This window comes from Carcharodon carcharias, chromosome 16, assembly GCF_017639515.1.
Source record: "Carcharodon carcharias isolate sCarCar2 chromosome 16, sCarCar2.pri, whole genome shotgun sequence".
NCBI lineage: Eukaryota > Metazoa > Chordata > Chondrichthyes > Lamniformes > Lamnidae > Carcharodon > Carcharodon carcharias.
In genome coordinates this window covers 108,648,258-108,720,346 of record NC_054482.1, presented here as the reverse complement: position 1 = coordinate 108,720,346, position 72,089 = coordinate 108,648,258, and the positions used below count along the sequence as shown (strand labels likewise).

The 72,089-nt window shown below is 45.8% G+C and overlaps 1 protein-coding gene across 2 annotated transcripts; it reads right to left on the bottom strand.

The window, feature by feature from the left end:
• Positions 1–37,470: 37,470 nt before the first annotated feature.
• On the bottom strand, positions 37,471–71,220 carry LOC121288817 (prostaglandin F2-alpha receptor-like). Of its 2 annotated transcripts, none has more exons than XM_041207564.1 (3): positions 71,144–71,220; positions 68,653–69,520; positions 37,471–37,696 (listed from the first exon to the last, which is right to left on the bottom strand). In XM_041207564.1, exons 2-3 carry the CDS (start codon positions 69,445–69,447, stop codon positions 37,559–37,561), a joined length of 933 nt encoding a protein of 310 aa, XP_041063498.1. In that variant the 5' UTR covers positions 69,448–69,520; positions 71,144–71,220; the 3' UTR covers positions 37,471–37,558. The 2 variants fall into 2 exon arrangements, with proteins under 2 accessions (XP_041063498.1, XP_041063497.1); XM_041207563.1 differs by lacking the exon at positions 37,471–37,696 and adding an exon at positions 46,298–49,303.
• Positions 71,221–72,089: the final 869 nt, after the last annotated feature.

Here is a 72,089-nt window from a genome sequence, read left to right as displayed (position 1 = left end):
CATGTAAACATTAACACTCTCCACCCTGCTGCTAATATTAACACACTGCATACTCCCTGTAAATATTAGCACACCCCACCCTCCCTGTAAATATTAACACACTGCACCCTCCCTGTAAATATTAACACACTCCATCCTCCCTGTAAGTATTAACACACTCCACCCTCCCTGTAAGTATTAACACACTGCACCCTCCCTGTGAATATTAACACACTCCATAGCCCCTCTAAATATTAACACACTCCTGCCTCCCTGTAAATATTAATACTCTCCACACTCCCTGTAAATATTAACACACTCCTGCCTCCCTGTAATTACTAACACACTCCACACTCCCTGTAAATATTAACACACTGCACCCTCCCTGCAAATATTAACACACTTCCCCTTGCCTCTAAATATTAATAGACTCCACAGTCCCTTTAAATAGTAACACACTCCACCACCCCTGTAAATATTAACACACTGCACCCTCCCTAGAAATATTAACACACTCCACCCTCCCTGTAAATATTAACACACTGCACTCTCTCTGAAAATATTGACACACTGCACCCTCCCTGTAAATATGAGCACACCCCACCCTCCCTGTAAATTTTAACAAACTCCACCCTCCCTGTAAATATTAACACACTGCACCCTCCCTGTAAATATGAACACACTCCACCCTCCCTGTAAATATTAACACACTCCACCCTCCCTGTAAATATTAACACACTGCACCCTCCCTGTAAATTATCACACACTCCACTCTCCCTGTAAATATTAACACACTCGTGCCTCCCTCTAAATATTAACACACTCCACACTCCCTGTAAATATTAACAAATTCCACACTCTCTGTAAATATTAACACACTGCACCCTCCCTGTAAACATTAATTCACAGCTCCCTCCCTGTAAATATTAACGCACTGCCCCCTCCCTGTAAATATTAACACACTGCACCCTCGCTGTCAATATTAACACACCGCACCCTCCCTGCAAGTATTAACACACTCCACCATCCCTGTAAATATTAACATACTCCACACTCCCTGTAAATATTAACACACTGCACCCACCCTGTAAATTATCGCCCACTCCACCCTCCCTGTAAATAGTAATACACTCCACCCTCCCTGTAAATATTAACACACTGCTCCCTCCCTGTAAATTATCGCACACTCCAGTCTCCTTGTAAATATTAACATACTCCACACTCCCTGTAAATATTAACACACTGCACCCTCCATGTATATATTAACACACTCAATGTTACCTGTAAATATTAACACACTCCATCCTCCCTGTAAATATTAACAAACTCCACACTCTCTGTAAATATTAACACACTGCACCCTCCCTGTAAATATTAACACTCTCCACCCTCCCTGCAAGTATTAACACACTCCACCATCCCTGTAAACATTAACATACTCCACACTCCCTGTAAATATTAACACACTCCACCCTCCCTGTAAATATTAATACACTCCACCCTCCCTGTAAATATTAACACACTGCACCCTCCCTGTAAATTATCGCACACTCCAGTCTCCTTGTAAATATTAACACACTCCTGCCTCCCTGTAAATATTAACATACTCCACACTCCCTGTAAGTATTAACACACTGCACCCTCCATGTAAATATTAACACACTCCACCATCCCTGTAAATATTAACATACTCCACACTCCCTGTAAATATTAACACACTCCACCCTCCCTGTAAATATTAACACTCTGCACCCTCCCTCCAAATATTAACACACTCCACCCTCCCTGTAAATATTAACACACTGCACCCTCCCTGCAAATATTAACACACTCCACCATCCCTGTAAATATTAACACTCTGCACCCTCCATGTAAACATTAACACTCTCCACCCTGCTGTTAATATTAACACACTGCACACTCCCTGTAAATATTAGCACACCCCACCCTCCCTGTAAATATTAACACACTGCACCCTCCCTGTAAATATTAACACACTCCACCCTCCCTGTAAGTATTAACACACTCCACCCTCCCTGTAAGTATTAACACACTACACCCTCCCTGTGAATATTAACACACTCCATAGCCCCTCTAAATATTAACACACTCCTGCCTCCCTGTAAATTTTAATACTCTCCACACTCCCTGTAAATATTAACACACTCCTGCCTCCCTGTAATTACTAACACACTCCACACTCCCTGTAAATATTAACACACTGCACCCTCCCTGCAAATATTAACACACTTCCCCTTGCCTCTAAATATTAATAGACTCCACAGTCCCTTTAAATAGTAACACACTCCACCACCCCTGTAAATATTAACACACTGCACACTCCCTATAAATATTAACACACTCCACCCTCCCTGTAAATATTGACACACTGCACCCTCCCTGTAAATATGAGCACACCCCACCCTCCCTGTAAATTTTAACAAACTCCACCCTCCCTGTAAATATTAACACACTGCACCCTCCCTGTATATATAAACACACTCCACCCACCCTCTAAATATTAACACAGCCCACCTCCCTGTAAATATTAAGACTCTACACCCTCCCTGTAAATATTATCACACTTCACCCTCCCTGTAAATATTAACACACTCCACCCTCCCTGTAAATATTAACACACTGCACCCTCCCTATAAATATTAACACACTCCACCCTCCCTGTAAATATTAACACACTGCACCCTCTCTGCAAATATTGACACACTGCACCCTCCCTGTAAATATGAGCACACCCCACCCTCCCTGTAAATTTTAACGAACTCCACCCTCCCTGTAAATATTAACACACTGGACCCTCCCTGTATATATAAACACACTCCACCCACCCTCTAAATATTAACACAGCCCACCTCCCTGTAAATATTAACACTCTACACCCTCCCTGTAAATATTAACACACTCCACCCTCCCTGTAAATATTAACACACTGCACCCTCCCTTTAAATATTAACACACCCCACCCTCCCTGTAAATATTATCACACTTCACCCTCCCTGTAAATATTAACACACTCCACCCTCCCTGTAAATATTAACACACTGCACCCTCCCTTTAAATATTAACACACCCCACCCTCCCTGTAAATATTAAAACACCCCACCCTCCCTCTAAGATTAACACACCCCTCCCTCCCCGTAAATATTACACACTGCACCCTCCCTGTAAATATTAACACACTGCACCCTCGCTGTAAATATTAACACACACCACCCTCCCTGTAAATATTAACATACTCCACACTTACTGTAAATATTAACACACTACACACTCCCTGTAAATATTAACACTCCCCACCCTCCCTGTAAATATTAACACACTCCACCCTCCATGTATGTATTAACACACTGCACCCTCCCTGTAAATATTAACACACTCCACCCTCCCTGTAAATATTAAGACACCCCACCCTCCCTGTATGTATTAACACACTGCACCCTCCCAGTAAATATTAAGACACCCCACCCTCCCTGTATGTATTAACACACTGCACCCTCCCAGTAAATATTAGCACACCCCACCCTCCCTGTATTTATTAACACACTGCACCCTCCCTGTAAATATTAAAACACTCCACCTTCCCTGTAAATATTAACACTCTCCACCCTCCCTGTAAACATTAACACTCTCTACCCTGCTGTTAATATTAACACACTGCACCCTCCCTGTAAATTTTAGCACACCCCACCCTCCCTGTAAATATTAACACACTGCACCCTCCCTGTAAATATTAACACACTCCACCCTCCCTGTAAGTATTAACACACTGCATCCTCCCTCTAAATATTAACACACTCCACCCTCCCTGTAAATATTTACGCACTGCACCCTCCCTGTAAATATTAACACACTCCGCAGACCCTTTAAATATTAAAACACTGCACCCTCCCTGTAAATATTAACACATTTTACCTTCCCTGTACATATTAACACACTCCACCCTCCCTTTAAATATTATCACACTCCATAGCCCCTCTAAACATTAACACACTCCTGCCTCCCTTTAAATATTAGCACACTCCACACTCCCTGTAAATATTAAATCACTGCACCCTCCCTGTAAATATGAACACACTCCACCCTCCCTGTAAATATTAACACACTCCACCCTCCCTGTAAATATTAACACACTGCACCCTCCCTGTAAATTATCACACACTCCACTCTCCCTGTAAATATTAACACACTCGTGCCTCCCTCTAAATATTAACACACTCCACCCTCCCTGTAAATATTAACACTCTGCACCCTCCCTGTAAATATTAACACACTCCACCCTCCCTGTAAATATTAACACTCTGCACCCTCCCTCCAAATATTAACACACTCCACCCTCTCTGTAAATATTAACACTCTCCACCCTCCCTCCAAATATTAACACACTCCACCCTCCCTGTAAATATTAACACACTCCACCCTCCCTGTAAATATTAACACACTGCACACTCCCTGTAAATATTAACACTCTCCACCCTCCCTGTAAATATTAACACTCTCCACCCTCCCTGTAAGTATTAACACACTGCACCCTCCCTGTAAATATTAACACACTCCTCCCTCCCTGCAAATATTAACACACTCCACCCTGTGTTAATATTAACACACTGCACCCTCCCTGTAAATATTAACACACCCCACCCTCCCTGTAAATATTAACACACTGCACCCTTCCTGTAAATATTAACACACTCCACCCTCCCTGTAAACATTAACACACTCCACACCCCTTTTAAATATTAACACACTCCACGCCCCCTGTTAACATTAACACACTCCACCCTCCCTGTAAATATTAACACACTCCACACCCCCTGTAAATATTAACACACTCCACCCTCCCTGTAAATATTAACACACTCCACACCCCCTGTAAATATTAACACACTCCACCCTCCCTGTAAATATTAACACAATCCACACCCCCTGTAAATATTAACACACTCCACCCTCCCTGTAAGCATTAACACTGTCCTCAGTCCCTATAAATATTAACACGCTGCATCATCCCTGTAACTATTAACACACCCCATTGCCCCTGTAAATACTAACATACTCCACATCCCTTTAAATTTAATACACCCTACAGTCACTGTAAACATTAACATTCTCCACACCCGCTGTAAATATTAATATGAGAACATAAGAACATAAGAAATAGTAGCTGGAGTTGGCCATTCAGACCCTGAAGCCTGCCAAGCCATTCAGTAAGATCATGGCCGATCTGCCCCAGGTCTTATCTCCTCTTTCATGCCAGCTCCTCATAGCCCTCAACTCCCCAGTATTTCTACCTCCTCTTTAAATGCTTTCAGTGATCTAGCCTCCACAACTCTCTGGGGTAGAGAATTCCAGACATTCACTACCCTCTGAGGGAAGAAATTCCTTCACACCTCAGATTTAAGTGAGTGTCCCCTTATTCTGTAACTGTGGCCAGGACTTTTCCCTCGTCCGGCAGGCCCAGCGGGTGTGGTCGGGAAGCGGAGCGGTGCACGGGATTGGGGCTGAACCGGAATTTCACGCTGGCTGATGAATTAGGGCCTGCCCGGTGTGTAGCGTGTGCTTCAGCGCTCAGCGCTGCCTGTGTTTGGGAGGGGAGGGGTGTGGTGGGGGGAGACGGACGGAGGGCTAGAGCGCATGTTCACGCTGGATAAGCCTCATGGAGATGAAGTGCTTTGAAAATTAAAAGTAAAGACTTTTATAATGTTAAAAAGCCATGTCCCCTCACGTGAAACCACATCCCACCCGTGGATGAGGTTTCCCAAAAAAATGCAAAGTCCGCTTGGCCTTTTTCACCCCGCCTCCCGCCACCCGTGAGGTTGGACGGACAGCGAAATCTTTATTTCCCACGCGTTTTTAAAGGCCTTAATAATAGGCCTGTTCATTGTCGGCGGGCTTGCTGCCGACTCCCGGGCGCTCCGGCTGACAAGAAATATCTCGTGAGTGAGCGGTGAATTCGGGGATGCTCGCCCAATGTCATCGTGTGTCATTTTACGCTCGAGCAGGTCGGGCGAGCGCCCACCCCCGCCCCCTCGGCCAAAGACCCTGCCCTACGTCCCCCTAGTTCCAGATTCCCCCACTAGTGGAAACATCTTCTCTACATCTGCCCTGTCAAGCCCCCTCAGAATCTCGTACTTTTCAATATGATCGCCCCTCATTCTTCTAAACTCTAATGAATAAAGGCCTAACCTGTTTAGCTGTTCTTGATAAGTCAACCCCTTCATCCCAGGAATCAGCCTAGTGCCTCCAATGCCAGTATATCCTCTCTTAAATATGGGGACCAAAGCTGTACACAGTTCTCCAGGTGCAGCCGCACCAACACCCTGTACAGTTGTAACAAGACTTCCCTATTTTTAAACTCCAACCCCCTAGCAATACAGGCCAAAATTCCATTTGCCTTCTTAGGGCTGAATTCTCCCCCTGTTGTTGGGGGGGGAGCGGGAGAAAGTTGATGGCAAGGGCGTGTACAGGTGCGCTTCTGATTGGTTCCCCAGATCGGGGGCGCGCCACCATTTTACTTTAAGGCCCGCCCAGTGTGACGTCCGCAGGGAAGCGCCATGGCGCTCTCTGTGCGGGTGTTGGGGTGGGGTAGGTGGGGTGGGGGGGGGTGGGATTCCTAAAATCGAGAGTCCGCTCTTTCGCACGTGCGCACGAAAGAGTCCACTCATCTCCCTGAGGCTAACTGCTGCCCGAGGGAGATCGCCTCGACTTTCCAAACTTTATTTATTTTTTTTAAATTTCCCTTACATGTTCCCTCATGTGACAGAGTCACGCGAGTTGGGACATGTCCATCATTTTTTACAAAATCTTTATTAAAATTTTTTAAAGCCGGCATGAAACTTTATCCCTATGAAACGTTATTTTTGGCCGTATTTCGGCCATGGTGCCATTCCACTTGGTAACCAGTAGATGGAGGACTCTGCCCGAGTATTGGAGTTCCTCCAGTTGGTGAACTGCACCGAACCCGAGGGTGGAATTTTCCTGCCTCGTGTTCGAGTGGATTCTCAGGCCTGACCTTACGCTGGGAGCCCATTAGTTACACATCACACGGCAGGGTGGGCACTGACTCACCCACCTTGCCATGGCCTCATGGGGTCAAATGCCCTGGTGCCGTATATAAATGCCAGTGGTACACACACACATTCACGCTCTGTGGCCCAGGGGTGTTCATCACCAACCCTGAGATGGCCCCCAAGAGACATAGGTCAGCGGCAGGTCCAGACAGACCAGCACAGGAGCCATTTGAAGAAGGCCAGTCCCGGCGTTCGCCAGGCACCCTCCACCAGCTCGGAGACACACACCCCCATGGGTCATCGTTTAGGCTCAAGGTCACGTCCTGGGGAACACCTCACTGACACGTCTCCACAGCAGTCGGAGGCAGTGACAGCCCAGGCCCCTGGCACTGGGAGGACCGAGTGGAGAACAGGCACCCGCTGAGTCCAAGTCAGATGATGAGCCTCTGGAAGTGGCCGTCTCCGACATGCTGGAGCTGCAAAGACTGGTGGCAGTACATCAGGCAGAGGTGCAAGAGGCAGTCAACAGACTAGAGTGAAGGTTGGAGGAGCCTGTCCATGTTCTGCCTGATGTCATGGCTCCGACATGCGAGCGCCTCGAGATCTCCTAAAGGAAGGGACCTTGGTAGGATCCATCAGTGGCTTGGCGAGAGGAGAGGCGGGGCATCTCAACCTCACTCCAAGTGCCCCGTCTCCCCAGGGAGTCCGGCAGGGGCCCTCGGGCACCCTTGGGAGGGGGGCCACCAGCTGGACACCCCGGGGTCATCCGCTCAGGTGACTCTGAGACTGTCCAGGCGATCCCAAACCCCTTTTCCCTGTGACCCCCTCACCTCCAGCTGCAGAGGCTGAGGAGGGTGCGCCTGCCCCACAGAGGGAGACCCAAAGCAGGCCGGAGTCCTGCAAGTCTCGGCCCTCCAGAGGATGCCCGCCAGAGGTCATCAAAGGTAACATAGCGTCGCAGCCAGCAGTATGCCTCCATGTCTGCTGCAGGTGTCAGAGCAGGAGACTTGGTGGCAGGGTTGGAAAAATTAAGAAACGTTGATATCACTTTTGGGTCACGGGTGTTTACTCACTGTATATATAAGCACCTTTGCAAATACATTTGCTGTTCCTGACAATGATCCTGTCATTTGAATGCGTTGCTCATGTGCATTTTTGTGTCCTCTTACTGCGAGGGTGACCCAAGCTCCCAGTCCATGATCACATCACTTTAGTGAGCCTCACCTTCATGTGATGTCCAGCTGACTTTATGTCAGTCACTCGCCCAATGTGTAATGTCAGGGAGACAGGTCAACCTCTTTAATGAAAGTGACTGCAAATTGTGTTAGGAAGTGATATTCATTCAAAGGCACCATGGAGTTATGGATGCTCAATTGCATTGTGGGGTTACCACTCAGGTTGTCTCACCATCAAATAGCCGTCTTCATTGTTAGTGGCAAAGCACAAGAGCTGCAGCCATGAGGATATCTCCAGTCATGGGCAAATCTGTGGCCACAAGAAGTGTTTCATTCAGGAGGCCCTGACTGCTTCAACTGCGGCTGATGCAGGGTTTGCTCTAGTGAACTGCCTTTCACTTACCTGAGCGGCTAACTACAGCTTTGGCTGCTGATGCTGTCAGAGACCTGGGGAGGTGGTGGCATAGTGGTATTGTCACTGGACTGGAATCCCAGATACTCCAGGGTAAAGCTCTGGAGCCCTGCGTTCAAACCCCACCACGGGAGGTGGTGAAATTTGCATTCACTTAAAAGTCTGATAGTGACCATGAAACCATTACTGATTGGCATAAAAACCCACCCAGTTCACTAATGCCATTTAGGGAAGGAACTTAAATAAAAACAAAAAAACTGCGGATGCTGGAAATCCAAAACAAAAACAGAATTACCTGGAAAAACTCAGCAGGTCTGGCAGCATCGGCGGAGAAGAAAAGAGTTGACGTTTCGAGTCCTCATGACCCTTCGACAGAACTATCTGTCGAAGGGTCATGAGGACTCGAAACGTCAACTCTTTTCTTCTCCGCCGATGCTGCCAGACCTGCTGAGTTTTTCCAGGTAATTCTGTTTTTGTTAGGGAAGGAACTTGTCTGGCCTATATGTGACTCCAGACCTACAGCAATGTGGTTGACTCTTAAATGCCCTTTGAACAAGAAGAATTAGGGCAATAAATGCTGGCCTAGCCATGATACCCACACCCCATGAACGAAGGAAAAAATTCGGCAATGCTCAATCTGAACTTCCCCCCAATGCTAGTGGTTGGTAAAGGGCTTTCAGATCACTAGCAAGTCACTAAGGAACAGGAGCAATGCACTTGGGCCCCCTTGCCTACATCTTACTCAACCACATCCTCACCAACCTGCCTGTCACAGATGCATCTGCCCATGTCAGTATGGGCAGGAGTCATTATGGAGACCCTCCAACAATGGGCTTGATTTCAAACAGATCTAGCAACTCAAGGCTGAGGTCCCCAGTATCACAGATGCCAGTTCGATTCACTCTATGTGATATCAAGAAATTGCTGAAGGCACAGGATAGTTCAAAGGCTATGGGCCCTGACCATATAATGGCAATTGCACCCCTAGCCTAGCTGTTCCAGTACAGCTGCAACACAGGTATCCACCTGACTATGTGGAATTATTGCCCACAAAATGCAGGACAAATCCAACCTGGCCAATGACCACCCCATCAGTCTACACAGGGTCATCAACAGTGCTATTAAGCGGCACTTGCTTAGCAATGACCTGCTCACTGATAGCCAGTTTGGGTTCCTCCAGGGCCACTCAGCTCCTGGCCTCATTATAGCCTTGGTTCAGACAAGGACAAAAGAGCTGAACTCCTGAGGTGAGGTGAGAGTGACTGCATTTGACTGAGTGTGGCATCAAGGAGCCCTAGCTAAACTGGAGTCAATGGGAATCAGAGGGAAAACTCTCCACTGGTTGGAGTCATACCTAGCACAAAGGAAGATAGTTATGGTTGTTGGAAGTCAGTCACCTCAGCTCCAGGACATCACTGCAGGGGTTCCTCAGGGCAGTGTCTTCGCCCAACCATCTTCAGCTGCTTCATCAGTGACCTTCCTTCCGTCATAAGGTCAGAAGTGGGGATGTTCACTGATGATTGCACAATGTTCAGAACCATTCCCGACTCCTCAGATATTGAAGCGGTCCGTGTCCAAATGCAGCAAGAGCTGGGGCAGAATTTTGCCCCTGGCAGGCGGGCTCAGCAGGGACGGCTGGGAAGCTGCCCGCGATCAGCACCGCACTGCGATTTCATCCTGGCGAGCCAATCGAGGCCCACACAGCGTGAAAGGCGAGCGGCAGCACTGAGCACCGCTTGTGTAGGGGGTGGGGAGTGAGAGCAGGCCGAGCCCGAACTTCACACATGAGCGCGAGTGAGCGCTGCATAATCTCCTCAGGACTGCCCATCAAGTGAAAATTTCTGACCCTGGACAATATCCAGGCTTGGGCTGACAAATGGCAAATAACATTCGTGCCACACCAGTATCAGGCAATGACCATCTCCAACAAGAGAGAATCTAACCATCGCCCCTTGATGTTCAATGACATTACCATCACTGAATCCCACACTGTCAACATCCTAGGGGTTACCATTGACCAGAAACTGAACTGGACTAGCCATATAAATATGGCTGCAAGAGCAGGTCAGAGACTAGGAATCATGTGATGCGTAACTCACCTCTGACTCCCCAAAGCCTGTCCACCATCTACAAGGCACAAGTCAGGAGTATGATGGATACTCCCCACTTACCTGGATAAGTGCAGCTCCCACAACACTTAAGTAGCTTGTTACCATCCAGGACAAAGCAGCCCACCTGATTGGCACCACATCCACAAACATTCACTCCCTCACCACCAACGCACAGTAGCAGCAGTGTGTACCATCGCCAAGATGCACTTTAGGAATTCATCAAGGTTCCTTAGGCAGCACCATCCAAACCTACAACCACTACCATCTAGAAAGACAAGGGCAGCAGATAGATGGGAGCACCACCACCTGGAAGTTCCCCTCCAATCACTCACCATCCTAAATTAAAATATATCGCCGTTCCTTCACTATCGCTGGGACAAAATCCTGGAACTCCCTTCCTAACAGCGCTGTGGATGTACTTACACCACATGGACTGCAGCGGTTCAAGAAGGCAACTCACCACCACCTTCTCAAGGGCAATTAGGGATGGGCAATAAATGCTGGCCCAGCCAGCGAAGCCCACATCCCGTGAATGAATAAAAGAAAACTCCTCCTGGAACCTCTGTCAGTGTGTCACGGGCACATCTTCTTCATCAAGCCACTTCAAGAGCATCATCACATGGAAGCTGACCCTCATCTCCTCTTCAGCTTTTTGAACTTCCTGTTGAGGGTTCTGGAGAGGGGATAAGTAGGCTTACAAAGGAAAAGGATAAGGTGGCATTGCAGGGCAGCTACTTAGGTAATGATACCCAGAGTGTGACAGGAAGGGACAGAACGTATAAACATAAAAAACAGCAGCAAATAGGGTTAAAGGGAGGGAAAATGGTGAAAAGGCAAAATTAATGGCTCTTTACTTAAATGAACAGTGTTCAGAACAAAATAAATGAATAACAGCACAAATAGAGGTTAATGGGTATGATCTTATAGCAATTACGGAGACAGAGTTACAAGGAGATCAAAGCTGGGAACAAAATATTCAGGGGTATGTGACTTTTCGAAAGGATAGGCAAGGAGGAAAGGGTGGTAGGGTAGTTTTGTTAGTACAAGATGGAATAAATACAGTAGCAAGAAATGACCTTGGATCGGAAGATGATTCTTTAGGCCCCCGGCAGTAGCTCTGTTGTAGGATTAATGGGAAACAAAGCAATGGGTTAGCATGTTGGGAGTGGATTCAACTTCATGGAAAATTATGAAAAAACTGAAAAGAAAGGAGAGCCCAGGAGAGGCTATTAAAGTCTCCAGAACACTGAATAGGACAGAGTGTTTGGAAAGGGCTAGAAATCTAACTTCAAGCACATCAGATAAAGGGATAACAATGAGAAAGGGGATGGGAAATACAGGACTGAAGGTGTTGTATCTGAATGCACGCAGTATATGAAATAAGGTAAATGAGCTTGTGGCGCAGATTGAAATTGGCAGGTATGATGTGGTGGGCATCACGGAGACATGGCTGCAAGGGGATCAGGACTGGGAGCTAAATATCCAAGGACATACATTCTATCGAAAAGATAGGCAGGTTGGCAGAAGGGGTGGGGTTGCTTTGTTAGTAAGAAATGAAATTAAATCGATAGCAAGAAATGATGTAGGGTCAGATGATGTAGAATCTGTGTGGGTAGAGTTGAGGAACCGCAAAGGTAAAAAAACCATAATGGGAGTTATGTGCAGGCCTCCGAACAGTAGTCAGGATGTGGGGCACAAGATACACCAGGAGATAGAAAAGGCGTGTAAGAAAGGCAAGGTTACAGTGATCATGGGGGATTTCAATAAGCAGGTAGACTGGGAAAATCAGGTTGGTAGTGGATCCCAAGAAAAGGAATTTGTGGAATGTCTACGGGATGGCTTTTTGGAGCAGCTTGTGGTGGAGCCCACTAGGGAACAGGCAATTCTAGATTTAGTGATGTGTAATGAGGCAGATTTGATAAGGGAGATTAAGGTGAAGGAACCAATAGGAGGAAGTGACCATAATATGATAGAATTTACCCTGCAATTTGAGGGTAAAAAGCTGGAATCAAATGTAACGGTATTACAGTTGAATAAAGGCAACTACAGAGGCATGAAGGAGGAGCTGGCCAGAATTGACTGGGAGATGAGCCTAGCAGGAAAGACAGTGGAACAGCAATGGCAGGAGATTCTGACAGTAATTTGGGAGACACAGCAAAAATTCATCCCTAGGAAGAAGAAGCATACTAAAGGGAGGATGAGGCAACCATGGCTGACAAGGGAAGTCAGGGACAGCATAAAAGCTAAAGAGAAAGCATACAATGCAGCGAAGAGCAGTGGGAAACCAGGGGATTGGGAAGCCTACAAAGACCAACAGACGATAACTAAAAAAGAAATAAGGAGGGAGAAGATTAAATACGAGGGTAAACTAGCCAGTAATATAAAAGAAGATTGCAGGAGTTTTTTTAGATATAAAAAGGGTAAGAGAAAGGCAAAAGTGGACATTGGGCTGCTGGAAAATGACGCTGGAGAAGTATTAGTGGGGAACAAAGAAATGGCGGAGGAACTGAATAGGTACTTTGCGTCATTCTTCACAGTGGAAGACACGAGTGACATCCCCAAAGTTCAAGAGAGTCGGGGGGCAGAGGTGAGTATGGTGGCCAGTACCAAGGAGAAGGTGCCAGGAAAACTGAAAGGTCTGAAGGTGGATAAATCACCTGGACCAGACGGATTACACCTCAGAGTTCTGAAGGAGATAGCTGAAGAAATAGTGGAGGCGTTAGTGGTGATCTTTCAGGAATCACTGGAGTCAGGGAGGGTCCCAGAGGACTGGAAAATCGCTAATGTAACCCCCCTGTTTAAGAAGGGAGTGAGGCAAAAGACGGGAAATTACAGGCCAATTAGCCTGACCTCGGTTGTTGGTAAGATTTTAGAGTCTATTATTAAGGATGAAATTTCAGAATACTTGGAAGTGCATGGTAAAATTGGGCAAAGTCAGCATGGTTTCATCAAGGGGAGGTCATGCCTGACAAATCTGTTAGAATTCTTTGAGGAGGTAATAAGTATGTTAGACAAAGGAGAGCCAATGGATGCTATATACTTGGACTTCCAGAAGGCCTTTGACAAGGTGCCGCACAGGAGGCTGCTCAGTAAGATAAAAGCCCATGGTGTTAGAGGCAAGGTACTAGCATGGATAGAAGATTGGCTGTCTGGCAGGAGGCAGAGAGTGAGGATAAGGGGGTCCTTCTCAGGATGGCAGCCAGTGACTAATAGAGTTCCGCAGGGGTCAGTATTGAGACCACAACTTTTCACTTTATACATTAATGATCTAGATGAAGGAACTGAGGGCATCCTGGCTAAGTTTGCAGATGATACAAAGATAGGTAGAGGGACAGGTAGTATTGAAGAGTTGGGGAGGCTGCAGAAGGATTTGGACAGGTTAGGAGAATGGGCAAAGAAGTGGCAGATGGAATACAACGTGGGGAAGTGTGAGGTCATGTACTTTGGTAAGAAGAATAGAGGCATGGACTATTTTCTAAATGGGGAGAGAATTCAGAAATCTGGAGTGCAAAGGGACTTGGGAGTCCTAGTCCAGGATTCTCTTAAGGTTAACTTGCACGTTGAGTCGGTAGTTAGGAAAGCAAATGCAATGTTGGCATTTATTTCGAGAGGACTAGAATATAAAAGGAGGGATGTGCTACTGAGGCTTTATAAGGCTCTGGTCAGACCACATTTAGAATATTTTGACCAATTTTGGGCCCCGTATCTCAGGAAGGATGTGCTGGACCTGGAGAGGGTCCAGAGGATGATCCCAGGAATGAAGGGCTTAACATACGAGGAACATTTGAGGACTCTGGGTCTATACAGATGGAAACTTACAGAATACTGAAAGGCCCAGATAGAGTGGACGTGGGGAAGATGTTTCCATTAGTAGGAGAGACTAGGACCCAAGGGCACAGCCTCAGAATTAAGGGAAGACCTTTTAGAACAGAGATGAGGAGAAACTTCTTTAGCCAGAGAGTGGTGAATCTATGGAATTCATTGCCACAGAAGGCTGTGGAGGCCAGGTCATTGAGTGTATTTAAGACCGAGATAGCTAGGTTCTTGATTGGTAAGGGGATAAAAGGATATGGGGAGAAGGCGGGAGAATGGGGTTGAGAAACTTATCAGCCATGATTGAATAGCAGAGCAGACTTGATGGGCTGAATGGCCTAATTTCTGCTCCTATGTCTTATGGTCTTATGGTCTTAGGACAGAGAATAAATTAGGAGATAATGAGGGCCTGTAAAAAAGGCAGTATATTAATCATGGGTGTCTTTAATCTTCAAGTAGATTGGGAAAATCAAATTATCAGATGTAGCCATAGAAATCATAGATTGTATCTTGGATTAGGCTATCTTGGATCTGGTAATGTGTAATGATGCAGGTTTAATAAATGATCTCAGAGTAAAAGATCCCCTAGGAAACAGTGACCATAACATGGTGGAATTTAGCTCTCAGTTTGCGAGTGAGAAACTTCGTTCAGAAACAACTGTGCTAAACTTAAATAAGGGAAATTACAAAGGAGTGAGGGCAGAGTTAGCTGGAGTGGATTGGGAAAGGAGTTTAGCAGAAAAGACGGCAGACACCTAAGAAAATAGTTCATGACTCACAACAAAGATATATCTCAGTGAGGAAGACAGATTCTAGGAAGGAGATAAAGCAACCATGGTTAGCTAAGGAAGTTAAGGATAGTGGCAAAGTGAAAGAAAAAACATACAACGTGGCAAAGATTAGTGTTAAACCAGAGGATTGGGAAAGTTTTAAAAACTAACAGAAGACGGCCAAAAAAAAAGAGGGAGAAAATAAACTTTGAGGGTAAACTAGCAAGTAATATAAAAACAGACAGTAAGAGCATCTTTAACTATATAAAAAGGAAGAGAGAGGCCAAAGTCAATATAGGTCCCTTAGAGAATGAGGCTAGGGGAATAGTTAATGGGAACCAGGAAATGGCAGAGGAATTGCATAAATACTTTGCATCAGTCTTCACAGTAGGAGACACTAAAAGCATTCCAAAAATACTAAATAATCAAGAGGAAAAAGGTGGGGAGGAAACAAATACAATAACTATCACTAGAGAAAAAGTACTAGGGAAACTAATGGGGCTGAAGGCCGATAAGTCACCTGGACCCGATGGGTTGCACCCTAGGATATAGCTGCATAGCTATAAGGAAGTAGCTGCAGAGATAGTGGATGCACTGGTAGCAATCTTCAAAGAATCCTCATATTCTGGAAAAGTCCCAGGGGATTGGAAAACTGGCAATGTAACACCCTTATACAAAAAGAGGGGCAGAGTAAAAACAGGTAACTATAGGCCAGTTAACTTAACATAAAATGTTAGAGTCTATTATAAAGGGTATAAAAGCAGAGCATTTAGAAATGCATAATATAAGCAAGCAGAGTCAGCATGGCTTCATAAAGGGGAAATCATGCCTAACAAATTTATTAGAATTCTTTGAGGAGGTAACAAGCAGGATAGATAAACGGGAACCAGTAGATGTAATATATTTGGATTTCCAAAAGGCATTCGGTAAGATACTGCACATAAGACTACTTAATAAGAGCCCATGATGTTTGAGGTAGTATATTAGCATGGACAGAGGACTAGCTAACTAATAGAAAATAGAGTGTTGGGATACGGGGCCTATTTTCAGGATGGTAACCTGTAACTAGTGGAGTGCCACAAGGATCAGTGCTGGGGCCACGATTATTTACAATATATATTAATGACTTGAATAAGGGAAATAAATGTACTATCGCCAAGTTTGCTGATGGCACAAAAATAGATGGGAAGGCAAGTGGTGAGGATGACACAATGAGCCTACAGAGGGATATAGACAGGTTAAATGAGTGGACAAAAACTTGGCAGATGGAATATAATATGGGAAAATGTGAGGTTATGCACTTTGGCAGGAAGAATAGAGGAGGTGAATATTACTTAAATGGAGAAAGACTGCAGATGGCTGCAGCACAGAGGGGTCCTCTTGCATGAATCCCAAGAAGCTAGCATACAAGTTCAACAGGTAATAGGGAAGGCAAACGGAATGTTGGTCTTTATTTCAAAGGGAATGGAATATAAAAATAGGGAAGTCTTGCTAAAACTATACAAGGCACTAGTTAGACCACACCTAGAATACTGTGAACAGTTTTGGTCCCCTTATCTAAGGAAAGATATACTGGCATTGGAGGCAGTCCAGAGAAGGTTCACTAGGTTGATCCCGGGTATGGAGGGATTTTCTTATGAGGAGGGGTTGAGTAGGTTGGGTCTGTACTCATTGGAGTTTAGAAGAACCTTATTGAAACATATAAGATTCTTAGGGGGCTTGACAGTGTAGATGTTGAGAGGTTGGTTCTCCTTGTGGGCAAGCCTAGGGCCAGAGGGCATAATCTCAGAGTGAGCGGTCACCCATTTAAGACAGAGATGAGGAGAAATTTCTTCTCTCAGAGGGCGGTCAATCTGTGGAATTCTTTACCGCAGAGGGCTGTAGAGGCTGGGTCGTTAAGTATATTCAAGGCTGAGATAGACAGGTTTTTAATCAGTAAAGGAATCAAGGGTATGGAGGAAAGGCAGGAAAGTGGAGTTGAGGATTGGCAGATCAGCCATGGTCTCATTGAATGGTGGAGCAGACTCGATGGGACAAATGGCCTACTTCTGCTCCTACACCTTATGGTCTTATGCTCTTCATCGTCCTTGTCTCTGTCTGGCAAGAAATGCCCCTTTGAAATGCCAGATTGTGAAGGGTGCAGCAGACCACGATGATGCAATGCACCCTCTGTGCGTCCAAGCATCGGAAGCACATCTTCAGGCCTGCTCGATGATGGATCTTGCTGAACTATGCGCCACATTGCATCTCTTCTCCGAGGCACTTTGAGAACAATGCACGGGTGTCATGAGCTGTTGTTTCAGCAGGTACCCTTTATCACCCAGTATGAGTCGTGGGAACTCCCAGGATACCTGGCACAAAGGTGCATGATGTGTTTCTGATGATCGCGCACCAATTGAACGTTCAGGGAGCGGAACCCTGTCCAGTTAATGAATACCAGATGCTGCCAGCGGGGAGCTCTCACAGCCACATGTGTGCAACCGATTGCACCCTGTAGTCTAGGGAAGACTGAGATAGCCGCAAAGGCCCGGAATCGAGCAACCTGGCTGGCTTCATCCAGTGTGAACCTCGCATAATTATGAGTGTCTCTGTAAAGGGCGTCCATCACCTCCTTGGTACATTCATGCATTGAGTATTGAGAGATGCCACATGGGTCCCCTGTGGATCTATGGAACGACCGACTGGCATAAAAATTGAGTGCAGCAGTGACCTTCAGGGGCACTGGCAAGGGAGGTCCTCCCAGTCCATGTGGCATTAAATCCTCCTGCAGAATGTGGCAGATAGGAGCCACCACAACTCTGGCAAGCATAGACCAGCGCAGCACTGTCTCTCGCTCATCTTCAAATAGGAAAGGTCTCTTTGGTAGACACTTGATCAGGTGAGCCACTTCTGTGGGATGGGTCTGATGTCCTCATCCTCTGGGTGTTGCTGAGAATCCCTTGAACTGCTGAGCTTAGGCCAGGCCTCCTCTGAAAGCTGCTCGAGGTGGCACCGGACCCTCCTTCTCCTCCTCAATTGGATCACTGCCCTCATTGAGCTCAGGCTCCATTATTCACTCCTCCTTCTCCCTGTGGACCAACAGATACAACAAACTGATGAATAGTGGGCAACTATAGTCGCCCTCCCATTCACAGCCAGAAAGCCATTGTCATGCCCCGGAACTGTGTCCACACTGATCTAGCATTCCCGCTGAGGCGCTACCTCATACATCTAGGTGACCAAGACGCCATCCCACATACTTGACATCTGAACCCCTGAGAGGCTGGAAGAAGCTTGAGTGCACCCTTACCTGCTCGAAGAAGAGCCATACCAACTCGAAATGTTAACACTGTTTCTCCCTCCACAGTTGCTGCCAGACTTGCTGCACTTTTCTAGCATTTTTCTATTTTTACTGTGCTCCTACTATTTCTGTCCTGGTAAACTGATTATGCCTAACCTGCACTTCTAGAATGACTGTGTGCCCTTTGACCCATTAGCCATGCCAGTTGGAGAAAGCACCTCAGAGGCTTTCATTGATCATCTTGCAGATATCCAGCAGCTGTGCTCCCTCAGCATCTTCTATTCCCACATTCCCCTCTGTTAATATTCAAATCGATCTCCATTATCGTGAACCCAATGACTCCTGCAGTGTCATGTTGAAGCGCTCCAAATGTCAGTGGATCCAACTGCACCTTCTCAAAAAACTCTTCCTGAGTTCTATCGGCTTAAACTTCATTCCTATGTCGTTACTCTAAGCAGTTTGAGGGTGCCCTAGCTATGGGCTCCTCCCTCGCTGACTCAGATGCCTCCTGTGCAGATTCTTTTTCGGGTTTGATTTTAATCTGCCTCAGAACTTCGTGGTATCAAGGTGCTGGTGCTGCTTTTCCATTTCAAGACCAGCTTCGACCCACACCCCTCCTGTAAGTGTCTGGGTCCCCCCCCAATCTTCCTGGAACCTCACGATGTGCATGTCAGACTCCCTCTGGTCATCTGCCAGCCTCCCCCAGTAATCCTGGGTCCCATTTTCATTGTGGTGGGCTTTCCTGCCCTCCTCTTTGAACCCATCACAGTCAGCAAGTAGTTAGGAAAGTTAATGGAATCTTATCATTTATTGCGAGGGGAATTGAATACAAAAGTAGGAAGATTATGCTTCACTTATACAGAGCACTAGTATTGTGTACCATATTGGTCACCTTACTTAAGGAAGGATGTAAATGCGTTGGAAGCAGTTCAGAAAAGGTTTACCAGACTAATGCCTGGAATGGGTGGATTGTCTTATGAGGAAAGGTTGGACAGGTGAGGCTTGTATCCACTGGAGCTTAGAAGACTAAGAGGCAACTTGATTGAGACATATAAGATCCTGAAGGGTCTTGACAGGGCGGATGTGGAGGGGACATTTCCCCATGTGGGAGAATCTAGAACTAGGGGTCACTGTTTAAAAATAGGGGGTTGCCCAATTAAAACAGAGATGAGGACAATTTTTTTTCTCTTAGAGGGTTGTGAGTCTTTGGAACTCCCTTCCTCAAAAACAGAGTCTTTGAATATTTTTAAGGCAGAAATGGATAGATTCTTGGTAAGCAAGGGGGGGGTGATAGATTATCGTGGGTAGGCAGGATGCAGATTTGAGGTTACTGTCATATCAGCCATGATCTTATTAAATGGAGGAGCAGGCTCAAGGGGCCGAATGGCCTACTCCTGCTCCTTGTTAATACGTTCGCGTGTTTGATAGCCCTATGCCCCATGTGGACCACACCCTTCCCCACCTTGAGGTTGTGTGAACGGTGACATAGTCAGACAACCCACTGCCAATAGATCTTCAGGACTTCCCCATTGACAGGCTCCAGATGCCTCCCCTGACCATGACCATCCCATCTGCAGCCCAGTACCAAGCCAGACACTCCATTGCCCCTGAGTGCGAGACTATGACCACACCCTGCACACCAAGCAGTGCCTGATCCCCCACTGAGTGCCCAGGCCTTGCCCATCCCTGGCGTGGGAACATGACACGCGTGCCATGCATAGCCCAGTAGCAAGGTCCACGAAGTCCTATGACTGCCTTTCATCTCTAGCCCCGACTATAAGGTCCACAGAGCCCCTGAGTTACATGAGTTCAAATCCCATCATGCAATTGGTGGAACTTAAATTCAATTAATTAATAAAATCTGAAATTGAAAGTTACTCTTAGTCATGGTGACCACGAAACTATCGTCAATTGCCATAAAAACCCATCTGGTTCACTAATGTCCTTTAGGGAAGAAAGTCTGCCATCCTTACCTGGTCTGGCCTTACATGTGACTCCAGACCCACAGCAATGTGGTTGACTCTTAACTGCCCAATGAAATGGCCGGAGCAAGTTAATTAGGGATGGGCGACAAATGCTGGCAATGCCTCCCATGAAAGGTTTTTTTTTAAATTTGCCGTTTCTAGCTCAGTTGATGGGCTAAAGAATAAGAAATACGTATTAAGATAAAAGCAAAATACTGTGGATGCTGGAAACCTGAAATAAAAACAGAAAGTACTGGAAAAACTCAGCAGGTCTGGCAGCATCTGTGGAGATAGAAACACAGTTTCTCCAGCATTTTTAGTGAAGAATTATGTATTGCCAGTGTCGCACTTTGCTCCATAAACCAGATCACGGGTTCAAACCCGAGCCTTTGCTAAGTTAACTTGTTCCTCTGCTGAGCTGATACATGTTAGTATAAAACAGGAGCGTAGGTGCTGGATGCGTTACGATGTAAGGGCCTCAGGATAGTAAAGAGCAGTTTCTCGCTCCCGATCACCGCACAGGCACTGCCGCTGGGAGGGCCGATTGTATGGATACCAGATGAAAACAGCATCGGACTCAGTTAGCAATCCATGGTTGAAGAGCCTGTTGGCAGTCGCTGCCTGTGCTCCAACATGAAACGTGTCCACTTGAGTGAGGTATGGGCATTCTTGAAACTGTAGCCAGGCCTTTGGAAGAAGACTGAAGAGGGTTGAAACAAAAACAGGAAATGCTAGAAAACTCAGCGGGCACTGGGTCACCCTTGGGTCAGACGGACTCGGACAGTTAACTCTGTTTCTTCCTCCACAGGCACTGCCACATGCCATATCACAAATATTTATAAACACGTCTAAACAAATCCAGATAGCACAAAGATATTAGAGAAGGAAAAGAATCACACAAGTCAATATGCTTTGATATTGTGCATTCTCTTAATTCATCACTTCAATCTCCTTCTAAAATCAGTAACAGACCTATAACAGTCAGCTACATAAACACTACTCTATTCGCCTTTGATTCTTGGAGAACTCAAGCAGGAAAGGACATAAACTGTAATTATATTGACGGCATTTCTCAGTGTAAGTGGGGCTAGTGGGGAAATTTCAAAAGCTAATATACTTCAGTGAAGTTTAAGTGACATTCATTGTGACAGGATTCTCATATTAAATATTGATTATGGGATAGTATGAACCTCAAAAGGAAAAAACCCAGAAACAATTAAGAAAGGAGGTAGCTCAAAGTTATTTACACAAAAATCAGTTTCATATTTCTTCCCTGCTAGCACGTTCATTGCAAAGTAATAAGGGAAACTTTCACTTTCTGTTTTTGTTTCAGATTTCCAGCATCTGCAGCATTTTGCTTTTATGAAAAGGTTTGAAACTGTCCCATGATCTGAAGCATGTTGGAACAGATTAAAACGAAGACTCCGTGAAGATCACTCTCGAGGGTGGTTTCTAGAAATACAGGATTCCAGGAAATAAAAGCAAAGTGACCATAATGAGCAGCTCGGTGCTGAAAGCCGCACTTTTTGCAGCGTCGGCCATGGTTAAGCCAACAGCGCACTCACTGCGGACTCAGGAGCCTGTGACTCCAGGGACTTTGGTTGGCAATCTAGTGCGACACCGGGGGAGTGCTGAATTGTCAGAGGTGTCATCTTACAGATGAATCGTAAACCGAGGCCCTATTTGGTTCCTTAGGTGGAAGTAAAAGATCCAGTGGCACTACTTGATAGGAGAGCAGGGAGTTCTGCTCAGTGGCCTGGCCAATATTTATATCCTAACCAAGATCATTTGAAAAAGGTCCATTTGTGGGATCTTGCTTTGTGCATTTTGGTTGTTACATGCTTGACATTACAACAATGGCTGCCCTTCAAGGGCTGGATTTCAAGGGCACCATCTTCCAAAACCCCCCCAACCCCACACCCCTCCCCCACCACCCCTACACCTTCCATCCACCCCACATGACTAAAAGGTTGTTCAGGAGCTCACCCACGAGATGGTCGGCTGCGTCTCAGCCATTTTATGCTCAACAGGGCATTAATTGGATCATGGCAAGATGTCTACTCCCAGCTGGGGATGAAGTCCAATGTTAGAGAGCTGATAACCAATCCGATTGGCCGGCAGCTGCGTTCAGTCCCAGCACCGCCAGGTTCAAGCACTGGCCACTGCTGGGACTACAGACAGAACCCGAAGGTTATTAAGCCGGACCGAAGGTAAATCTGGCATATTAATGGGGCCCAGCTGGCAGACCGCAGGGAAGTGGGTGAAGGAGGGGGGGGGGGGGGGGGTGGCGGGTGGGGGTGCGGGTTTGAGAGGCTGGGGGATGAGAATTAAAGGGGGAGTATCCGATGGGCACATCCCCCTTCTTGCCCAACACCAGCTTGCCCAGCAAAACCTACCAGGCTACCCGCTTGGCGTGGACATCCATCTGCCTTGGTTAAACTAGAGCTGGGGGTGGGATGAAGTGCTTAAAGTGACCATTACTTAGTCACTTAGAGGCCTCAATAGGCCCAAGGGCGAGCAGCCACCTGAAGCTTCCACCCCGCACACCCCCGCCCCAGTAAAATGGTAGACGGGTGGGGGGCAGGCAGAAAGGTGGCAGGCAGGCCATGTGCTGCGTTTTAAAAGCTCCCCCACTCCCACCTTCAAATGCACCAGCGCAAGGCCATAAAATCCAGACCCGTTTGTGCTTTCTTGGCTGTCAATTGCTTTGCGGCACCCTGAGGTCATGAAAGGCACTATATAAATGCAAGTGATTTACTCTTTAAGTGAAGAAGATTTTGCAGGGTGTATTCAACATCTCAGCATCTTCGGGGCCAACCCCACATCATTAATGGAGCTCAAGCATGTTGTGCAGAAAAGCTGAGAATCTGGCAGACTTAGAGACAACAGTGCGCAGATTGTAAAGCAGCGAGTTAGAGGAGGATTCAGTACAAGCCCAAGGAAACAATGGTCTCCGTTTAATTATTAATAAAAGGGAATCGGGGGGGGAAGAAAACATGAATTAGAACACAGCTGGATTAGGAAATTCGTCCCTTCAAACCTGCTCTGTCGTTAAACAAGATCATGGCTCAACTCCATCTTCCTGCACTATCCCCATGATCCTTAGCTCCCTTAGTTTCCAAAAATGCATTGACTTCTCAATGTTTTGATATTCTCAATGAATGAGCGTCCACAACTCTCTAGAGTACAGAATTCCAAAGGTACAACCCTCTGAGGAAAGAAATTTCTTCTCATCTCAGTCGTAAAAGGCTGGCCTCTTATTCTGAGATTGTGACCACCAGACTCTCCAACTCAAAGGATAGATTTTCTCAGGATCCACTTTGTCAAGCCCTTTTAAGAATTTCACATGGTTCGATTAGCTCAACTCTCCATTTTCTAAATATCTAATCTACTCAATCTCTCCTCATAGGACAATCCCCTCCTCCCAGAATCCCAGTCCAGTGAACATTTGTTGTGCTCCCTGTAGGATAGATAAATCTTTCCTTAGGTAAGGGGGCCAAAAATGCATGCAGTACTCCAGATGTGGCCTCAGCGATGTCCTGGAGAATTGTAATAAGGCAAAGTTTCATGTGCATAGCTCTTTGAAGGTGACTGAGAGAGAGGTTAGCAAAGCATATGAGATGTTGGGCTTCATAAATAGAGGTATTGAGTACAAAAGCAGGGCAGTTATACTGAAAGTTTATAGAGCTCTGGGTAGGCCACAACTGGAGTATCGCATCCAGTCCTGGTCACTACACTTTAGGAAGGATGTGAGGACTCATGAGGGTGCGGAGAAGATTTACCAAAAGGTTTCCGGGGATGGGAGGAGTCTCTTAGCTACAAGGTTAGGTTGAAGAAGCTGGTGTGGTTCTCCTTCATGTAAAGAAGAGGGGAGATTTGATAGTGGTGTATAAGATTATGTCAGGTTTAGATAAGGTGGACAAGGGAAGGAAGGTAAAAACAAAAAAACTGCGGATGCTGGAAATCCAAAACAAAAACAGAATTACCTGGAAAAACTCAGCAGGTCTGGCAGCATCGGCGGAGAAGAAAAGAGTTGACGTTTCGAGTCCTCATGACCCTTCGACAGAACTTGCGTTCGAGTCCAAGAAAGAGTTGAAATATAAGCTGGTTTAAGGTGTGTGTGTGGGGGGCGGAGAGATAGAGAGACAAAGAGGTGGAGGGGGTGGGGGGTGTGGTTGTAGGGACAAACAAGCAGTGATAGAAGCAGATCATCAAAAGATGTCAACGACAATAGTACAATAGAACACATAGGTGTTAAAATTAAAGTTGGTGATATTATCTAAACGAATGTGTTAATTAAGAATGGATGGTAGGGCACTCAAGGTATAGCTCTAGTGGGGGTTTTTTTTTATATAATGGAAATAGGTGGGAAAAGGAAAATCTTTATAATTTATTGGAAAAAGAAGTGAAGGGGGAAACAGAAAGGGGGTGGGGATGGGGGAGGGAGCTTACGACCTAAAGTTGTTGAATTCAATATTCAGTCCGGAAGGCTGTAAAGTCCCTAGTCGGAAGATGAGGTGTTGTTCCTCCAGTTTGCGTTGGGCTTCACTGGAACAATGCAGCAAGCCAAGGACAGACATGTGGGCAAGAGAGCAGGGTGGAGTGTTAAAATGGCAAGCGACAGGGAGGTTTGGGTCATTCTTGCGGACAGACCGCAGGTGTTCTGCAAAGCGGTCGCCCAGTTTACGTTTGGTCTCTCCAATGTAGAGGAGACCACATTGGGAGCAACGAATGCAGTAGACTAAGTTGGGGGAAATGCAAGTGAAATGCTGCTTCACTTGAAAGGAGTGTTTGGGTCCTTGGACGGTGAGGAGAGAGGAAGTGAAGGGGCAGGTGTTGCATCTTTTGCGTGGGCATGGGGTGGTGCCATAGGAGGGGGTTGAGGAGTAGGGGGTGATGGAGGAGTGGACCAGGGTGTCCCGGAGGGAGTGATCCCTACGGAATGCCGATAAGGGGGGTGAAGGGAAGATGTGTTTGGTGGTGGCATCATGCTGGAGTTGGCGGAAATGGCGGAGGATGATCCTTTGAATGCGGAGGCTGGTGGGGTGATAAGTGAGGACAAGGGGGACCCTATCATGTTTCTGGGAGGGAGGAGAAGGCGTGAGGGCGGATGCACGGGAGATGGGCCGGACACGGTTGAGGGCCCTGTCAACGACCGTGGGTGGAAAACCTCGGTTAAGGAAGAAGGAGGACATGTAAGAAGAACTGTTTTTGAATGTAGCATCATCGGAACAGATGCGACGGAGGCAAAGGAACTGAGAGAATGGGATGGAGTCCTTACAGGAAGCGGGGTGTGAGGAGCTGTAGTCGAGATAGCTGTGGGAGTCGGTAGGTTTGTAATGGATATTGGTGGACAGTCTATCACCAGAGATTGAGACAGAGAGGTCAAGGAAGGGAAGGGAAGTGTCAGAGATGGACCACGTGAAAATGATGGAGGGGTGGAGATTGAAAGCAAAATTAATAAATTTTTCCAAGTCCTGACGAGAGCATGAAGCGGCACCGAAGTAATCATCGATGTACCGGAGAAAGAGTTGTGGAAGGGGGCCGGAGTAGGACTGCAACAAGGAATGTTCCACATACCCCATAAAGAGACAGGCATAGCTGGGGCCCATGCGGGTACCCATAGCCACACCTTTTATTTGGAGGAAGTGAGAGGAGTTGAAGGAGAAATTGTTCAGTGTGAGAACAAGTTCAGCCAGACGGAGGAGAGTAGTTGTGGATGGGGATTGTTCAGGCCTCTGTTCGAGGAAGAAGCTAAGGGCCCTCAGACCATCCTGGTGGGGGATGGAGGTGTAGAGGGATTGGACGTCCATGGTGAAGAGGAAGCGGTTGGGGCCAGGGAACTGGAAATTGTTGATGTGACGTAAGGTGTCAGAGGAATCACGGATGTAGGTGGGAAGGGACTGGACAAGGGGAGAGAGAAGGGAGTCAAGATAACGAGAAATGAGTTCTGTGGGGCAGGAACAAGCTGAGACGAAAAATGTTGTGGCACAGTGGTAGTGTCCCTGCTGCTGGGTCAGAAGCTTAGGGTTCAAGCCCCATTTCGGGGTTTGATGGTGCATGTAGCCTAATGGTTGATTATCAGCCAATAGGCCTGACAGTGAATGGGAATTTCCTGGTCAGCCATACTGCAATGGGAAACCACTGCAGTGCTTTGTCAAGCATGATCATGGACCAATCCAATGGAAGTCCATGGTTGCCAACACTCTCTTAAGGGCTGGGTACCTGAAGGAGGAGAATAAGGAAAGGTTGTTCCCATTGACTGGTGGTACAAGGACCAGGGGAGACAGACTTAAAGTTTCAGGCAAGAAATGCAGGGGAACGTGATGAAGCACCATTTTACAGAGTGAGTGGTAATTACCTGGAAATCACTGCCTACAAGTGGAGACGATCAATGATTTCAGCAGGAAATTGGATGGGAACCTGAGGGAAATGAACTAATTGGATCACTCTACAGAGAGTCGGTATGGACTCAGTGGTCCTTCTGTGCCATAATGACTCCACGACTCTGTGGCTTCTTTACTCTGGCATTCTAATCCCCTTGTAACAAAAGATAACATACTATTTAATATTAAAATCATATCAAAAACAAAAGGATTGATCTGCAGCATCAAATGGAAGACAGGGTATGGGTATTCAGGCTGAAGAGAAGTGGAACATATGACAGAATCATACCTTTCAGTGAAGGAAGCAATTCTGGCCCATTGTTCCAGTATCCATAGAGCTACTTATTCTATTTCTTTACTCTTTCTCTGTATTCTTTAATTTTTTTTTTGTTTTCACATCAAGTGTTCATCAAAATACTTCTTAAGTGTTGTGACTGACTTGGTTTCAAAGATTTGAAAAATTGGGCATGTTTTTGTTTAAAGAGAGGACATTGTGGTCTGGCAGAAGCTTTCAAAACAATAGTGAGATTATGTAGATTAGAGAGTTGCTAATAGTAGTGTTGCCAACCCTCCAGGATTGGCCTGGAGTCTCCAGGAGTTGAAGATTGATCTCTAGGACACTGCCATGCGCAGCTCTGGAAAAAACTCATTAGGATATTAAGAAAGATTGGGTTTTTTGGTCATTTCCTTTGAAATTTTCTCTTTGCTAGATATAAAAATTCTTTAAATGGGGAAAATGGCTGTTAAGCGGACAGTCAAGCATCATCCAATTGGATAAGAGGTCTTTTTGCTTTCCAATTGGTGTAGGAGGGCAGTATATCACAAGGATGGGTGTGTTGGCCGAGTAATGGCTGAAATGTGGGGGCGAGTCATGTGATGAAGCTTTCAGCAATACATTAAATCACAGTTGGCAACCCTAGCTAGTAGTAGTGCTATAAAAATCATCTTGAACCTTCTGTCTCTGAGGCAGGAGTTAGGATTCTAAACCCAGAGTCTTCATTTGATAGATTTTGTGATTAGAAAATGACGTTCGCAAACAGCATTCTCGGTGTTACAGAGGCTGCGGGAGACCTTGCGTTATGGCTGCTGAAGTCATCCCTTAAGTCTTCCTTACTATTTTTTAAGATCAGCTAAAAGGCAGCGTATGTCTGTCCATGAGCTCCACTCTCACTTTTACACTGATTTATATCAGCTCAGCATTCCACATGTCATAATGAAGGCTTTTTCATAAAGGTACAGAAAAGATAAACATAATAGTCACCAAACAGTTAGATATGTCTGTGAGAAGATTTGAACTATCCAAGATTGTGACATCAATCAGTACAGTGCTGGAGATTCGGGCTGATTTGTTGACAATTGTCCAGGTATCGCCTGTTTCAATAGACTCTGCAAAACTCTACAAAATGCAGTCCTAAATATAAAGTGGATCCGTTAATCAATTCTTTCCTGCCAGCTGTTCCTAACAGCTGGGTATTTTATTATACTCTTCCATGGGATGCCGGCTTCGCAGGCTGGGCCAGCAATTATTGCCCATCCCTAATTACCCCTGAGAAGGTGGTGGCGAGCTGCCTCCTTGAACCACCATGTGTTGTAGGTACACTCACAACACCGTTAGGGAGGCTGTTCCAGGATTTTGACCCAGCGGCAGTGAAAGAACAGCGATATATTTCCAAGCCAGGGTTGTGTGAGGCTTGGAGGGTGTAATGACTTGATGGAGCAGCAGGTTTGGTGAAGAAAAGACCCAACTTTATTTCGGAGACATGTAGGGGTGCTTGCGTGCCAGACATGGTTGCTCCGTTGGAAGCCCCGCCCTTAGGATTACCCCGTGCAATGACGTGATTGGTCGAAGCCCCCGTAATCACATCACATGGTGAGTGATTGACAGGGGGAGGGACAATACATCTAGTGCAGGATCTTCGGCTTGGCGAGTGGGGGCGGGGCCTGCTCGCTGAGGCGTAAAATGGCGTGGGGTGATGTCAAGTCTGAATCCGAATGTCACCGCACGTCGTTCAGATTTTCAGTTCGGTGGGCGTGCACCCAAGTCGGCTGCACACCCACTGAACTGTCAAAGGCCTATTAAGGCCGGTTAACTATCAACTGAAACAATTAACGGAGCGCCCATCCAACCTTAAGGTTGGCGGGCAGGCTAAGAGACCAGGCGGCCTTCGCATTTATCATGAAACCTCATCCATGGGCGGGATGAAGTTTCATGAAGGTTATTAAAGTTTAATAAAAATTGTTAATAAACTTAATAGACATGTCCCAGCTCATGTGCCAGTTTCACATCAGGGGACATGTCTTAAAATTTTTTTTTCCCTTTATTAAATTTTTTTCAACTTAAACTAATCCCCCTGAGGCAGCTCTGTGCCTCGGGGAGATTTCTGCACTCATTCGTACGCATGCGCAAAAGAAGACAGGCCCCGACTCCGCCTCCTCCCCCAGCCCATACAGGGAGCGCTCAGCGCTTCTGGTCACATGTCATGTTGGGCGGGCCTTAATTGGCCCACCCACGTAAAATGACAGCGCCCAGCCAATGGCAGGCTCGGTTGCGCGCATGCCCAAGCCCGCTCCCACCCAACACCCCCGAAGGGGAGAAAATTCTCCCCCTAGTTACTACACTTCTTCCCCCTTTAAGTTTCTTACATTTACAATTTTAAAAAATCAGAAAAAACAGCAAACCTTTGTACAGTCTCCAGTGATTACAAATCAGGTCTCTGAGGAGCTCAGCAAAGGCAGTTAGAGTGCCGTAGCTCTACTGAAGGAGGTTCCTGAACAGGATTAAAGGGATCTGGAGCTGCACTAGGAAATACATCGTTGGAACTGGGTACTTCTGCATTTGGCAACTCCAGAGGTAGGTCTGGAATATCAGCTCTAGGGCGATCGCACACCTCAGAAGTCGGCAACGAAACATTAATCACAGGCTGATCTTGCATTCGTTGGAATGTTTCTCTCACCCTGATATGATCTACGTGTTTACATACAATTCTATCTTCGACTTGTACTTGGAAAGATAATGGACCAGTCTCTGAAATGATGGCTCCTGGAGCCCAATAGTGTCCACTTCCAAAATTACGCAAGTACACAAGGTCACCGACATAGAATATACAAGCTTTGCTGTGTGGATGGTGGTTCAGTTTTTGATTATTCTGGTTCTGTGTTACCTTCCCCTCAAGATTTGGAAACACCAAGTGGAAACACGTACACAAACGGCATTTCACCAGTAACTCCGACGGAGTCAAGCCCATTGTAGTATGTGGTGCTGTATGATAACTTAGGAGAAATGTGGAAAGGCCAGACTCCAGCTTACCTCCAGATAACTTCTTCACACCAGCTTTAAAGGTCTTGACAGCTCTTTCGGTGACACCATTGGATGAAGGATGCCAGGGAGCGGACTTTATGTGCCGGATACTGTTCAGGTCCGTGAATCTCTGAAATTCCATGCTGGTGAAAGCTGTTCCATTATCAGAAACAATAATCTCAGGTAAACCATGTATACTGAAGGGAATGATGCAGCCTTTCAATAGCTGCAGCTGAAGTTGGCATTTTTACCTCATAGACACCAAGCCATTTTGAATGTGCATCGATGATTAATAGGAACTTAGAGCCTAGAGATGGTCCCACATAGTCAATATGCAGTCTAACCCAAGGTCAAACAGGCCATTTCCATGAGTGAGGAGGAGCTGAAACTGGTAGCTTCTAGTGTTGCTAGCAAAAGGAACAATGTTTAACCATGCTCTTGATGTCACTGTCTATTCCTGGCCACCAGCCATAGCTAAGTGCCAGCACCTTCATCTTTGATATGTCTGCGTGTGGGCTGTGGAGCTCTGCCAAGAGTGACTCTCTACCCTGTGATGGGGCCAGGACTCTTGAGCCCCACAGCAAAAATTTATCTTGACAACTCAGTTCAGTGTTTCTGGAATAAAGGGACACAGGGCATCAAGCACAAGCATTCTTGGCCAGCCTTGTAGAACAAAGGCTTTGACTTTTGACAGTACTGGGTCTCTGTTCGTCCTCCATTTGATGTGATAGAATGGCTCCCACACCATAAGGAGAAGCATCATACGTCAACACTAGCTCTTTAGATGGGTCATAATGTACCAACAAGCATGATTAATGAAGCACTTTCTTCGCTGTTACAAAGGCTGCTTCTTGCTGTGAACCCTATGACCAGCAGTGGTTCTTCCTCAGCAACAAATGAGGTGGTGCCAGTACAGTGGATAGATTAGCTAAAAAATGGCTATAGTAATTAATCATACCTAGGGAAGATTTAAGCTGTCACGTTAGAGGGAGATGGCACATCTTTAATTGCTTGGACCTTGTCTTCAACTGGCTGCAACCCCATAGTGACCACTTTGTGACCCAGGCAGGTTACCTCTGATGCTTGAAATGTGAATTTTTGTCACTTCAAGCACACACCTGCTTCCATAAATCTTTTTTGGCACTCCCTCTAGGTTGGCTAAATATTCAGCTTTGGCCAGTCCTGCGATGAGAACATCATCTCAGTCCACAACCACACATGGAAGTCCCTGCAGGAGACTCTCCATGGTTCGCTGAAAAATAGCACAGGCTGATGAAACTCCAAAAGGTAAACGGGTGTACTGGTAGAGGCCTTTTTTGGGTATTAATTGTCAGGTGTTCTCTTGACATGCTATCCAATTTCAATTGTTGATAGGCATCAGGAAGAGATATTAATGTATATATTGTTATTAGAAATTTTTTAAAAAAAAGAGGTTTAGTCTGTGTGTGTGTTAATTGCATTAAAGCAACTAGTCTGGGTGCTTTGATGTGTACTAGTTTTGAGATGTAAACAGTAAGTAGAGGTACATTTGCATTTTGTTGAATAGAGCATTCAATGACTGGGGGTGAAATCTTGCACCTAGCTAGGAGACATCAAGCAATGTTTATATTACTAATAAAATTGGTGCTATGAAAGGAATTCAAAGGGCCTGGTGATACAATATAAATTTACATTCAAAGGGGAAGTTTAAGTATAACCTGAGGGGAGTTTGTATGTGCAGGGCAGAGGCAGGTAATATCTAAGCAGCTGTAAGTCTGCAACTGTCTGCAAAGGAACCAAATTGAAAGGAACCTCATTTGAACTTGTAAGGTGAAAATGTCTGGTTAAGTCAATTGGTCATTGTTGTCTAATGGAGATTAATTTGGGAACTTGTTAAAAGCTATGATAGTAATAATTTGTAGCCATGAGTATGTGTTTAACTTGTTGTAACTCAATAAATGTTTCATTTAGTTTGATATAAAAGCCTCTAGAGAACTGGTGGTCTTATTCCTGAATTTAGAGCTGCAATTTGAAACATACCAATTGAAAATATAGGTTATGACAACTGTTCAAAGTTTCCCTCTGAGATTTGAAATAAGTCAGCCTTAACCAACTGCTGTGTTCTAACAATAGACATGACTCACGTCTAAAAATAAAAACCAAAAAACTGCGGATGCTGGAAATCCAAAACAAAAACAGAATTACCTGGAAAAACTCAGCAGGTCTGGCAGCATCGGCGGAGAAGAAAAGAGTTGACGTTTCGAGGCCTCATGACCCTTCAGCAGAACTAGACCCATGTCTAGTTTTGTATATGACTTGCCTCCTCCTAACTTGGCATACAAGCCATCGATTGTAGGAATGGGGTATTTATCTAACTTTGCTGCTTTGTTGACTGTCAGTTTGTAATCATCACATATATGTACAGTCTGGTTGGTTGGACAACTGGGACAATGAGTGCATCCCACTCAGAAAACTGGACAGGCTGAATTATTGCCAGGTTTTCCAATCCGCACAACTCTGCTTCCACTTTCTCATACTTTAGTGTGTAAGGCACTGGCCTGGCCTTTAAAAAACAGGGTGCTGCCTGGGGATTGACGTGCTATTTCACTTGCATGCCCTTCAGTTTTCCCAACCCCTCTTGAAAAACACTGTCATATTCCTTCAAGAGCTCTGGAATTCGTTCAGACTTCAAATAGAATATTTCTGGCCATTCAGATTTTATTTTCTGTAGCCAATCTCAGCCCAAATGACCGGGCCTCTCCCCCTTTACGATTATCACAGGCAGTCAGGATGTCTGTTCTTGGTAGTAAACTGGAATAGCAGCAATGAACGGATTCTGCAGTGTAAGCTCTCAGCTTGGCAGACGTCTGCCCCAGTGTCAATGGCTGACTCCCTTCAGTGAGGTACTCGAACGCGCGCTCCCCAACATGAGTAGCTAAATCACGAGTATCCATCTCCATCTGCAGTTGCTTGCCAGTCACTTGCACTGACACTGTAATGGGCTCAGATATAACAGCAGTCACATGATACAGAGAGTACACATCAGTAGTAGCAGCCTCAGCATTTGCTGCATCAGTTAGCTCAATCAGATTGGTTGGTTGTTTTCCTCTTTGCCTACCCTTTATTCTGCGCTGCCTAACCAGGTGTCCTTTCCTGTGGCAATAATTGAATTCTGCCTCTTTGAATCTACAAATGTCTGCTCCATGATTCCCTCAAATGCATCTGCAGCAAATGCGTATCTTATTAGCTGACATGTTACAATCGGGCTTCCTAAGCCTTCTTGCAGTGGGCATAGAACCACATTTAAAATCTGCCATTCTGTTTCTCACACCTCACCCAGCGGCAGGTCCCCCCCCAACCCCCACCCAACATGGAGTACGGGGCGCTGTTATCCACACACTGCAAAGCTTGCGCGTCTTCCATGGCACTCTCCATAGCGAGAGAAAGCTCTAGGGCGCACTTGAAATCGATACCGCATTCGGCTAACAAGCAACGCTATATGACATCGTCTTTGACTCCGCACACAAGCCTGCCCCGCAGCATTTCATTCGAGGTAATCCCTAAACTCACAGTATTCGGTTAACTGGTTTTCAGATTCGCCCACAAAGGAAGCAATGGACTCTCCTGCGGGCACAAACTCTCCAACTAAACTTGAAGCGCCAAACGATCACAGATGGTTTGGGCTGAAAGTGCGATTTCACGATGTTCCACTAACTCACTGTATGACTTAGAACTGGGTGCATTGGGGGCAATCAGGTTTCGAATCAGGTTAAAGCAAAATGCTGCAGAGGCTGGAAATATGAAATTAAAAACAGAAAATGCTGGAAAAACTCAAAGGTCTGACAGCATCTGTGGAGCGAGAAGCAGAGTTAACATTTCAAGTCCACGTGACATCTCTTCAGAGCTGTGAAGAAGAGTTGTGAGGATTTGAAATGTTGAGTCTGTTTCTCTCTCTATAGATGCTGTCAGGCCTGCTGAGCTTTTCCAGCATTTTCTGTTTTTATTCGAATCAGGTTGCATGTTTTGCTTCCACGTGCGCTCAGCAGGATATCTTTACATTTTCCTTCAGCAGTAAACTCGTTAGCAATGAATCGCTCGCCACACTGACTCAAATCTTCAATGTTAGCATCATTCCAAACAGTGGCATGACCGGTATACATTGTTCAAATTTGTTTTACTCACATCGACCAGGGTGAAGTACGCAGCGGAAGTCGGTTTTACCCTCGTCTCCAAACGTAATAACTTTATGGAGCAGCAGGTTTGGTGAAGAAAAGACTAAACATAATTTAAGAGACATGTAGAAGTGCTTTCAAACTAGCCGCAATCTCTCCATCGGAAGCCCCGCCCACAGGATTACCCTGTGCAATAATCCTATTGGTTGATCGCATCACATGATGAGTGGTTGACAGGAGGGAGGGACAATACATTTTGTTACTATAGAGGGAACTTGCAGGTGGCTGTGTTCCCATGCATCTGCTGTCCTTGCCCTTCTAGGTGGTAGAGGTCGCCAGTTTGGAAGGTGCTGTCAAAGGAGCCTTGGTGAGTTGCTGCACTGCATCTTGTAGATGGTGCACGCTGCTGCCACTGTGCGTCAGTGATGGAGGGAGTGAATGTTTAAGCTGGTGGATGGGTTGCCAAACAAATGAGCTGCTTTGGCCTGGATAGTGTCAAGCTTTTTGAGTGTCGATGCAGCTGCACTTATCCAGGCAAGTGGGGACTATTCCATCACACTCCTGACTTGTGCCTTGTAGAGGGTGGAAAGGCTTTGGGGAGTCAGGAGGTGAGATACTCTTTGCAGGATTCCCAGCCTCCTATTCCCAGTAAAGGGGAGCACTATTTTTAGTGATCGAAGTGTTAAAGTGAAGGGAAGGAAAACTCAAATGGGTTGTACAGTGGGTGCCTGACCCATTACTTCCCATTGTGGGGCACAGGTAAAGTTGAAGTTCATAACCCCCTGTCAATCCTTAAGAATAGGTTAAGATGGATGTTAGCAGGAAGTCTCTGAGATAAGGATACCATTCCCTCTTTGAGGTCAGAAAGCTGTAGGTTTTGAACCTGTACGAGATAGTCCAGTAGTCCAGCTCTAACAGACATCCTGCTCAGAATTCAGGGCTGATATCTAGCAGAGATCCCGTGGTCTTGGCGGGTCGGTGGGGGGGGGGTCTTGCTTGCCCCCCAAGACCCCCGCCAGCATACAGATTGTAATTGCCCATAAAACCTTCCTGTCATAAGTATTAACCAGCCTATTGGATCAAATCAAGGTGATTGAGGCCTTGGAAGGAGCATTGGCGCCCTCCTGTCAGATGTTTTGAACAGCTTTCCATTACTGCACACTACCTTCCAAAGAAAAGTGCAGAAGCGTCAGGAAGGAGAAATAATGAAATATAGGAAGAAGGCGGGAATATGGGATTCAGACTCCTGTTTGTGTGGAGAATAAACACCAACATATAAACTGGACGGGCTGCATCATTTTATTCTATTTTGTAATCTTTGTGTAATTGACTAATGGCAACACAGGCTATATTCCATTAACCCTTTCCTTGAAAACATGTTAAGTGTATCCTTTATGTTTATTCTACATCCTAAGTTAAGGTTCCCTTGTCACCAGCTCACTTATCAGCAGAAAAACTGTTAGTGGAGATGGTGGTTTGGTGGTAATATCACACAGCTGAAAGCTCTGGGTACGTGGTTTTGAATCTTGCCACAGCAGTTGGTAGAATTTAAATTCAATTAATGTATCAGGAATTGTAAAGTTAGTCTTAGTAATGGTTGTTGTTTTTTTAAAAAAATAAAACATGCCTACTAACTAATGTCCTGTAGGGAATAAAATCTGCCATTCCTAGCTGGATCTGGCCTACATGTGACTCCAGACACACAGCAAGTGGTTGACCCTTAACTGGCCTCTGAAATGGCCAAGCCACTCAGTTCAAGGGCAAGTAGGGGTGGGCAACAAATGTTGGCCTTGCCAGTGAGGCCCACATCCCATGAAAGAATAAAAAAGCAGGAAATAAAAACACTGCCTCTGCTGCTACAGCGGCGATATACTTAGGGTGTTTTTTGAGGGACAGCACACAGGGAATCAACAGAAAAGCTTCTGAAGGCATTTCTGCCTTCGGATCCATGTTACACCAGAGGCAAGAGTCCTCAGGCTGAAGAACATAGATTCCCAGAAATGTCAGCTGAGGTATCAAAGATCTGACAGATGAGGAAACCCAGCCTCCACTTGATGTCACACAGAAGTTCAGCTCTCAGTCTCTCTTAGCACATGGTAACAATTGAGACACCTCAATCTGATTCAATATCCTTTATCAGATGGTATGTCATAAATCATTCAGGGAGTCCAAGTTGCTGTGGCAGCAAACAACTTGTAGCCATGAATGTTTTTTTTTCTCCATCATATGCCTGAACAGGAATCTCTCCCACTCTTAGTGTGTATTGGAAGAGCATGCTGGCTGATAATCAACATATTTGACCACATTTTCCCTCAGCCATCAAGCCATGGGGTGGGACTTGAACATAGAGCTGCTGGCATCTAAGTTAGGAATGCTACCCATTGTGCCAACTCCACTTCACTTATCTAGGGAGGAGAAAAGTCAGTGAGGGTTTTCCACACTTGACACCCCCAGTCTCCCCCTTGACACCCTCATTCACCGCCAGGACACCCTCAGTCTAGCCCTGGTCCCAACAGTCACCCCGCCGGACAACCTCAGTCTCCCCCTGGAGACCCTCAGTCTCCCTCTTGGACACCCTCAGTCTCCCCTGGACCCCCTTAGTCTAGAAAGTGTGTGTTACATGGGGAACCCTAGAACTCACTCCCTAACAGCACTGTGGGTGTACCTACAGCACAAGGACTGCAGCGGTTCAAGAAGGCAGCTCACCCCCACTTTCTCACGGGCAATTAGGAATGGGCAATAAATGCTGGCCCAGCCAGCGAAGCCCACATCCCGTGAATGAATAAAAAAAGGGAACAGAAGAAGGCCACTCAGCCCTTCGAGCCTACTCCACCATTCAGTTAGCTCATGGCTGATTTGATTGACTTCATTCGCCCGCCTTTGCTCATTTTCTCCCCAGGCCAAAACCAAATCTCAGTCTTGAAAGTTCCAATTCACCCAGTGCCTTCAGTCTACTTGGAGGTGAGATTTCTACTGTCCTTTGTGTGAAAAAGTGCTTCCTGATTTTTCACCGCCCAGGAGGTTGCCACTTTGTCTGAAATAAGCCATGGTGTTAATAGGGAAGGTGACACTTGTGCAGTACAGGATAGACAAGGATGTGGTGATCTTCTGTGCAGCTCACCAATTGGCTGATTTCTAAGCAGAACCAGGGCGTTATCCCTTTGCGTGTTTTCAGGCCTGTATTTTGGATTTTGTCACTTCCACGTCATTGCATAATGATTCTGAAAATGGTGCTGCTCCAGCGAAATACCCCATTCAAAGATGAAAATAACTGACATCGAAGGGTTTGCACAGGCACCTCTCCAGAGTTCTAAGCAATGCCTCTTGGGTGACTGTAAAAAATGGAGATTGCAGACAGACATTATGTTTCACGTTTCCCAACTAGCTCTGTTAGCTTTCAAAGCACTCTAAGTAAAATAAGATTTGAAAGTATTTTTTATTATAAGAGGACATTTTTTTAAAAATTTAAAAATAAGTTTTGGAATGCCAGACATCACAGTGCCTTTTGGAGGCAATGGCATTTGTCAGTGGACTAATAATCCAGGCACCCAACATAATGCTCTGGGAACACAGGTTCGAATCCTGCCATGGCAGATGGTGGAATTTGAATAATAAAAATCTAGTTAAAAGTCTGAAGATAGCCATGAGACCATTGTCAATTGCTGTAAAAACCCATGTGACTCACTAATGTCCTTTAGGGAGAGAAGGAAATCTGCTGATGTGACTCCAGTTGTTGACTCTTAAAATGCCCTCTGAACAATGAAGGATGGGCAAAAAATGTTGGCCCAGCCAGTGATGTCCACATCGAATGAGTAAAAAGTGACTGACAGGGGAAAGATGATGTAAGAACAATACTGGTCTGACATATTGGAGCTGGAGACCAGCCCAGCATTGTATACTCCAGAGCAGGCTTCAGGTGCCTGGATTGCTCCTATCACTTGTGTACATTTCAGCATGCTCTCAATGTACATTGCCAATATCAGCGTGCTCTCAATGTACATCGCCGATTTCAGCGTGCTCTCAATGTACATCGCCAATTTCAGCGTGCTCTCAATGTACATTGCCAACGATCCTGTTGGTAAATAATGTTGTTTTGTACAAACAAAAAAGTGAGAACAGGAACCATGATGCATTTCCTTTCAGGACATGTCTATTTCTAGCCCGTGATTGTAATTTTGTGCATTGAGATATGACGTTGGTACAAGGGCTGCCATATGGAACTCTTATGTCATGTCACCCTGTTTCAGTTCCATTCTGGGGGTGATGAGCTGTTTGTCGTCACTCTTGAAAGCCTTTCTCCTGTCACCTCGCAGTTTCAATCAAACCAGCTTAAAACTGCAGGGATTATGATATTGGAGGCTGGAAAGCCTCTACCGAGTAATAAAGCAACCTTCTTACTCAATTGTATGCATAAAGGCAGAGCTAACACACCTCCTTTCATTACTCCCAAACTGCAACTCAAATATGTTCACCCTACAACACCCAATTCGATAACCATCAGAAGCAGGCAAGGGGATTAACCCTGTCCGATCTGATAATTGGTAACTCTTTTGAGTACAAACATGTTTCCATCTGTTTCAGATGAAGTTACATTATTTCATAGTTTGCCAGTGTGAGATTTGAACTCTTGATCTTGGGGTTACAAACCCAGTACCATAGCCACTTGGCTATTTAGGCCAAGCCTGATCACTGGTATATGGACAGAGACCATCTATAATTCAATGTGGCCGCTGATACCTATCTGTGTATGTGTAACTGGTCTGTGCATACAGGGAAAATCAATGATATCACTCCACCGTGCCAGCCTGCAAAGGGTGACACATTTTGTGCTCAAATGTAAATGCTTGGCTTTATTGGGCAGAGTATTTTGAATTGTTGGCAGCTGGAAAAGTGGGTGTGGGTGGGGGAGACTGTCCAGGTGCAGCACACACACATCGAAGAGACATTTATCCAAGCGCTGGGGTGTCTTTCATTTGGCTCCTCCATCCCCTCCTCTTCCTCTCTTCTAACCCTCCTCTTCTTCCTCTCCTCCACCTTCTCCTCTTCCTCTCCTCCACCTCCTCCTCTTCTTCCTCTCCTCCATCTCCTCCTCTTCCTCTCCTCCACCTCCTCCTCTTCTTCCTCTCCTCCATCTCCTCCTCTTCCTCTCCTCCACCTCCTCCTCTTCTTCCTCTCCTCCATCTCCTCCTCTTCCTCTCCTCCACCTTCTCCTCTTCCTCTCCTCCACCTCCTCCTCTTCTTCCTCTCCTCCATCTTCTCCTCTTCCTCTCCTCCACCTCCTCCTCTTCTTCCTCTCCTCCATCTCCTCCTCTTCCTCTCCTCCACCTCCTCCTCTTCCTCTCCTCCACCCCTCCTCTTCCTCTCTTCTAACCCTCCTCCTCCTCCTCATCCTCCACCTCCTCCTCTTCCTCTCCTCCACCCCTCCTCTTCCTCTCTTCTAACCCTCCTCCTCATCCTCCACCTCCTCCTCTTCCTCTCCTCCACCTCCTCCTCATCCTCCACCTCCTCCTCTTCCTCTCCTCCACCTCTTCCTCTTCCTCTCCACCTCCTCCCCCTCTTCCTCTCCTCCACCTCCTCCTCTTCTTCCTCTCCTCCACCCCCTCCTCTTCCTCTCCTCCACCTCCTCCTCTTCCTCTCCTCCACCCCCTCCTCTTCCTCTCTTCTAACCCTCCTCCTCCTCCTCATCCTCCACCTCCTCCTCTTCCTCTCCTCCACCTCCTCCTCTTCCTCTCCTCCACCTCCTCCTCCTCTTCCTCTCCTCCACCTCCTCCTCATCCTCCACCTCCTCCTCTTCCTCTCCTCCACCTCCTCCTCCTCTTCCTCTCCTCCACCTTCTCCTCATCCTCCACCTCCTCCTCTTCCTCTCTTCCACCTCCTCCTCTTCCTCTCCTCCACCTCCTCCTCATCCTCCACCTCCTCCTCTTCCTCTCCTCCACCTCCTCCTCATCCTCCACCTCCTCCTCTTCCTCGCCTCCACCTCCTCCTCTTCCTCTCCTCCACCTCCTCCTCCTCTTCCTCTCCTCCACCTCCTCCTCTTCCTCTCCTCCACCTCCTCCTCCTCTTCCTCTCCTCCACCTCCTCCTCATCCTCCACCTCCTCCTCTTCCTCTCCTCCACCTCCTCCTCCTCTTCCTCTCCTCCACCTCCTCCTCATCCTCCACCTCCTCCTCTTCCTCTCCTCCACCTCCTCCTCTTCCTCTCCTCCACCTCCTCCTCCTCTTCCTCTCCTCCACCTCCTCCTCATCCTCCACCTCCTCCTCTTCCTCTCCTCCACCTCCTCCTCTTCCTCTCCTCCACCTCCTCCTCCTCTTCCTCTCCTCCACCTCCTCCTCCACATCCTCTCCTCCACCTCCTCCTCCACATCCTCTCCTCCACCTCCTCCTCCTCTTCCTCTCCTCCACCTCCTCCTCTTCCTCTCCTCCACCCCCTCCTCTTCCTCTCCTCCACCTCCTCCTCTTCCTCTCCTCCACCCCCTCCTCTTCCTCTCCTCCACCTCCACCTCCTCCTCTTCCTCCACCTCCTCCTCTTCCTCTCTTCCACCCCCTCATTCTCTTCCTCTCCTCCACTTCCTCCTCCTCTCCCCCTCCTCCACCTGCTCCTCCTCTCCCTCTCCCCCACTTCCTCCTCCTCTTCCTCTACGCCACCTCCTCCCCCTCCTGGTCCAGGCGGACATGGTTTCAGCCACATCCCTCCCTATTTCCTGTATCTTTGTGACGGTTCATCACTTGGAAATTATCCATATATTGTCACGTTGCCCGTGTAACTCTGCTGTGTGCAGAAAAAACAATCGAAAATGGAGCAATTAATGAACACTCATATATTAATAGGGCCATAACTTCCGAGCTCCCCAGCATCGGATTGGGAGGTCACCCCAAAGATGCGCTGGGGGATTCCTTTGGAAGTTCCCAGTAATTGCATAGCGAACCCCCAGAAGTGCCAATGTCCCTTTGGGTAACTGCTCTGCACTGGGAGCCATCTGAAAATGCGATTTAAATACAAACTTCAGATGCTTGTGACAGGGATACACCAATAGTTACTCAGAAGAAGTTAGAAGATCTAAAAGCTCTTCTAACTCCCAGATAATTATTGTAAAGGCCCAGACCAACCACCTGATCCCCCACTAGATGCCCCTCCCCACCCCCGGCCATAGCCCCCAACCCCCACCCTCCCACGGGTTTCCCCCAATACCCCCAAACCCGCAGGGGACTCCCCAACCCCCGACTAACCAACCCCCGCAGTAGGCCCCACCCAACCCCCAGTCCCCCGCCATGGGGTTCCTCCTAGCCGCACGGGACTCCCGACAAACCCCCAAACCTCCGCAGCCCGACTCTTACCCCCACACCCGCCCAAGTTCCGAACCCAACACCCTCCCCCCACCCCGCTCCCCATGACCCAACCTGACATCCCCCGGCCCGATCCGACCCCACCCCACTCCCCCCTCCACATACCCATCTCGACCTGCCCCCACTCAAGACCCAACCCGCCCCATCCCGAGGTCTGAACTACTTCCTGCAGACCTGACCCTACCTGGCCCCTCTGCACTCCTGAGGGGGTCTTGACAGGGTGGATGTGGAGAGGATGTTTCCACTTGTGGAAGAATCTGGAACTAGGGGTCACTATTGGAAAATAAGGGGTTGCTCACTTAAGATGGAGATGAGGTGAATTTTTTTCTGAGTGTTGAATGTGTTTGGAACTCCCTTCCTCAAAAGGCAGTGGAAGCATAGTCTTTGAATATCTTTAAGGCAGAGCTGGATTGATTCTTGACTAACAAGGGGGTGAAAGGTTATTGGGGGTAAGCAGGAATGTGGTGTTGAAGTTACAATCAGGTCAGCCATGATCTCATTGAATAGTGGATCAGACTCGAGAGGCAAGGTGGCCTACTCATGCTCCTAGTTCATATGTTTGTATGTTAGTATGACCCCCTCCACCCCCGCCCATAAGGTACAACCCACCCCCCCAAACCGAAGTCTGACCCCTGACCCCCAACCTCCAACCTCCCCACCGAGTTCTGACACCCTCAACCACCACCCCGCCCCCACCTCCGCTGAGTCCTGAACACCCTACCTCCCCCACCCCCACCCCCCAACTAGGTCCAAACCTCCCTGAGGTCCAATCCCCCCAACACTCCCCCAATGGGGTCCAACCTGCCCCAACGCCCCCCCATGTCCACTCACCCCAACCCCACCCAGGTCCCTCCCACAACCATCCCACCCAAGATCTGACCCTCCATGCCCCCCCACCCCTCCAAGTCCCCACTCCCCATCCCTCCACACCTACCCACCCACCCACTCCCTGAGTCCCGAACCCCCCATCCCTCTGAGGCCCCACTTCCCCCACCTACCCCCCCACACCCATCCGAGGTCCGATCCCACCCATACCCCACCGAGTTCCGACCCCCACCACATCCCCACCCACTGAAGTCTGAAACCTCCCACCCACGAGGTCAGACCACCCCCACCCACAAACACCCCCGAAGTCTGACACCCCCTGAGGCCTCACACGTCCTTAACAGTCCACCCCCCAATCTCTGATTCCAACCACCACACCCCCAGCCCCGATCTGACCCAACCCAATCCAAACGACACTGATTACCAGTCGTAGAAGTTACGGCCCAGTGGATTTCCATTTTGGGAATGGGCATTTTTCAAGCCCATGAACTATTGCAGATTAAACATCAGTCCCATTCCCTGTAGGTATGAGGCTGATAATTGTTCAGTGTCCCTGAGTCTCAGTGTGGCCCTAATGAAGCAGGATGAGAGGCAGGCCCAACTTCAGCTTATCCCCAGTTCAAGTTAACTGCTCCTTAATCACAACTGGACCTGGCCAATTAAATGCGGCTGAAAAATTGGAGGCAAAATGGGTTCTGGTTTGGCTTCGTGTTGCTTTCTGGTTGGTTTGTGGTTGTTCCGGTTGACCCCAGGGACATGCCAGTTATTCCGGTTACGTTGTGACCTGGTTACAACGGCTTTTTCCTTCTGGGCTTAAATGGTCCAGCTCTAATTTAAAGATTATCTCCCCTCATTCTTGATTCCTCGACCAGAAGAAACAGATCCACTGTACCTGCACTGCTAAATCCTTTTAACATTTTAGTCCCTCGAGTAAATCACTCGAGTAAATCTCTTGTCAAATGATGTCAGGTTGGAAGTTAGCTGCAGTGTGGAAACTCACTGGGAGAAACTGTCACTTTCATTCTTTGAGCAATGAAATAACTGGGTGGATGCCTACTTTGTGTAGTACCCGCCCAGTATAATACCTGCCTGGTATAGTATCACCTGACATAGTATCTACCCAGCATAGTGCCGCCTGGTATAGTGCCTGCCTGGTATAGTACCTTCCTGGAATAATACCTGCCCGCATAGAATCCACCCAGTATAGTATCCATCTGATACAGAACCCATCTGGTATAGCACCCACCTGGTATAGTAACTGCCCAGTATAGTATCCACCCAGTATAGTACCACCTGGTATTGTTGCAGCCCGGTATAGCACCCGCCTGGTATAGTTACATGGCCGGTATAGTATCCACCAGGTATGGTACCTGCTTGGTATACTACCCACCAAGTACAGTATCCACCCAGTATAGTACCACCTGGTATAGTACCCGCCCAGTATAGTAACTGCCTGGAATAGATGGGTTGGTGGGGTGGGCTGTAAAGTGGCAGATGGATTTTAACATAGAGAAATGTGAGGTCATACATTTAGGGATGTCAAACAGTTACAGGGATTACATAATAAATGGGAATATACTAAGAGGGGTAGATGAAGTGAGAGATCTTGGCGTACAAGTACACAGGGCCCTGGAGGCAGCAGTTCAAGTAGACAAGGTTGTAAAGAAGGCATATGGAATGCTCTCCTTCATTGGCAGAGATATAGAATATAAAAGTAAGGATATAATGTTGGAATTGTATAAAACACTGGTGAGGCCACAACTGGAGTATTGTGTGCAGTTCTAGTCACCACATTACAGGAAGGACGTAATAGCTCTGGAGAGAGTGCAGAGGGGGTTTACAAGAATGTTGCCAGGGATTAGAAAAGTGTAGCTATGAGGAGAGATTGGCTAGGCTGGGGTTATTTTCCTTAGAACAAAGAAGGCTGAGAGGTGACTTGACTGAGGTGCACAAAATTACAAGGGGAATAGATAGAGTGGACAGGATAAAATTGTTTCCCCTGGTGGAGAATTCTAGAACCAGGGGACATAGATTCAAGATAAGTGGCAGAAGGAATAGGGGGGACATGAGGAAGAACTTTTTTACGGAGACGGTAGTGGATGTCTGGAATTCGCTGCCCAAGTTGGTGGTAGAGGCAGAAACTTTAAAATCTTTTAAAAAATACCTGGATCTGCACCTAAAGTGCTATAAGCTGCAGGGCTAGGGGCCGGGTGCAGGAAGGTGGGATTATAAAGGGCACCTGGGTGTCCTCGGGCTGGCATGGACAAGATCGACCGAATGGCCTCCTTCTGTGCTATAACTTTTCTATGGTTCTATGGTTCTAATAATTACTGTCCATTGTAGTATCCACCCAGTATAGTATCCATCTGGTATAGTTCTTCCTGGTATAGCATCCGCCCAGTATAGTATCCAACCGGTATAGTGCCCGCCTCGTATAGTACCCACCTGGTATAGTATCCACCCGGTATAGTGTCCACCCGGTATAGTATCCACCTGGTATAGTATCCACCCGGTATAGTATCCACCTGGTATAGTATCCACCCAGTATAGTACCCACCCAGTATAGTATCCACCCGGTATAGTATCCACCTGGTATAGTATCCACCCAGTATAGTACCCACCTGGTATAGTATCCACCCGGTATAGTATCCACCCGGTATAGTATCCACCCGGTATAGTATCCACCTGGTATAGTATCCACCCAGTATAGTACCCACCTGGTATAGTATCCACCCGGTATAGTATCCACCCGGTATAGTATCCACCTGGTATAGTATCCACCCAGTATAGTACCCACCTGGTATAGTAACCACCCAGTATAGTATCCACCCAGTATAGTATCCACCTGGTATAGTAACCACCCAGTATAGTATCCACCTGGTATAGTACCCACCTGGTATAGTATCCACCTGGTATAGTATCCACCCAGTATAGTACCCACCTGGTATAGTACCCACCTGGTATAGTATCCACCTGGTATAGTATCCACCCAGTATAGTATCCACCTGGTATAGTAACCACCCAGTATAGTACCCACCTGGTATAGTACCCACCCAGTATAGTATCCACCTGGTATAGTAACCACCCAGTATAGTACCCACCTGGTAAAGTACCCACCTGGTATAGTAACCACCCAGTGTAGTACCCACCTGGTAGAGTATCCACCCGGTATATTATTCACCCAGTATAGTACCCACCTGGTAAAGTACCCACCTGGTATAGTAACCACCCAGTGTAGTACCCACCTGGTAGAGTATCCACCCGGTATATTATTCACCCAGTATAGTACCCACCTGGTAAAGTACCCACCTGGTATAGTAACCACCCAGTGTAGTACCCACCTGGTATAGTATCCACCCGGTATATTATTCACCCAGTATAGTACCCACCTGGTAAAGTACCCACCTGGTATAGTAACCACCCAGTGTAGTACCCACCTGGTAGAGTATCCACCCGGTATGTTATTCACCCAGTATAGTACCACCTGTTTTTCATTGCTCTGGAAATATAACAGTTCTATAATGGATAGACAATCTACTCTGCCTATTTTGCATTGAAATGATGAAGGTAACAATTGTGCCCACTTTACTGGCTCACACTTCAAGACTGGCCACTTGGGGGAGGTACTTGGGGGGGTGTGGGGGAGGAGTGGGGGGGTGGTGGGAATCTGGGGGTCAGGAGTTTCGAAACCAGAGAGGGAGAAGGGGCCATACCCCAGCAAGAATCAGGTAAGAGCAGACAAAATTGGTATGAATTAATAATGATTACCATCTCATTCATGTAATCTTTCTGTCAGTACATATTGCACTCAGGTGAAGAAATGATAGACAGGTATGCAAGGCTATAAAGACAGGAGTAGACAATCTGTTGATGCTTTCCAGACAATTTGGAAATACATTTTCATTGTGTGCAACATTCTCGAGGGGCAGGGGGCAATATGAACAGAAATATATTTGAAACATTTACGATATCAACAAATTTAATATTAAAAAATGAATTCGCATTAGCCCTCTATACTTTTTTTTTATTCATTCATGGGATGTGGGCGTCACTGGCTAGGCTATCATTTATTGCCCATCCCTAGTTGCCCTTGTTCAGAGGGCATTTTTTTAAAAAGTCAACCACATTGCTGTGGATCGGGAGTCATATGCAAGAGCAGCAAATGTCCCTCCCTAAAGGACATTAGTGAACCAGGTGGGTTTTTACATCAATCGAAAATGGTTTCATAGTCATTTTTAAATTTTAATTTCCAGAATTTTACTGAATTCAAATTCCACTTTGTGCCATGGTGGGGCTTGAACCCAGGTCCCCAGAACACTATTTTTGTGGGGGGCAGAGCCGGGGGGGAGGTCCTCTGGATTACTAGTTCAGCAACAGTACCACTACGCCATCACCTCCCCACAATATAGAAGCATTGGAGGGGAAATCGGTTGGCTCTAGGAGAGTGAAGCGTGCCCGTAGCAAATTGACCGCCTGCTCAGACTGCGCATGGCTTTCAATCTGGGTCAGCCTGTAGTACTGGCTTCTGGGTCAGAAGGTTCTGGTTTCTGTCCCACTCCAGAGAGTTGAGTACAAAATCTAAGCTGACACTCCATTGCAACACTGTGGGAGCGCTGCACTGTTGGAGGTGCTGTCTTTTGGATGAGAATTTAAACCTAGGCCCAGTCTGCCCTCTCAGGTGGGTGTAAAATACCTCACAACACTATTTTGAAGGGGAGCATCGGGGTTCTTCCTGCTGTCCTGGGAAATATTTATCCCAAGGTCCCAGACGTATCAGAAACCTGTGGGTAAATTGACAGTGATTTTCTTACGGACACGAAGACTCCTCCTTAAAGCTCCTCAGCTGGTTGACTTTCCTTCATTCTTCACAACTGTTTAAACTACAGGATTTTTTTTTTGCTCTTTCTCCCTCTTGTTTCCTCTCTGCCCAATAGTCTTCTCAGGAAGCACTGATTTCTTTGTTAGGTTATGAACCCTGGCCTTTGGCAGCTTTGTGGCTTCCAAACCTGTGCAGCCCTCAGGGTGTTGATCCTCGATGACTGCTTGGCAACCATTGCAACCAAACACCACCTGGGTGTACCACGTGATGTCAACCACCAACATCGGTGGCTGTTTAGTGCTATATAATATTAAGGAGGCTTGTCTGTGTGCCTGACTTGGATGCTAACATGGAGGCACAGTAAGCCCAGGCTTTGTCCTACAGTCAGCAGTAGGCAAAGGGAGAGCTCTCACCTCTGAGTGAAGAGGTTATGAGCAATCTAAGACACGCACAATCTGAGGTGCATGTAGCATGCTTGGGAAGACAAGGCGACTTTGGACCTATGGCTCTCAAAGCTCTTCATCATCAAGGGGTTTTCTCACCTCATGCCCAGGTCTGTTGTAGACTCATTGCTAGAGATTGTTTAGAGAACATCTCCAGCGTTATGCGACTACTAGATGGTAGAAGGCGAACTGGGTGGGCCTTTGCTATCTAGCAATGTTTGCTTGTTTTGGGTTCATGCCCCACTCCAGGACATGAGCAGATAAAGCTGTTGTGCAATACCTGTGGAATGCTGCATTGACAGGGGAATAGGTTTTGCACATTAAACTGAAGCTGCATCCATCCGTTCAGATGGATGTAATAGATCCCATGGCACTGTTTGAAGAAAAGCAGGCGAGTTCTTCCAATGTCATGATCAATGTCCTTCCCTTAACCAACAGCACCAAAACAGATTAATTGGTTATTCATTGAATTGCCACCAATGGGACCTTTCTGTGGGTGATTGGCTGATGTGTCTATCTATATAGTTTCAAAACTATTCCATTAGTTATGGAGTATGTCAGAAAGTTGTATGAATGTGACAAAGCACAGAATATTGAATGGTCATAGCACAGAAGGAGGTCATTCAGCCCATCGAGCCCAATGCTAGCTCCCTGTGCCATTACTTTTCAACAGAAACCAGCAATGATGTCCAGAGATTTCTGTTTGAAGATTTCTCTCCCAGAACCCTAGTACCAATACAAAAGTGCTTATAGAGTTTATGGAGAACAATTGGCAAAGACAGCCCATATATATTGTCTCAAGCTGCCAATATGAAAACTTGCAATGTATTATTTCCAACTGTGCAAATACACAACATAATTAAAAATCACAGGGGTGTCCAACATTGTTATCTTCATGAACCTCTAGGTACACATCTCATAACTCCATGGGCCACTTATAAAATGTGAATCAATGTTTCTGCTGATTTGAATGCATCTTAAGTGGCCTTTACTAACAGATTTTGCTGTTCTGATTTGCAGTTTATACTAATCAGCCTTTCCCAAACTTCCAGGCCCACAAATTTCAAGTAGGGCAACACAGCAAGTAAAACGTATAAGCGCAAATGGGGCCCAGCTGTCTTAACGGTTGAGTTTGTAGGTCCCATGCAGCCTACCAGTTATAGCTTAGACAATCCTGGTATAGCACATGCATAAAACCAATAAACTATCACTGGCTTTCATTTATTCTGGCAATCTGTGACTGTCTTTTAGCAGTAGATATCGATCTTTCCATGGCAGCTGTCTTAATTGTGCTTTGGAGTGAGCTACAGTTCCAACTGTGGAGCCGGATGTCTGGCTTTCCCATGCAAAGGTGAGTAAGTTTCCAAATCCTCCTCAAAACCGATTTGCGAAGCAGGATATAAACCCAGGGATCTAAGATCTGATTCCAGGTTGCCAGTCGAACGCTGAACAGAAGTGAAGTGATCACTGGTCGGCCCGCATTTAAGCTGCCTATCCTTGCCACGATTACCTGCATGAAACAGAAAGAAGAGGCACCCAAGGAAAGGTTATTTATCAACAGCAACAATGATTCATGTTCAGCTGTGCGTCTCAGTTCCACCCCTCTAGCAGGCATTTAAAATTCTCAAACATTTATATTAAACTGAGGGCTTTTGAAATCACAGTTTGGAATATTATGGGAGGAATTTTTACTTATTGACCAGCTGCAGTTGTAGGGAACCAGAAATTCAAGGTTTCACCACCTGCTGTGAACTCCACAGCCTGTCAGTGACACAAGAACATAAGAAATAGGAGCAGGAGTAGGCCATACAGCCCCTTGAGCCTGATCCACCATTGAATACAATCACAGGAGATTTGATTGTGGCCTTAACTCCACTTTCCTAGCTGTCCCCCATAATCCTTCACTCCTTTATCGAGCAAAAATCTGCCTAACTCAGCCTTGAATCTATTCAATGACCCAGCCTCCAATGCTCGCTGGAGATGAGAATTCCAAGACCAATGATCCTCTGAAAGAAGAATTTCCTCCTCATCCCCATCTTAAATGGGAGGCCCCCTATTCTGCAACTGTGCCCTCCCATTTTATATTTCCCCCAGAGGAGAAACATCTTCCCCGTGCCTAATGTCAAGTCCCCTCAGAATCTTATGTTTCAATAAGATCACCTCTACTTTCTAAACTTCAATGAGTATAGGCCCAACCTGCTCAACCTTTCCTCATGAGACAAATCTTTTCATCCCAGGAACCGCTGAGTTAACCTTCTCTGAACTACCTCCAATGCAAATATATCCTTCCTTAGATAAGGAGACCAAAATTGTATGCAATATTCTCGTTCTGGTCTCACCAAACACTTGTACGATTATAGCAAGACTTCCATATTTACATACCCCATTCCCCTTGCAATAAAACCCAGTATTCTTTCTAATGAATTGCTGTATCTACATAACAATTTTTCATGATTCATGCATCAGTGATTGGCTCCTAATACCAATATACAAACAAATATTGTTCCAATTGTTTGAGGGAACCATGAAAGAGGTAACACCTACCAGATTAGTATAAATATTGACGCAGAAACATTCTTTGTTCTCCTGTGATGAGCTTAAACAATGGAGCAGGTGTCTCAGAACCTGCAGAACTGGAGCAGCCAGAGTTTTAAAATTTACAATGAGAACCACTGGAGGGGATATTGAAGGTGCTTCCAAAAGGACTTCACCTAGTACAGGCTAGAATTTTAAGGGATCCCAAGGACTGTGCAGGGAGACAAGGTGGACCATAAAATTGAGCGAGGCGGTAGGGCATGTCATGCCTTTTACCCTCTCGCCACTGTGGCGATCTGTCAGTGGTGAGTGGGTGGCAGATGACCCGATCGACCTTGAGCCAATTGAGGCCCTTGGGTGGTCAAGTAAGGACCTCTTCCTGCCACATTTTATTTTTCACGTGGGGAGACCACCAGGTCATCATGAGATTTTGAAAGGCTCTATATAAATATAGGTTTTTTTGCCTCTGCATATGAAGACGCTTCCCTGGGGCCTCGGGGTTGAGGGGGGCCCTTGTGATCGAGCACCTTATGACCCACAGGCCACCAACAGCCCCTCCCAGCAGCAAGGACAGCCCCTGCTGAAAGAATTCCTCCTCCCCCTCCCCAACCCTGGCAGCACCCGACCCCATCACCCTTCCGCAAACACCTGCTCTCACAACCGATCCGTTCCAGTGAACCCAGTCTCACTTGCCTCCCCCTGGGGCCTCCTCAGTGCTGGCTGGTCAGGACTCGCTGCAGTTCTAGGGGTGGCTATCTCTCCTGATTGACTTGGGGGTGGCGCATCCTACCTTCAAGGGGCAGAAGCCACGATGGTAGGCAATTAACTGCCTGAATAATACAAGGTTCAGTCGGGGCTTCCATGACCGGCAGAGGAACGATTGCCTCGCACACTCATACCACTCCGACTCTCTGGTCAGCCGCTGGGGTCCACCAGCATCCTGTAATCCCAGTCCCTATCTCTGTACCTCCTTCTAGCCCCACAACCCTCCGAGATATCTGCACTCCTCCAATTCTCTTGGTCTCTTGAGCATCCCTGATTTCTATCGCCCAATTATAGGTGACTTGCCTCCAGCTACCTAGCCCCTAGGCTGTGGAATACCCTCCCTGTGGCACTCTTTTAAACCTACCTCATTGACTGAGCTTTCGGTCACCTGGCCTAATATCTCCTTATGTGGCTAGGTGCCAATTTTTACCTGAAAACACTCCTGTGAAGTGCATTCGGGAGGTTTTACTTCATTAAAGTTGCTAGGCAAATGCAAGCTGTTGTTGTTGTTTCCCTAAGCAACACGTCTTGTATTCTCAGGCCCTAGCTACCACAGATCAGCAACATGTCCAATAACTTTAAACCGGATTGAAAATAGATAAAATGCTTCGACTGCATCGATAAGCAACAACTGAACACAGGCTGGCTCAGATTCACAGATCATGTATAAAAAACAAACCAGAAAGCCTTAAAACAAAAATAAACTGAGACACAGAAACAGGAAATACCTAAACCAATGAATAATTGAACAATCAACCTCTTCTCAGTAAAGTGATATTGAAGTCATGCCATAAAGGCAACAACTATTCACCAATGACTTGCCAATGCTCAGTTTAGGCTCCACCATAACTATGTGCCTCCAGGCATCATTGCAGCCTTGATGCAGATATGGGCACAAGTGTTAAATATCAGATGAGGGGTGAGCGTGCCCACTCTCAGGGTCGAAACACCATCGGACCAAGTATGGCACCAAGGAGCTCAAATAAAACTGAGGCCAATGGGTCAAGAAGGCAGCCCAGCCCCACCATCCCATGCTAACTAGAGATGATCGAGAAATGCGGCCTTGCAGGTGCAACACACTCAAAACAAATTAAAAAATGATCCATTGAAGACTAGAAATTAAAATAAATGAGAAAGCCATGGATTCCCTACCTGAAGAATAATTGATTAATTTAGTGGTGTCGGCTTTGTTTCAGTGGTAGCACTTTCACCTCTGGGTTTATAGGTCATGGTTTCAAGCCCCATCCTCAATAGAGCTGAGTTAGGCCGACACATCAGTGCAGTGCTGAGGGAGTGCTGTATTGCTGGAGGTGCCATCTTTTGGATGAGATAATCCAAAGGCAGTTTGCCTTTAGATTACTAGCTCAGGGATATTACCACACGACACCACCATTTCCCCCAGCACTTTGTAGAAACAGGCAAGATTAAGATGTTACAATCAAAAGAGGGAGGTTGCGCCAATCATTACCACAGATCTTTATACTGTAGGAGGCATGCATTTAGGGACAGACGGAGCAACTTGCAAGATGACCACAGGGAGGATTGACCATCCACACAGACAGGAACATGTTCCCTCAGTTTCTTTCATGGGGATCTGGGCACCACTGGCAAGGCCAGCATTTGCTGCCCATCCCTAATTGCCCTTCAGAGGGTAGATAAGGGACAATGACATTGCATTGCACTGGATCTGGAGTCACTTGTAGGCCAGCTATGAATAGCAAATGAACCAGGTGGGTTTTTTTAAAATGACAATTGATGTTAGCTGTCATAGTCACCAATACTGAGACTAGCTTTCAATTCCAGATTTGATTAATTGAATTCAAATTCCTAGCAGCTGCTTTGATGGGAGTTAGAACCCCTGTCTCCAGGGGGACATTAGCCTGGGCCTACTAGGTTACTAGACCAGTGTCAATACCATTATGCAACACCTCCCCTGAGTGACATCAGCATGAGTACTGTTTGAAATGAGACAAGGTAAACAGCGTATGTGGGTGCTGTTTGAATTTGAAGGGAGTTAGAGAGAGGATAAGTGAGTATTGTTTGAAATTAAAGGGAACAGTGTTCTGATGTTTGTGTGTTATCTGTGGTACAATAAATAAATAATTGAAAGAACACTGAGTTGTAACCGAGAAGTGAACCTTGATCTTATTACCCCACACGGACAGGGTTAGGTCGGAATCTGGATTCAGAGTACAAGTTGGAAGTTGTGAATTCACCTATTTCCTACCTAGATATAAACTTATGATGTACAACAACCAGAAAAACCCTTTTTCATACATCAGCACACAAGACTAAAATGTGCAACGAGCATTTCAGTGGCATTTGTTTATCTACTTATTTAGCAGAGGTTATAATCTATTTTTTAAAAACAAAGATAGCATAAAGAATCTGCACTTGTTAGGTTTAAGAAGTCTGTTTCTGAAAATCTATGCAGCGTTTGATTTGATCACTTCCACAACTTGAGTCCATGAGTAGACCTGAGCAAAGAATGACGCACCGCTGCAGTACCTAGGGTGTGCTGCGATGTTGGAGGTGCTGTCTTCCTGACAGAAAGAACTTGCATTAACATAGCCCCTTTCATAATCTTAGGACATCCCAAAGTGCTATTCAGCCAATGGAATACTTTTTGAAGCGTGGCTACTTTTGGAATGCAACAAACTCCCACAACCAGCAACATAATACTGACCATAATAACAAGTGAAGTTGGCTGAGGGGTAAATGTTGACCTTTACACCGGGAGAACTCCCCTGTTGTTCTGTGTAGGATCTTTTATGTCCACCTCACAGGGCCGATGGGACCTCAGTTTAACAGCCCACCCAATGCAACAATTCTTCAGTCCTGCACTGGAGTGTCAACTTGGATTATGCGCCCATGTCTCTGGAGTAGAACTTGAACCCACTGCCTTCTGGACCCAGAGGCAGGAGCGAGGAGTAGTAGAATTTCCTAGTTTCCTGCCTAATATCTACCCCTCAATCGCCTCATCTAAAACCATAAGAATGTAAGACATAGGAGTTGGATAAGGCCATTTGGCCCTTCAAATCTGGACTACCATTCGGCAAGATCATGGGCTTATCTTCGGCCTCAATTCCATCTTCCCCATAGTGTCCCCCTATCCCCTAATCCCGTTAGAACCCAAAGCTCTATCGATTGCTGCCTTGAATACGCTCATTGACTGAGCTCCCACAGTTCTCTGGGTTCTGAAGATTCACAATCCTTTGAATCAAATAAGCTTCCTTCATCTCAAATGTAAATGGCCGACCACTTATACTGAGGTCGTGAACCTGAGTTATAGATTCCCTGGCCAAGGAGAAAATTTTCTCTGCATCTACCCTGTTGTGCACCTGAAGAATTTTATATGTTCCAATTGAAACACCTCTCATTCTTCCAAACTCAGCCTGAGCTGGCGCATGGTGTCCAGTTACGGGCAGCACATTTTAAGATGGACATGAAACACATTATCAATTATCTCGTTGCTGTTTGTGGAATCTTGCCATGCACAAATTGGCTACTAGATTTGCACTTCAAAAGCATGTCCTTGGCTTTGGAACATCCTTAGGTCTTTATAGGTGCTATATGAATTTAAGTCCTTCCTTCTCTAAATGTCCTAAAAACATTCCACAGCCAATGAAGTTTGGTTTATTTATTTACTCTCAGGAAGTGGGCATTACCAACTCATCTGAACTGTCCATCTCTAATTGGGCTCTTAGCTGGTGAGCCTTCTTGAACCATTGGCAGGGTTTTCACACAAGCAAGTGACCTTCTAAGCCATTCCATAAGACAGCTAAGAATCAACCATCTTGGTGTGGGATTAAACCAGGTCAGATAAGGGCAGCAGGTTTCCTTCTCTAAACAACATTAGTGAACTAGCTACATTTTTATGATTTGATAGACTCGTGGCCTCTTCACTCATAACACCCTTTATTTGGAGTATTTATTTAAAAATAATTATATTTGCTGAAAAAAGAGACATGTCTAAGCTTTTAGTCTTGCACTCATCAGGACACTTCGCAAGAATACCAATATAAGAGGGAACAACAGTTTATACTGTATAAGAAGAAAGTGCAGATTGGTTGGCAATTGGACTCTGATTGGTAGAGGCATTACCATGGAGAACATACCAATGATTCTCTATGGCAATGTCTCTACCAATTAGAGTCCACTTGCCAACCAATCAGCACTCTCTTCTCATACAGTATAAATTGTTGTTTTACCCTTATATTGGTATTCTTATGAAGTGTCCTGATGATTGCAAGAATAAAAGCTTCGACATGTCTCTTTTTTCAGCAATGCTCAAGTCCTGTACTACCAAATGAGAATTCTAATTCTGCAGCAATTTGATGCATGTTCACTGGTTCTATTGGCCCCTACTTCTGGCTCATTCATCCAGTAGGACAACCTGTACAGCATCATAGTCAGTTAATGAAATATAGTCACTGTTTTAAAGCTGGAAAACACAGCAGTCAATTTGTGCACAACAAGGTTCCATGAATAATAATTGTGGGTGTTGGTTGTTGGACAAACAGTGATCAAAGCAAAGGGTGGCACAGAATCTCTCATAGCCAACTGAACACAAAGGCAGGGTCTCAAGTTATTGTCTCATCCAAAGGATAAGACCCATGACAGTGCAACATCACTGTACACTGAAGTGACAGGCAACATTATTTGTCCAAGTCTCTGCAATGGAGCATGACCTATTGACTTAGAGGCAAGCAAACTATCGCTAAACCACTTGACAGCAAAGCAGCAAGTCAACAACAAAAAGCATTTGTAAAGGAAAAGAGATTTGCATTTATATAGCACTCTTCATGACCTCAGGGTATCTCAAAACGCCTTCCAGCCAATGAAGTAGTTATTGTTTTACTGCAAGAAACAAAGTGACTTAAGCCAGCATAAAGCGCTTCCCAGGAGCCTCATCAAACAAAATTTAACACTGCCTTACATATGACGATATTAGAATAGATGATTAAAAGCTTGGTCAAAGAATTAGGTCTTAAGGAATGTGTCTGAAAGGAAGAATGAGGTAGACACCTGGAGAAGTTGAGGGAATTCCAGGGCATTTTTTAATTCATTAACAGGGTGTGGGCTTCACTGGCTGGGCCAGCATTTATTGAGTCATTCGGACTCGAAACATTAACTGTATTCCTCTCTGCAGATGCTGTCAGGCCTGCTGAGTTTTTCCAGGTATTTTTGTTTTTGGTTTTTGCTTTTATTTATTGCCCATCCCTAATTGCCCTTGAGACGGTGGTGGTGAGCTGCCTTCTTGAACTGCTGCAGTCCATGTGGTGTAGGTAAACCCATCGTGCTGCCAGGGAGAGAGTTCCAGGACTTTGACCGAGCGACAGTGAAGGAACGGCGATATATTTCCAAGTCAGGATGGTGTGTGGCTTGGAGGGGAACTTCCAGGTAGTGGTGTTCCCATGTGTCTGCTGCCCTTGTCCTTCTAGATGTTAGTGGTCGTGGGTTTGGAAGGTGCTGTCGAAGGACCCTTGGTGAATTCCTGCAGTGCATCTTGTAGATGGTACAGACTGCTGTTACTGTGCGTCAGTGGTGGAGGGAGTGAATGTTTGTGGATGGGGTGCCAATCAAGAGGGTGCTTTGTCCTGGATGATGTCAAGCTTCTTGAGTGTTGTTGGAGCTGTACTCATCCAGGCAAGTGGAATTTCATCACACTCCTGACTTGTGCCTTGTAGATGGTGGATAGCCTTTGAGGAGTTAGGAGGTGAGTTACTCGCCGCCGGATTCCTAGCATCTGATCTGCTCTTGTAGCCACAGTATTTATATGGCTAGTTCAGCTCAGTTTCTGGTCAATGGTAACCCCCAGGATGTTGATAGTTCAAAGCAAAAAACTGTGGATGCTGGAAATCCAAAACAAAAACAAAAACAGCTGGAAAAGCTCAGCAGGTTTTCTGATGCTGCCAGACCTGCTGAGTTTTTCCAGGTATTGTGTTTTTGTGTTGATAGTTCAATGTTGATGGAGGTAAGGCAATTGAAGGCAAGGCCACCAGTGTTGGGGATGTGAAAGAGGTCAGAACTGTGGGCAAACAGAGATCTTGGAGGGTCTTATGAGGAGGTTACAGAGTGTGTGCGTGTGTGTGTGTGTGTGTGTGTGTAGGCAGCATTTTCCACTCAGCCTGCGGCCTCACACCCGACACGCCCGAGTGTGAAATAGCGTGCACTGATGACGGGCGAGCATCCCGACCTCATCACGCACTGGCATGATATTTCAGTCAGCGGGCACGCGCCAGAGTCAGCAGTGTGCCCACCGGCAATTAAAAGGCCTATTACAGCCATTAATCAATTAATCGACCTGTATTTCTTGCTGCCCGTCCAGCGTTATGGTTAAACGGGACAGGCGAATCAGCTGGCAGCCTTGGGATTTTGTAGGAACCCTCATCGACGGGCTGGATGAGGCTTCCATAATTAAGTTTAAAAATTAAAAAATTTTTGGCCAGCATTTTTGAAATATACACGTTAGGGCGAGTGAGTCCACTGTGTGGGCATTTTTTATGGATTTTTAACAACTTTATTCATTGGTTTAAAATTCTTTAGCACCCCCCACCCCCCCCCCCCCCCCCCCCCCCCCGCCACTAGGCAGCTCTCTGCTTTCAGGGAGCTGTCAGTGCATGCGCCCCCCACCCCCCCCCACCCCCAGCTTGCCCTCCTCCTGCCCCCCACCCCGGCAGCGGTGAGCTTCTCAGTGTGCCTTTCATGCCGGCTGGTCAATAATTGGCTAGGCAGCGTGAAATGGCGGTCGGGAGTCAATTGCAGGATGTGGATCGTCTCCTGGTTGCTCCTGGGCCTGCCCAACAACCTGATAATCCTGCCCGGTGTGTGTGTGGGTGTGTGTGTGGGTGGGTGGGTGTGTGTGTGTGGGTGTGTGTGTGTGTGTGTGTGTGTGTGTGTGTGTGGGTATGTGTGTGTGTGTGTGTGTGTGGGTGTGCATATGTGTGTGAGTGTGTATGGGTGTGTGGGTGTGTGTGTGTGGGTGTGTGAGGGTGCGGGTGTGTGTGTGGGTGTGTGGGTGTGTGTGTGGGTGTGCGTGGGTGGATGGATGTGAATGGATGAGTGTGGGTGGGCGGGTGTGGGTCGAGGATGGGGGGAGGAGGGGTGTTGATGGTGTGCATGGCCATGAAGTTATTTGTAAACAAAAATGAAAACTAAGAATGTTAAAATTGAGGCAAACGTTGGACTAATTCCACCAACTTACCAAAGCTCCTTCAACAGCACCTTAAAAGCCCATGACCTCTACCACCTGGAAGGACAAGGGCAGCAGATGCAATGGGAACCCCACTATCTGCATGTTCCCCTCCAAGCTACACACAATAAATGCTGGCCCAGCCAGCAACACCCACATCCTGTGAAAGAATTTTTAAAAATAGGTCGCTGAGCACTAGGGCCATGGATGAACAGGACTTGGCACAGGTTAGGATGTAGGCAACTGGGTTTTGAATAAGCTCAATTTTACAGAAAGTAAGAAGGTCAGCCAGGAAAGCGTTGGAATAGTTGAGTCTAAAAGATACAAAGCCATGGGTGAGGACTTCAGCAGGGGATGAGCTGAGGCAGGGGCAGAGACAGGGGGTGTTCTGGTGGTGGAAGTAGGTGGTTGATGCAAAGGATAGAGTTGGAATCCCCACCACCTGCAAGTTCCCCTCCAAGTCACTCACCATCCTGATTTGGAAATATACCTCCGTTCCTTCACTATTGCTGGGTCAAAATCCTGGAACTCCCTTCCTAACAGCACTGTGGGTGTACCTACACCACATGGACTGCAGCGGTTCGAGAAGGCAGCTCTCACCGCCACCTTCTCAAGGGCAATTATGGGCGGGCAATAAATGCTGGCCCAGCCAGCGAAGCCCACATCCCGTGAAAGAATTTTTTAAATCTCAGCTCCAAGTCAAATTGCACGTCAACGTCACAAACAGCCTGGTTCAGCCTCAGATAGTGGCCAAGGAGAGGAGTACAGTTGGTGGCTAAGGAACAGAGTTAGCGGTGGAGCCCAAACAGTACTCTCCAGGTTACCGTGACCTCTGCTCCCACACCCTGCAACCCCCCCCGCCCCCCCCCCGCTCCCACCCCACCGCAGCCAAAGCCTCCCATGGAAGCTGTCCACATTCATGTATTGAAAGTACAAGCCACAATTTGACAGCTGGTCCGCCTCCCCGAAAGTCTTTTATTTGTGAGGTTCAGTTTAAAAATACAACATCACCTTCTTGTCAACTCAATGTCTCTATCCTTTTGATGCATGACTTTGAAATAGTGTCTGGTTTGAATCACGGTGATAAGTTGACAGCAGGCTCCCTTCTTCCCTTGGCTTACAGTAAATTGGACACCTTCACTGTAAACAGTGTCCATCTAATCAGCCAACTATTTGATAATGGTGTTAGTCATGGAGAGATTTGCTGGATTAATAGGCCTTATAATAATTGCTATAAGTTGACATGACCCTATATATTGCAATATGTATGCTCTCTGCCAAAGAGCAGTGAGTCAGAAATAGAGGGACTGGCTATTTTCTCTAGAATCCTGCAGAAATCCGTCCTTCGCCTTTCAATTTCTGACAAAGCATCTACGCCAAGGACATTAACCCTTCTTCCTGACGCTGATAAGCCCACCGAATATTTACAGCTTTTTCTGTTTTCAGCTCAGGCTTGGAGCTTTTCTGCTTCTGTTTATGTAACGATGCAGATTGCCTGCCTCCTGGGGCATCTGTCGACATTTACTTCTCAAAGTAACCTCGGGGCGTTGATTTTTATTAGGGGCAACAACAACAGCTTACATTTAGGCAGCGACTTTAATGTAAACATCGACCCCTCACAGGAGCACTATCCAACAAAACTCTCAGCAATTTATGAGTGCTGTTTCACTACTGTTCCAGATGACCAGTTTACAGCCAGTTTCTTTTTAACTCAGTTGCCACCTGTGTCCATGACTGGAATCCTGACTTTAATTTCTACAGGGATCTGAGGTACAATGGGGGCTCATTAAATTCACAGAACTACAAAAATTTCACCACAGGAGGAATGTTTGGCCCGTCGGGGTCCTGTGCCAAGACTAGATCTTCAACTTGAACTGTTGATCCTAATTCCATTTCCCTGAACATGTGCATGAGTGGTGAATAAATGTCCAGGAATTTGCAGAGTTTGCCAGTTGGTTAATGACACATTATCATTGACCTTACAGAGGAACCTCAATATGATTCACGAGGAAGGATTTATGGAGGTACTGAGGGAGTTCTGTGCTGTCAGAGGATTGTATTAAATTGAGCCCCCTGTTTACCCTGTCATGTGGATATAAATGATCCCGTGGCACTATTGGATGAAGAGCAGGGGAGATCACCTGGTGTTCTGGCCAGCATCCATCCCTTAACCAACACCACTAAAAGAGATCATCTGGTCGTTTGCTGTTTGCTACAACATGCTTAGTGCAATTTGGCTGCTGCCTTTCCTAAATTAACACAGCGACTGCACTTAAAAAGCACTTCATTGGCTATAAAGTACTTTAGTATGTTACGAGATTGTGAAAGATGCTATCTAAATGCAATTTATTTCTTTTTTCCGTGGCTTTATATGGGGACTCCTAAATATGGCATGAGCCATATTCCATCAGACCTTAGGCAGATATCCTAATGAGCAAGCACACAAGAACTGATGCTATCAAACAAAATAAGCTGAATAAAACAACTCAGAAGCCTTTTATAGATCTACATTTCTCTAAAGTGTGCATACATCTCTTCAATGTGACATATTAAATAATGTCAAGATAAACATATGATAAAGTGTTGCCAAGTTACAGAAAATAATTGGGCTGAATCCCAGTTCACTCCTCTTTAACTCCTAAAAAATGCATCTCAAAAGTTTGAGTAAAAAGACCTGTTGTGTGGTTAATTGAACAACTGCTAATTTTATACAGTTTTATTATTATAGGATTAAAAAAGGATTAAAAAGGGGGGAGGAATAAAAAGGGACAAAACAATGAATAAATGAATAAAAATGAAGATAAGTAAATAAAAAATAAAAATACATTTTTAAAAAAGGGTTCAAAAAGGGGTGGATACAAAGGAGAGAGAGTCCATAGCCTGATGTTGTTGAGCTCAATGTTACGTCCAGAAGGCTGTAAAGTGCCTAGTCGGAAGATGAGGTGCTGTTCCTCCAGTTTGCGTTGGGCTTCACTGGAACATTGCAGCAAGCCAAGGACAGACATGTGGGCAAGAGAGCAGGGTGGAGTGTTAAAATGGCAAGCGACAGGGAGGTCTGGGTCATGCTTGCCGACAGACCAAAGATGTTCTGCAAAGCGGTCACCCAGTCTGCATTTGGTCTCCCCAGTGTGGAAGAGACCACACTGGGAGCAGTGAATGCAGTAGGCCAAATTGAAGGAGGTGCAAGTGAAGCGCTGCTTCACCGGAAAGGAGTGTTTGAGCCTTTGGACAGTACCTTCTCCCTCCTCACTGCCCAAGGCCCTCTCACATGATGCAAAAGATTCCTTGGCACTATTTCTAAGAAGAACAGGTTATCCCTGGTACCTGGCCAATATTTATCCCTCAACCAACATCACAAATAAAGACTAGCTGGTCATTATCACATTGCATGTTTGTGGGGCCTTGCTGTATGCAAAAAGACAGCTGACTTACATGTGATTTCAGACCCACAGCAATGGTTGGCTTCTAACTGCCCTCTGACATAGCTCAGTAAGCCACTCAGTTCAAGGAATGGACAACAAATGTTGGTCTTGCCAGTAACACCAACATAACATTAAAGAATTTTTAAAAATTGCATTCAATGATAATCTGTAACCTCATGGCCCGGCATATCCCCCACTTTACCATTACCATCAACCCTTTAAATATGGCACCCAATTACTGAAGGGCTGATGTGATGGTGGGGCAGGTGAGTCAGAGGCCAACCCACCAGTAACCCGATGTGTTTCTCGGGAATGTAATATTAACGAGCAGTGACGCGCCGGGATTGGAATGGTGCGGCGCAAAAACCCGCTATTGCAGCCGGCGGGTAAAATGTCCTCTATCCCGCCCACTACAGTACTTGGGACAATTCTGCCCAACATCCTGGCTGTAGTGCTGAGGACTCTCACTCTAGGACTAACCGTGCCTCTAGCCAAACTGTACCAGTACAGCTACAACACAGGTATCTATGAAGCAATGTGGAAAATTGTTCTGATATGTCCTGTGAAAAAGCAGAATCAAAAGCAGGAAATAATCCAATCCAGCCGATTACCATTCCATTGTCAATCATCAATCATGACTGCTGTCAATCATCAGTGACGTGATGGTGGGCATCATAGACAGTGTTATCAAGTGCCACTTACGCAGTAATGATCTACTCACCAATGCTCAGTTTGGGTTCTGCCAGTGCCACTTGGCTCCTGACCTCATTACAGCCTTAGCCCAAACTTGGACAAAAGAGTTGAACTCAAGAGGTGATGTGAGATTGACCACATTTGACAGCAAGTTAACTGAGTGTGGCATTAAAGACCCCTAGCAAAACTCTCCACTGGCTGGAGTCATAACTAGCACAAAGGAAGATGGATGTGCTTGTTGGAGGCCAATAACTTCAGCCCTTGCAGGAGTTCCTCAGGGTTGTGTCCTAGGTCCAACTACCATCAGCTGCTTCATCAATAACCTTCCCTCCATCATAAGGTTGGAAGGGAGGGCATGTTCGCTGATGATTGAACAATGTTCAGTAACATTAGTGACTTCTCATATACTGAAGCATTCTTTGTCCAAATACAGCAAGACCTGGACAAGATTCAAGCTCGGGCTGATAATTGACAAGTAACATTTGCGTCGCACAAATGCCAGGAAATGATCATCTCAAACAAGATAGAATCTAACCATCTCCACTTAGCATTCAATGGCATTACCATCACTGAATCCCCCACTATCAACATCCTGGGGGTTACATTGACCAGAAACTGAACTGAACCAGCCATATAAATACTGTGGCTACAGGTCAGGTCAGAGGCTGGGAATTCTGCAGCAAGCAACTCACCTCCCAACTCCCCAAAGCCTGTCCACCACCCACAAGGCACAAGTCAGGAATGTGATGGAATACTGCCCATTTGCCTGAATGAGTACAGTTCCACAACATTCAAGAAGCTCGACACCATCCAGGATAAGGCAGCCCACTTGATTGGCACCCCATCCACCACCTTCAGCATTCACTCCCTCCACCAGCGACACATAGTTGCAGCAGTGTGTACCATATACAAGATTCAGCGCAGCAATTCACCAAGGGTCCTTTGACAGTACCTTCCAAACCCATGACCTCTACTATCCAGAAGGATAAGAGCAGCAGGTAGGTGGAAACACCACACCTGGAAGCTCCCCTTCAAGCCACTCACCATCCTGACTTGGAAATATATTGCCGTTCCTTCATTGTCACTGGATCAAAATCTTGGAACTCCCACCCAAACAGCACTGTGGCTGTACCTACACAACGTAGACTGCAGCGGTTCAAGAAGGCAGCTCACCACCACCTTCTCAAGGGTGTTTATGGATAGGCAATAAATGCTGGACTAGCCAGATGCTCACATCCCATAAAAGAAAGCACAGATATCTAGCCACATTAAGCTTTGTAATGTAGTGTAGGCTGAAGAACCGATCTTGTGTGATGTTAATGATGAGGCCATTGACATGCCTGACAGCCAAGGCTCAGCAGCAGCACCCTCACCTCTTCATGTATAAATCATTTGGATGTTGGGACCAATTGTAATATTCCCAAATTTGTTAATGACACAAAACAAGGTGGGAATGTGTGTTGTGAGGGGGAAGGAAGGTGGCTTCAAGGAGATTTAGAGAGGCTATTTGAATGGGCAAGATCATGGCAGATGGAATATAAAGTGAATAAGTGTGAAATTATTCACTTTGGTAGAAAAAACAGAAAGACAGAGTCTTTCTTAAATAGTGAGAGGTTGGGAAGTGTTGATATCCAAAGGGGCCTGGGTGTCCTCGTTCATGAATCACTAAAAGCTAGCAAGCAGGTGCAGCAAACAAATAGGAAGGCAAATGATATGTTGGCCTTCATCGTGAAGGGATTTGAGTGACAGGAGTAAAGATGTCTTGCTGCAACTGTATAGAGCCTTGGTGAGACCATACCTGGAGTATTGTGTACAGTTTTGGTCTCCTTACCTAGGGAAGGATATACTTGCCATAGAGTCAGTGCAACAGAGTTTCACCAGGTTGATCCCTGTGATGGCTGGATTGTCTTATGAGGAGAGATTAAGGAAACTGGGCTAGAATTTCGAAGAATGAGAGGTGATCTCATTGAAACTTACAAAATTCTTACAGGGCATGACAGGGTAGATGCAGATAGGTTGTTTATCACGACTGGTAAGTCCAAAAGCAGGAGACATAATTTCAGAATTAGGGGTAGGCCATTTAAGACAGAGGTGAGGAGGAATTTCTTCACTCACAGGATGATGAATCTTTGGAATTCTCTACCCCAGAGGGCTGTGGAGGCTCAATTTGCATATTCAATACAGAGATCGATAGACATCAAAAGATATGCAGACAGTGGGAGAAATATAACGTAGAGGTAGATGATCAGCTATGATCTGTTTGAATGGCGGAGCAAGCTCAATGGGCCGAATGGCCTATTCTTCCTCCTATCTCCTATGTGAGATTTTTCAATGCATTGGCACATTTCCTGCATTACAACAGTGGAAACACTTCAAAAGCACTTCAATGATCGTAAAACATTTTGGAGTACTATGAAAGCTGGTGCTATATAAATGCAACTTCTTTCTTTGAAATTCCTCAGTCCCTATTGTAATGAAGGCACAAACACAATTAAGATAAATTTGCATCCCAAAGCCAAAAATACCACAGTGCAAAAGAAAACAATTTTTTAGGCTGCTGTATTTTGAGAATTAGTATGGCTTCTGTGTTTCTTTTTGAAACCAGGGCAAGTGATTCAACTCTGACAAAAGCCAGTATTCACTGCAGAGTTTTGAAGAAGTCCTGTACTTGGTGGCCAAAGTTTATTGTGTTGCAACAGATATATGAGGGATCGAAACGGTGGGACTGCAACTCAAACCCCTGCATCTAGCTAGTCTTTAAACTCCTTGGTTCAGTAGAGAGAGATTGTCAAAACCACTAGCAAGAGTGAAGCAGCTGCCAAGGGACCCAAATTTTATGTAGAACCTATACTTCTATCTTACTTTTATACTTTTACCTGAATCAGGTTGACATAGTCATATATGTTGATGAAGCACAGGCAAGATACCAATGGTTTTCAGTCCAATCAATTTTTATAAAGAATATACAGTACAGGAACAGGCCATTCAGCCCATCTGGTCCATGCTAGTGTTAAAATTCCACAAAAGCCTTCTCCCATCCTCTTTACCTAACCCTATCAATGTATCCTTCTATTCCTGTCCCCTTCCTGTACTTATCTCACTTCCCCTTAAATACATCTATGCTAAACACATTAACTACTTCTTGTAATGAGTTCTACTTTCTCACCACTCTTTGGCTACAGAAATTGCATCCCAACAGACACCCTGTAATTCCCTCCCGGCACCTCTCCATCTCTCTATCCCACATTCCTCCTTTAAAGCACTCCTTACAACCTACTGATTTAACCAAATTTTTGGTTATGGGTCTCAGATCAGATTTTGTTTTATAATGCTTCTGTGAAGTGCCTTGGGAGGTTTTATTATATTAAAGGCATTATATAAATGTAAGCTGTTGTAGTTGTAGCACACACCTCAGAAAGGCAAGCGAGAGCACACAGCCCAACTTTAACCCAGGTAAATGGAATATCACATTTGGGGCAGAATATCACACTGGGTGTGTGGGCGCACACATAGTTTTGGCGATGGCATGAATATTTAGTCGGTATCTTATCTCACATCAAGCATGACATCAATGTTGCAAACAGCCTGGCTTTGTCTCAGACAGTTTCCATGGAGTTAGTGGCTAGGGAATGAAGTTCTGGGTAAAGAAATTGCTCCTGAATTCCTTATCTGATTTAATATTGACTATTGTGACTTATATTAATGGCCTCTAGTTCTGGTTCCACCCCCTAGAGACAGAAGACCATAGAAAGCATGCTGACGACTTCCTTGCACATGAAGGTTAGGTGAGACTACCCTAGTGTAGAGTTATATTATGGTACTAGTACCCCAGAGGCCTGAACTAATAACCCTAGAGGGTATGACTTTTAATCCCACCATGGCAGGTTGAGAATTTCAATACAGTTTTAAAAAAAAACCTAGAAATAACAAGCTGGTAAAAACAAAAGTGACCATGAAGCTGAGGGACTTTTATAAAATCTTAACTGATTCTTTAATGTTCTTTAAGGGAAGGAAGCTTGAGTCTTCACCCAATCTGGGTCAATATGTGACCCCAGTCCCAAGCCAATGTGGTTGACTCTTAACTGCCAGCCGAACTCTACTAATCGCTGCCTCTGATTCATGAAGAAGGCCTAACACTACCTTCCCAGGGCAACATGGAATGGGCAATAAAGGCCAGAGTTGCCATTGACGCTGACATCCTGAGAATGAATCATTTTAACAAAAAGTAAGGCCCTGTCAATATAACATCCAGGCCGATTCCTGGGAAAAAGTTGCAGAAGGTGTATTTAAAAAGGCATTCGCTACTGCATTCAGAAAAGAAACTTGTTCATTTGCCAGTCAGAGAGCTACATCAAGTCATTGTTAAACTGATCAATTGGTGTTGTCCGCATGCATGAGGTTTTTGCTAACAGCCACCTGAGCTTAAAGTAAAAGAGCAGATCCGTGCATTTGTACGTATGACCTAGGATTACTGTGTGACAAATGTTTAACTGTAGTCTCTTGCTAATTTTTAAGTAAAAGCAAATCAGTCCAGGAATCATTGTTTTGCTTCATTTGTTCCACATGTCAGTACATCATAAACAATTTGATGAAAAGAAGTCTTTCAGGACATACACAAGTTATTGTTGCTGTGATTCCTTCAAATAACTTTCATATAATAAAGAGATGCTTCAATTTTTTTATATGTACTATATATATATATATTATATAGGTACGTATATATATATATATACACACATACACACTACTACTGCAGGCACATGTACAGCTGAGGAAAAGAAAGCTCAAGAAGCATGTTATTGAAGATAACAAGACTGTTTTGGAATTAATAAGCCTGAACCCTGAAAGCATGTTGAAGATTGGCACAAACCAAAGAACCAAGGCATGGATTCATGTGCAGAAGATAAAAGAAGGACAGAGGGTTTAGGTGAAATTTCATAATCAAGTGATATAGACTGTCCTGGAGAGTCAGTGGGGGCAGTTGCATGCAAACTGGAGCGATATTTAAGGAAGTAGACAATTGAGGGAATGGATGCTCCTTATAATTTGGTCACTTTAAGGGGAGACAGTGATGTGGTGGTAATGTCACTGGACTAATGATCCAGAGACCTGCACTAATGCTCTGTGGACATGGGTTCAAATCCCACCATGGCAGCTGGTGGAGTTTGAATTCAATAACTCGAGAATATAAAGCTAATCTCAGTAATGGTGACCGTGACAGCCATCATCAATTGTTGTAAAACCCCATCTGGTTCATTAATGTCCTTTAGTGGAGGAAATTTGCCACCCTTACCCAGCCTACATGTGACTCCAGACCCACAGCAATGTGATTGACTTTTAACTGCCCTCTGAAATGGCCTAGCAAGCCATTCAGTTCAAGGGCAATTAGGGATGGGCAACAACTGCTGGCCTTGCCAGTGATACCCATGTCCCATGATCGAATTAAAAAAAGGTCATTTCCCTGTGCTCAGACAGTGAATTGAATTATTGAGCTATTTGAATTAATTTTTGTCTACGGCCAAGAAACTGCAGTCTTTCTGTCACAGCAACTTTATTGTTGTTCCTGCATTCATGTGTCCTAAATGTATGAATTGCTTTATAGAGACAATCTGGACTTGTAATATTGTGGACATGGTGATGTGATGATATGTAAAATATGGTTCCATGATTTCCTATAACACAACATTATGCCAAATTGTTTAACTAAATTTGAAGATAAGAACAGTGAATTTACTTTGCTAATTATGAATTTCACACCTGCCATTTAAAACAATTTAAAGATAAAAACAAAAAACTGCGGATGCTGGAAATCCAAAACAAAAACAGAATTACCTGGAAAAACTCAGCAGTTCTGTTGAAGGGTCATGAGGACTCGAAACGTCAACTCTTTTCTTCTCCGCCGATGCTGCCATACCTGCTGAGTTTTTCCAGGTAATTCTGTTTTTGTTTAAAACAATTTAAAGTTCAACATGTGCTCATATAAACAAGCCATAAAACATTAGCATAAATACAATACAATTACCAGTTAATATCCTTGGGTTCTACACTGGTTTATGAATTCATATTCACTTCTGCACAGTATTATAGCACAGTTGTTATTCCCATTTCCAGGATTCATTGCCAAAACGGTTTCCAACTGCGTTAACACAGTGGAAAGGACATTTTACACAGAAATGTTAACCAGTGATGGTAAATATTTGGAAACAAGTATTTGATATTTAAGGAGATAATATAGGTGGGATAGCTTACCAGAAATGGACCCCAACAAATACAGGAGACGCACATTATGGTCATTAGCTGGACCAACATTTCTACATGGTGAGATTTTCCTTGCCTGTGGGGTTTGCTCCTCACTCGAGCTCTTAACAGAGCCACGCCACTAATCATATTGCACAGTAAGGAAATGCCAAGGGCAGTCAATCCCAAGGAGGAGAATAGCAGCAGAATTCCTCTCTCTGTCACAAATGTAATGTTGCTTGTTTTTAGAAAGCACCACGACTGAGTGCACTGAACTGTATATTTTCCAAGGCCTAGGTTGGGCAGCAAAGCGATGCACAGGGCAAACAGCCAAGTGCCGCTCAAGATAAATTTGGCGCACTGGGCGGTCATCTTGGCAGAATGCAAAAGAGGCTGGGTGATGCCCAGGCACCGCTCGATTGCCATGACACTGCCAAGGAACAAAGCTGAGAGGCCGAAGAAAACCATGCTGGTCCCTAAAAATGGGCAGAGGTGCCCTGAGGAGTCAATCCTTGCCCAGTCTTTCTCCAGTGCGTACACCCTGATTGTTATTGCCCCGGTGATGACATGCCCCAAGCAGTCTGTGAAAACCAGTCCACTGGCGAACAGCAGGAAGGACGCTCTCCATTTCTGCCTGAACCTTTTGTAGGTTTTCACAAGAATCCCGAGGGCGACGCAATTCGACAGGACCCCGATAGTCATGAATATAATCGGAATGTGAACTGCTCCCGGTTGTGTGGCACAAGTGTCATTGGTTGCGATGGAGGTCGGTTCCGTGGAGTTGATGCTGGTGTTGGGGTTAGACATTGTGCGGGAGGGAAAGGCCCATTCATGACAGTTTATCAAAATCCATCCTGCAGCTCCCGTCCGACGCGGTGGTCTGCAACCGAGACAAGACATTAACATCTTCACCATGGACCTAGGGGAAGTGAGATTCGACTTGGGCAGGGACAGTAAACCAGCGGCATCACATCTGCCGCCAGTTTACAGCCTCACACGATATGTAGTTCCAGTGAAAGTGCAAACACTGTTGGTTCTGCTTCTCCCTCCGAGTCAAATTTCACCCCTACACAATAAAGTTGATAAATAAACTTACTGAATATGCAGCATTGATATCGATACATATATATGTGAATATGTGAATGGCAACCTTAATCACCTCTAGAAATCCATGTCAGAGTATTTACCTCAGACGTACAATCAGTGCAATAATTATATCCAAAAAAAATTAATACGAACGAACAGAGTCCTCGGGCTAAGGGAATAAGTCCAAGATCAATTCTGAAGTTAAAAAAATAAATAAAACAAACTAATTTGCTATAAAAGAAATAAGCAAGCAGGTGAGAGGAAAATGTGCAATATTCGTTTTGAAATTTGGGGAAAGTATTTCTATTTTGAAAAACAGAAACACAGGCTGTGGGGGTTTTAATAATAGGCTTGGCTTGTGTGCGGGTGTGAATTCAGAAGCAGAACCAGACCAATCTCATTGGCTACACAAAAACAAAAATAAAAATACCTGGAAAAACTCAGCAGGTCTGACAGCATCTGCGGGGAGGAACACAGTCAACGTTTCGAGTCCGTATGACTCTTCAACAGAACTAAGGAAAAATGGAAGAGAGGTGAAATTTAAGCTGTTTTAAGGAGGGGTGGGACAAGTGGAGCTGGATAGAGGGCCAGTGATAGGTGGAGATAGCCAAAAGATATCATAGACAAAAGGACAAATAGTTGTTGAAGGTGGTGATATTAGCTAAGAAATGTGCTAATAGGTGACATTAAGGGTAGAAAGCAGGACGAGCATTGGTAATGCTTGCGCTTAAAAAACAGGGTTTTATTTTAATCTTCTGTTATCTCGTTGTTATCTGCGTAGGTGAGCATGTGTATGTGTGTGTGTATGCGTTTATACGTGTGGCTTTATATGTGTGTCTATGTGTGTGTGTTTATATGTGTGTGTGTTCCTATGTGTGTGTTGCTGTGTGTGTTTATATGTGTGTTTCTATGAATGTGTATGTATTTCTGTGTGTGTTTTTCTATGTATGTGTGTGTTTCTATGTATGTGTGTGTGTTTCTATGTGTATATGTTTTCAACTGGTTTGGACGGTATTCTCTCAGCCCTCGGTGTGACTCCCGGGAGATTCCCTCTGGCACAAGCCTGAAAAGTCAGAGACACGTCCACACAGACTGCCCCGGTGCAATAGGACATCAGTAAAGGTAATTTCTATGCATTTTAACCAGAATATCCGTTTTAAAACAGATGGCATTCAAGGTTCAATCGGAACTGAAAGACATTCACGTACTTCAATTCTATTTCCTACACAAACTGCTCTCCTAAAGCTAATTTAACTGATTCGGCAATCCCGTCTTTCAAGCCTTATTCTCACTCTGTTCATATTAGTGTTTCTGGAGGCGCCGCGTGATTTTTTTTAAAAACACCCATGTTTCATACTTTTTAAAACTTGTACAACAAACAACAACAGCAACAATTTTTTTTTTTAAAAAGACTTACTTTTGCAGACCACGCTTCCTGACAGCGGCATCCCAGACGCTGGAACTGCTCCCTGAGCGTGAACAGAACAAAACCTGTCATCCAGCCTCTCTGGTTTTCATGTGTAGGATGTGCCCAAACACTGGAGCCAACAATTTGTATGGACCGCCCCGTTACCTTGGCGACGGCTCTCTCTCTCTCTCCACCACTTCTATGAGCCAGCCACATTGGGTAGGAGTACAGAGAGAACAAAGATTTACTTCTAATGCTTGCCCTGCCCGTGAAGGACTGTGAAAGACTGAAGATTCCAGCAAGCCTGCCCCACAACCGTCATCAGCTGAAGACTTCCTCGCCTCCAGTTAATGCCTGCACAGCAAGATCCCACAAACAGCAGTGTGGTAAATCACCAGATAACCCTTTTTCCTGATGTTGGTTGAGGGATTAAACGTTGGCCGGGACACCAGGAAAACTCCTCTCAGTGTCTCCAAAATAGCAAGGGCCTGGGATCTTCGACGTCCACCTGAGAGGGTAGATGGGGGTCTCAATTTAGCTCCTCGTCTGAAAGGCGGCATGTCCAACAGTACAGGACTCCCTCAGGACGTGAGGCACTGAATCACAGACTTACAGAAGGAGGCCATTCAGCCCTTCATGTCTGCACTGGTTCTCCAAATAAGTTATGACCCGGTGCCATTACCCCGGCTTTTCCCCGTACCCCTGCACATTGTTTCTAGTCAAATAATCATCTAGTGCCCTCTTGAATGCCTCGATTGAAACTGCATCCACCACACTTCTAGGCAGTGCATTCCAGACTCGAACCATTCATTGTGTGAGAAAGTTTTTTCTCACATCACATTTGCAGGAGTGTCAGTCCTTGATTCTTCTTCAGTACTCTGAATGAAGGCAGGTCTGACCTACAACGTCAGGACTTCCACCACAGATAGGGCAAGGAGGCAGGCCCCAAATCCAT

Coding starts and splice junctions, on each gene's coding strand:
- LOC121288817 (XM_041207563.1), bottom strand. CDS start 69,447: ATGTCTAACCCCAACACCAGCATCAACTCCACGGAACCGACCTCCATC. Junction 49,304..68,652: donor TTTGTTGGGGTCCATTTCTG/GTAAGCTATCCC, acceptor TGTTTCATGCAG/GTAATCGTGGCAAGGATAGG.